The sequence below is a fragment of the Physella acuta genome, unplaced genomic scaffold (assembly GCF_028476545.2).
Source record: "Physella acuta isolate Inbredline_101_S28 unplaced genomic scaffold, ASM2847654v3 ptg000008l, whole genome shotgun sequence".
Lineage (NCBI taxonomy): Eukaryota > Metazoa > Mollusca > Gastropoda > Physidae > Physella > Physella acuta.
The window spans coordinates 810956-883044 of record NW_026731528.1 but is presented as its reverse complement, the minus strand read 5'-3'; the positions used below and the strand labels follow the sequence as shown (position 1 = coordinate 883044).

The following is a 72089-nucleotide window of genomic DNA, read 5'->3' as shown; positions in this document are numbered from 1 at the left end:
TGCACAAGCTCCATTGTTTTGATGGCAGCCAGCGTACGTAAACACTGGATCTTGGTCATCTGAATCCATGACATAGACACGAGATACAGTGCTAGCTGATCTTTTGACCACTGGCCCAGCATCCTATTGGTGAGATACAAATCTTTAGTTTTGATGGTACATTTAGCATATTCATATTTCTTTATTGCTTGCTACTGCTATGAACTAAACGTTTTTTTTCAGAAGAAAAGTTTGCTAGAGGAATAATTAAGAATATAATATGTCATAAAATTTAATACTATGACTACTGTAATATAGGCCTAATTGTAAAAATATATCTCCACTGAATTTTAAAAATTAAAACAATTATTTAAGAACATGTAAGCTTTATATGTTAATTGGAAAATTCCTTTATTAAAGACAGTCTGTCTAGGTGAGTTTGTGAAGGTTAGACTAATGTACCTCCACAATGATTGTGAGATCGTAAAACTTGTTGCCACCTAGAAGCTCGTAGTCTAGTTCTGAGGTCAAGGTCACGCTGCCTGTAAGTGGGTCAATGGAAAACTTGTCAGTGGTGTTGAGCTGTTGGAGATTTCACAGATTCACAAAATTAAAGATTTAATAGCAGCTCTAATTAAATGTTAAAACATTTTCACAAAATTAAAGATTTAATACCAGCTTAAAATTAAATGTTAAAACATTTTCACAAAATTAAAGATTTAATATAATCTCTAATTAAATGTTAAAAACATTTTCACAAAATTAAAGATTTAACATCAGCTCTAATTAAATGTTAAAACATTTTCACAAAATTAAAGATTTAACATAAGCTCTAATTAAATGTTAAAACATTTTCACAAAATTAAAGATTTAACATCAGCTAAAAATTAAATGTTAAAACATTTTCACAAAATTAAAGATTTAATATCAGCTAAAAATTAAATGTTAAAACATTTTCACAAAATTAAAGATTTAACATCAGCTAAAAATTAAATGTTAAAACATTTTCACAAAATTAAAGATTTAACATAAGCTCTAATTAAATGTTAAAACATTTTCACAAAATTAAAGATTTAACATAAGCTCTAATTAAATGTTAAAACATTTTCACAAAATTAAAGATTTAATATAAGCTCTAATTAATGATAAAACATTTTCACAAAATTAAAGATTCAACATAAGCTCTAATTAAATATTAAAACATTTTCACAAAATTAAAGATTTAACATAAGCTCTAATCAAATGTTAAAACATTTTCACAAAAGTAAAGATTTAACATAAGCTCTAATTAAATATTAAAACATTTTCACAAAATTAAAGATTTAACATAAGCTCTAATCAAATGTTAAAACATTTTCACAAAATTGAAGATTTAACATATTCACAAAATTTAAGATTTAACATATTCACAAAATTAGAGATTTTATTTTCATAAAGTTAAAGATTTAATTTTTCACAAAATTAAAACTAAATGTCTTGTCTTTATACCTAAAAAAATATATTTAAAAATGAGGCTCTGAATCAAAATTTGCTTGCCAGTATTCTTCAAGCAAGTAATTTTTCAAAAATTGGATTCTCAAAAAAAAATAAATAATAAAAAAACACTCCTTGAAGACTCACGAAGGTAAAGGTCAAGTTTCCAACAAGATTAGAGTCCTTGTCCTCAGCAGTTACAGAAAACAGGACTGATCCAATAGCTGTTGTCTGCAGATTAGTAAAAAAAACAAGTTTGGTGGAGTTAAGTAAATAATTTTATACTGCTACAATGTGTAATAACAAAATAATTGTAGAGTTATTTATCAACTAGTGCCTGTCTTAATTCAGGAATTTAATTTACACAATGAACATTTTTTTTAAGCACATTGTACTTCATGTTTACAATTTAAAATATTGGCCGTACAGAAAGTTATACAAGCTTTCATTACCGAGTATTAAATTTTTTTTCAATAATATAAAACCCAAAAGATAAACTCTGACCTCTGCTATTTTTATCTCTCTTGTTTTATTTCCATCAACAAAAACTGGGTCATTATCGTTAACATCATTTATGTAAATTCTGGCATCGTAAACCTGTTTGGTGCAAAATATTAAAAATGTATTAACACAAAACACCAATTATTGCAATTAAATTACATCAAGGAGACAGAGAAAATAGAAAAACTGGCATCAAATTTGTTTTGACAAAATTCTAGAACTAATTCTGTAACTATACAACAAGTTGAACAAGTCAGTCATATGACTTAGAAATGTGTTACTCCCACTACCAGTCAACAGAGTGATTTCACATGTGACTTACCATTGTGGTTAGACTTTGATTTCTGGGTGTGCAGGTTAGAGTGAAGGGGATGTAACTCATATCATCCTCTATGGAAGATGTCATACCCTGGTGATATTCAGTGTACACATCAAATTCATAACAATCAAACACAATCCCAGGATATATTTTTTTACATTTAATTTCTTTGTTCTTAATTCAAGTATTGGTAGGGAAGGGATTCCCTCGAACACAATTAAGTATTTTGTGTCAACTTGTTATGTGCCATATAGGCAGTTGACTCAGATTTCAGCCTGCTTTTCTTTGTCGATTTGCTTTCATAGCCTTTGTCCAAGAACAAACTACAAGGCAGCAGTTGTTTGATTTCGGAGTTGTCTTTCCTAGAAGAGGTGCTGTCCCCAGCTATGGAGTATCTTCTGTCCTGGGTTAGAACTCGGGACTTTTTGGTTCAGCAACCATGAGTTAAACCGATCTAACAATTCCAACCACTACATTTTATTTAAAGTTGAATTTTTTTGTTTCATAAAATGACAAAATGGTTAATTAATAAATTAACAAAAATTATTAACTGAACCACTAATTAACAAAAGTTGTTTCCCTTAGAAAATGTTGACATAAATATTGTCTTTTACTTACATCTCTGTCCAGACCCCTGGTTAAACGTATATAGTTGACCCTACCCTCAGTCACAAATGTGAAGTACTGGGACGGGTCAGCGAAGTTGTAGCCTATGCTCAAGTTAAAGTCCCCGGCGCCATAATTCCCTGAAACCCTGAGCTGGGAGTAATATTTCTTGGAGCCAGTCGCAGCAGAACTCTTGATATCTGTAGGTGAAAGTATACACAGCTGTTGGTACTTGGTACCCAGAATAGTTTTGTTGATTTGGGATTTGGAATTATACATCAAAAGGTAAGGATCCAAGAAAAAATAATAATCATCATATTCACTACAATATTATATTTTTAAATGATAAAAAATTCTAAATTTAGTTTTAATTATATTTTTTAATTAAAAACATGGTGATATTAAAGAAATAATTCAAATTAATATAAGGTTGCCATTTAGGTATATCCAGTTTACCATTAGCCAAGAACTCACTATTGAAAACTACAACTTAATATGTTGTCTGTTTTATGAATTTGTGTGGCCCACACATATCCCAGGTGGCCCACACATATCTCAGGTGGCCCACACATATCTCAGGTGGCCCACACATATCTCAGGTGGCCCACACATATTCCAGGTGGATCACAGACATATTACAAAGCTACATTATCCTGAACACTTCATTTAAAACTGGTCTCAAATACCTGCATCAGTAGCCTCATCTACCCAGAATTCCAAGACTGGCAGAGTACCCAGGTAAGGACCCTGGTCTAAAGGCTCACAAGCTGAAAGTAGATTGGAAACAACATTGAAAACATTTGTGTTCTAATTACTGTCAATTTTTAAATACAATATCAATAAGTATTTATCTGTTTGGATTTCAACCTAATTATAACACATTGACAATATAATTTATTATAAAGTATGCAAAGTTCCTTTTCAAACCTGACGGTCCATGAGGGAAGTGCAGTAGAGTTTCTGTGACCTCAGCATAAGAAGGTATAGTGTGGTCAGCACTGTGCCCAGTCACCTTTACTTTCCCTAACTTTAGTTAGGTACCCAACAGAGCTGGGTGGACCACAGTGTCCCATATATTATGGAGTACTATAGCTTTATTACTATTCATGATGCATTTCTAAAACTCATCTTAATCTTAAACTTGTCATAACCCATGTTCTAAAACTAAATACTGGCAACAATTCAGTTCTGGAGCAATGAGAGAGTAGTGTGTAGAAAAGTACACAAGAAAAAAAAAGGGAGATAAATGTGTTTACCTTTAGCTGAAGGTCCTGTTGTGGGTGTGGCTGGGGTATCACCCTAAGAAATTAAACATTGCATGATCACTTGTTAGTTTAAAGTAGAACAAGTTTATATTTGAGGGTGTTATCAACAATTTAGTGACAGTGAAATTCAATAAATGGTGGTGTGTCAACAGTATTTAACTGATGCTGGTGTTTTTGGAATTAAATAGTGCAAATAGCGAAACAAATATTGTGTTTAATTGTTTTATTATAAAACTATAAAATCTATCCCCCAAAGAAGAACTAAAAAAAAAACAACCCAACCAAAACAACCTACTGTGAAGTAAATCATGGCCATCACACTTCTTTTAGCTGGTGATATTTCAACAGCCTGAAAAGAAAATTAAAATCATTGACGGAAGTCTAATTAGTAATTACTTAGAAATTGCTGCATATAATAGTGGTCCCTAAACTAGGTGACGGGACTAAACCAACTACTTACAGAGTTGGGATGTTCAAATTTTGATAGAGATTAGGATTATACAAATACCAGTTTAATAAGTCTGTGACTTACCCTCAAAAAGATTTCAAAACCCTCTTGGACTTGCATGTCAGACAGGGGGACAATGGAGGCTGTGTAACTGTTGCTGCTGCTCTGTGTGGTTATGATGTTGAAGCTGTTTTCTTGACCAGGTGGTACTGCTGCAGTAAGTATAAGGTGAAGTATTGTAAGAAAAATTTAGCAGCACCAAATGATGAATTGGGAAAACGTTTGTTCAGGGAAGAGAGATGCAGAAGGTTTAGCCAATAATTAAAAAAAATCAAGCTTTAGTTGAAGATTTTTAATTAACCTTCCCCTCCACATCGTCAGTAAAAGTGAGACCCATCCCCAAGAATGTCACAACCCCTCGCATTCCACTAAAATTCTGTAAGGGGATATAACAAAGCTAGCTGAATTAGCCAAAAACAATAACTGAGTTTTTTCCCTTTGCATAAAAAAATACAACTATTAAACCGTTTGCAAGTTAGATTGATTGTGGTAATAAAAATAGCTCATCACTAGTATAATTCTTAAACATTTTTAACTTATCTGTGTAAATATCATTTTCATAAGAATTTACGAAAAAGGGATTTTTGATATATGTAAAATAATAATTAAAATTCAGTTTTAATAATACCCTTTTAAATGCAAAGGTATGGTGTCTCACTTTCATTACCCCTATCCCATGTCACACATCGTCAAAAAATTCAGAAGACAACCCCTAAATGGTGATTGGTTTATCAAGTAAAAGTCTCTATTAACAAGGCTTACTTGAGGCCACAGAGAACTGGACAGGATTGTTGATGCCCGTGTCTTGGTCGTACGCCATGATGGTCACAGAACTTGAGATTTGGTTGGGCACTGGGTAGATGGTCAGTGGCACATCCTGTAGGTCATACAAGAATGGGGTCAAGGTCATAAATCAAAGATCATTGGCACATTCATGTAGGTCATGCAAAAATTGGTTCAGGGTCATGAATCAACACATATTAGTTGCAGAAGTTATAGCCAAAAAATATTTCCTGGTAAATTGTGTGCCTTGGTGTTGTTTGAAATTCAAACAAAACCATTTTAATTGTTGATGATAATATATGCTGTTGTTTTAGCCTACTCCCTCACTACATATCATCACACATCATCACAAATAGCCAGACCTCCCACATTCTTCCTATAATAAAAGTATTTCTTAAATTATTTTAATCAGATTTTTTCTTAATAAAAATAATAAAAATACATTAGATTTCTTGAACTCCCCCCCCCCATCCTTATCCCTACATGGCACATTACATTTCTTGAACCCCCCTTATCCCCACAAAGCACATTATCACATTACATTTCTTGAACCCCCACTTATCCCCACATAGCACATTACCACAACAATTTTAACATTACCCCATGATATCCAGTTAACTCTTTGTTTTTCAAATCTTCAGTTTATTCAAAACAATAGGTGCTAAATTTTAAGCAAATTTAAGTTTCAAAATCTTGTAAATAGTCAAAACAATAGGTGCTGAAATTTAAGCAAATTTCAGTTACAAAATCTTGTAAATAGTCTAGTCACCTTTTTCATTTGTAGACCAGTTGTAAATTTAGGCCAGGCACAAATGCCACCATATTTGAAACATCCGGGGTAAGAGAAGGCTGGACCTTGGTCATCGGAGTCTGTTATGTAAATTTGAAGGGTCATTGTGTTTGATCTCGTTGCACCTGGACCAGCATCCTACAGGTGAATGGAAGTGAAGTAAAAAGTAGTAATTTCAGAATTAGTCAGTTGGTTTAAATTACTAAATTAAAAAAAAATTGTAAATTAAAATTAATGAGGAATGCAAGGTCAGGCATGAAGAGTGCATGATTGCTAATGCTGAGAATTCTGAATTAGCTAATTAGCTAGGGACAGCAACCTATTGAGGAGATTTTCATGGCTGGACAAAAGCTATGAAAGAAACTCCAGAAAAACAAAGCAAGCTGAAATCATATTCAACAGGCCATGTGGCATATAACATGTTGACAGGTAATAGATATGTGTTGAAGGTTATCTGCTATAAAAATTACAGTTAAGAACAAATAAGAAAATAAGTGGTTTTTATCAGCTTAGAAGATGTGTGTTATACAATTTTACAGATGGGTATAGAGCCTGAATGTTTAAAATGTGACATACTTGAACGGTAATGTTATAAAAGTTTACAAATGTGTAGGGCCTCAAAAAAAAAAATACTACCTGAACTTGAACAGTGATGTTATAAAAGTTTACAGATGTATAGAGCCTCAATTAAAAAAAAATATACCTACCTGAACTTGAACAGTGATGTTATAAAAGTTTACAGATGTATAGAGCCTCAATAAAAAAAAAATTACCTACCTGAACTTGAACAGTGATGTTATAAAAGTTTACAGATGTATAGGGCCTCAATATAAAACAAAATAACCTACCTGAACTTGAACTGTGATGTTATAAAAGTTTACAGATGTATAGAGCCTCAATATAAAAAAAATACCTACCTGAACTTGAACTGTGATGTTATAAAAGTTTACAGATGTATAGAGCCTCAATATAAAAAAAATACCTACCTGAACTTGAACTGTGATGTTATAAAAGTTTACAGATGTATAGAGCCTCAATTAAAAAAAAATACCTACCTGAACTTGAACTGTGATGTTATAAAAGTTTACAGATGTATAGAGCCTCAATTAAAAAAATACCTACCTGAACTTGAACAGTGATGTTTACAGATGTATAGAGCCTCTATTAAAAAAAAATACCTACCTGAACTTGAACTGTGATGTTATAAAAGTTGTACGTCCCCAGACTCTCGTAGTCCAGCTCCTCTGAGACTTTGATTGCACCTGTCAAACTGTCAATGGAGAACTGAGTTCCAGAGTTTACCTGTGGAACAACAGACGGTACCTTTATATATCTAGAATTGATGTTTGTATACAAATAATTCACGTTGACTTACTGGATGGTAGGGTGAGTGAGTGGGGCTAGCGGATACTGGTGGTCAAAAAGTTTAATTTCACACATGAGTAAGTCCTGAGAAGACTCAGTGTCAACTTACTGACTCAAGCCCAGCCCATGGGGAGTAGGTATTCAACATCTCAAGGGCAAATTATCTCAGGGCAAAATATCTCAGGGCAAAATATCTCAGGGCAAAATGTTTTAGGGCAACATATCTTAGGGCAAAATATATTAGGGTAAAATATCTTAGGATAAACAATCTCAAGCCATAATATCTTGGTATAAAATAAAAATTTTTTAATTTGAGGTTAAATTGCCTGGATGATAATTTTTTGGTATGTCTAATCTTAGTTATGAAAATATTCAAATGGAAAACAGCCTACTTGTCAAACCTCAAACGTTTATAGTCATAATTTAAAAAAATCATTAGGCCTATATTTCATATGAATAAATTAATAATTAACTCATGCATTTATCTTTAAATTACTAGTTCAGTGCCAATAATAATTTTATTTTCTCTCACCAGACTGTAGGTCAAGTTTCCCGCCACGTTGGCGTCTTTGTCAACAGCGGTCACGGTCATCACGGTACTGCCCACAGGAGTGGCCTAGTATTACAACAGTTGATTTGAATGTTTTACAATCAACAATAATAGATCAGTCATGCTTATATTTTCTTTACATTTAAATAGGAAGTTAATCAAAGAGAAGCAACTCATATTTTAAAACTACAAACTTACCTCCCTTATGGAAATTTGACTTGCTTGGTTGAGAAACACTGGGGTGTTGTCATTGACGTCATTGATGTATATTTTAGCATCGTAAACCTAATATAACCCAAAGTTGTATATCGTTAGATCAGATGGTGTTAAAAGACAAGGCTAACGGTAGAAGCGATGACTTAGCTGTACAAGTAGCAAGGGAGTCAGTTTAGCATATCGAGTTTCTCGAGTTACGGAAGTTTGTTCTAGAGTGGTAAGTGGCAGGATCTAAAGGGTTAGGTCATTAGGTGACGATTAATACTGAGGTGTTAGGGGGATTTCGGGGGGGGGGGGGGGGTGAGTTTAGAGTCAGGGTTTTTGGGATAAAGGAGGTTAGTGTTAGGGTTAAAATGATTGAGGAATGTTTAAGTCAAGATTTTGGGGGAGGGGTAGGTTAACCCTCATATCACCATCCCCAACAACATCAGTGATGATACACATAACGACAGCGGCAATAAAAAAAATACAACATCAGTGATGATACACATAACGACAGCTGCAATAAAAAAAATTCTTACGATGGGAGCCAGGCTAGAGTTGCTGGGTGTACAGGTCAGGACAAACGGTATCATGTCAAGGTCATCAACAGCTGACTCGGTCAGACCCTGGGGTCGAATATAACATTTACATTACAGCAAATCACATTTTATAACAGCCTATAACATTTGTAGTGTATCAATAATGAACATTTAATAAACATTTTAATTGAACTTTTTAATTGTTCTACTGCACTTGAAATGAGAACCAGTGGCGTAGCCAGGATCGTCTCAAGGGGGGGGGGGGGTTTCCAATTTTTACCCGGGGACAAACTTTCGATTTGCACCCCCCCCCCCCAAACTTTTGATTTGCACCCCTCCCCTCAAACTTTCGATTTGCACCCCCCTCATACTTTTTTTATATACCGAGGGGTCTATAGGGGGGGGGGGGTTATGACCCCCCCCTAACCCCCCCTGCCTAAGCCACTGATGAGAACAACACTGAAACTTCTTTGTTGAATGAAACTAAACGAAAACTAATCTTTCATGAGAATAATGAGCAAAACAAACATTAAATAGTCAAATTAATGACCGAAATTTTTTTTTTAACCCTAAACATGAATTGATCTGAGCCAGATACTCACGTCACGGTCGATGGCCTTGGTGAGCCGGAAGTAGTTGACCCCAGCTACAGTCGTGGGGACGAAATAATCCATGGGATCAAGGACAGGGTAGCTGACGCTGAGGTTGAAGTCACCGAGGCTGTAGTTGCCTGCTATTCTTAGCTCCGTAAGGTAGTTGTTGGACGCGTTCTGCAGAGCTGGGGGAGGGAGGGGAGAATATTTGACTAAATAGGGAAGGAGGACTACTTTAGAATAAATGGCGGGGAATACTAGGCTATTTAGGGAGGGGGAATTTTTACTAAATACGGAGGGAGGATCACTTGAGAATATATGGGGGGGGGGATACTTGACTACATAGGGAGTGGAAATAATTGACAATATAGGGAAGGGGAATACTCAGAGTTTCTTCCAGGTATATTTTTAAAGGGGGGGGGGGGGTGTGGGCTCGCCCCGAAAAAAGTCTACCGCCCCCCCCCCCCCGGAAATTTTAGCCCCCCCCCCCCCCAGGAGAAAAAAGTCTAGAAGAAACACTGAGAATCTGAGAATACTTGACCATATAGAGGAGGGTGGAGTACTTGAAAACATGCGGAACGTCGATATAGTGGGTCTACAGTGCGACTCTCCATTGCTTACCTAATTCTGAGATAAGATCAACCCCTCCCCCCCACTCTAAACATACCCCACATCACTGCTATATTATGTACCTGACTATAAAAATTACGTAATCCATTTAGCACCAACATTATTATCTACCCGCTATTCGAAACTTTTCATCCCATTTGAACCCCATACGAAGAGAAAACAACATCAAACATTACCTTCCTGTGTGGCCTCATCCACAGACATCTGCAGTGTGGGCAATGTACCGAGGTAGGGACCATCATCCAGTGGCTCGCACACTGTAAGGTAAACACAGTTATCGTGAGTGGAGGGCAAAGTAGTCTTGTAGTTTGTTAGGGGATCATGATGATAGAATAATGTTGAGAACAGGGGTCGTGTTGTAGCTGGGTAGGGGTTGTGTTATAGGAAGTATGGGGTTATATTGGGGATTGAAGAGAAAAAAGTCTAGAAGAAACACTGAGAATCTGAGAATACTTGACCATATAGAGGAGGGTGGAGTACTTGAAAACAGGAAGAAAGTCGTGGTGTAGGGGACAGGGCGACGTGTGCGAGTGTAGAGGGGTCATGTTATGGGGGGGGGGGGGCAGTGGGGATGTCATGTTATAGGGGTCAGTGGTGGTGTTATCCATGTTGTAAGTATACAATGTCATACCGGCCTAGGCATTAATATAAAAACAAAAGAAAAAATCCTGGAAATTTGTATCTATTTTTATCCACGGGGTTTCCCGTATCTCCCAAAATCACGTACTCTCCATGTCACGAAAACATCCGTAAACAACACGACAACAAAATTCAGGAAGAAGCCACCCCCCTCCCCTTTACATTTAGATCCCGGATACACCCCCTCACCCCTCATTGCACTAAATCCTTCCCTAGATATTGACTCAGTAATGCAACTAAGCCGGGGAAGTTTTCTATCGAGAAAACGAAAGTCCAGGATATGCTAGCTTTTGTTTGATTTGTTGCAGGTTACATGCACACAAAAATTGTGGCGACGGGTACATTTATGTAAGAGAATAAATCACACACAGAGAGGTCGAATTTTTAGCGCCCTCTGACGGAAGTGTTGAAGATTTGCTGTATCACTGTGGTTTTTTAATAAGCCTAGTGGTAGCTGTATGTGATACACTGTGCCCTTTCTTTGCCCAAATATTTAGTTATGTTTGCTAAACTGTGCCCTTTTTATGGCTAAAGTGTTAGCTGAATGTGCTTCAGTGGGCCGTTTCTACGGCCAAACTATGGCTAAGTTTTGTAAATTTACATTTCTTAAGAAATTAGGTCAAATTGATTGATGAGCGAGAGTCCACATTGACTGACTCACAAGCTATGGAGTCTACACTGACGCACGAGCTATAGAGTCCAGTGGCGTAGCCAGGAATCGGTCATGGGAGGGGTTCAAATAGTTTTCCATATGTATAAAATCATATATATATATATATATATATATATATATATATATATATATATATATATATATATATATATATATATATATATATATATATATATAGTGTAGGGGTATATATATATATATATATATATATATATATATACATATATAGGGTGTGAGTCCATGGGAGGGGTTATAACCCCACTAACCCCCCCCCCCCCCCCCTTGCCTACGCCACTGATAGAGTCTACACTGACTGACGCCCACACCCAAGCCATACTGTTCAAGTCCGGGTATTACGTCACGAAAACAAAATGGCTGCCTGCCTGAAAACTCAGGCGAACGCCCTTCTCAAACAGTCAAATCATACATGAATAACAATTTCTCGGTACCACAGTACAATTATTCAATTTATAATAACAAAATTGAAAAAAAAAAGTTTTGTAAGCAAAAATTAACACCAAACAGCGCAAATAAGATTATCAATGACATGGAGTGTGTCATAACCAAATCTGTACGAGTAATTTTGCTACTACTTTAGGCCAGCATTAGTAAAAATAAAATAAATTTATCATACTACATTTTAAAAAAATCATAAAAAAAAACGTTTTAATATCAAACTTTTATGTAATAATGCACTAAAAAGTAGAAAATAAATTATAGATTTATAAATAACTATAGAGAAAAGCGTGGGTCACTTAAGTACTTAATGGATACCTTTACTAATATTTGAGAAGAGACACACGCTTTTCTTTATAGTTATTTAAACGTTTTTTTATGAATTTTTTTCCAGTACTTTACATGTTTTATTTACAATAGAGTTACATGACTAAAAACCATTGTCAAGTTTATAGCTAAAGTTTCAGTAAAGTATTATGGGATGGCGTAGTCTAGTGGTAAAGAACTAGAGTGCTGACCCGACTAAAAACCATCGCGCACCTATTGAACGTGATGACGCGCTTTTGACGTAGACCCCCCCCCCCCCCCCCCACCCCTGGGATTGTCACGATGCATTGTCTTCATGTCTTGACCCAAGTACCAACTACGAACCGTATCTGTCAGTTAGAAGTGCCTGCAATTTCACACGGGCGTTTCGACCTAGACAGACAGACAGACTGACGACTGACGAGGAAGTGAGTTAAATAAAAGCTTGTAAAAATGTGTAAATTATGATCTATATTTCCATGTCTTTACGCGAGATGCACGTAATTTTTTAATTTAGTCATTCCGCGAAAAATTCAATAAAAAATGTTCTGTTTTTTTTAGTGTCTCCCCCCACACAATCATCGCTAACACACCACAACATCTATGTATTAACCATGATATTTCTCACCCATTTTCGCAGTGCTGTGTTGTAAAAGTGAGATCAGGGCCAACAACCCACAAATTATGCGCCCTTGTCTTGTTGTCATGGTGATCTGAAATTACACAAGCGGCGGTTAATTTTATAGGACAGAAAATGTGAAAAATTTGCAGCTTAAACTATCCTTTTCATGTAATATTAGAGGAAAAAAAGGAAAGGGGGGTGGGGCGGTGGTTTATCATCTTGTTAATATTTAGTGTAACATCAGTAATTTACCGTAACATTTTGATTTGCTTTACTCTTATTTTCTCGAAATAAACGCAGCTATTGATTTCATTTCTTCTTTCAATACTATGTTAGGCTTCATATACCCTCCTAATAATTTAATAAAGATGCAACGATCTATGTCCTCTATACAGTGTGATTTCCAGAATCAATTGCAAAAAAAAAATCTCGTAAGCGAGTACTTCCCTTTCGAACCTGATGGTTCATAGGGCAAGTGAAGTAGAGTTCACTTGTTTCCGTTACCACGGTAAGTTTGTAGTATAGCCTACAAAACTGTGTCTTTATTTGTGGTAGGGGGTGGGTGGAAGTAGAAATGGTATATACTTACGTATTTTAATGTATTTGGGGGTGGGGGCTGTGAACAAAACTCTAAACTAAAACTATGTTATACGAGCCGACGCGGCATATCATACGCCGCTATTTAGTTGTTTTATTTTCTACTTTTCAGTAATTCATAATTTGTGAATTTGACAGCACCAATGCTGCCACTGAAAATATTTGCTTTAAAACACTATCAGTAGGTCGTTAAGGACGATACTACCCCCACCCTCCTTTCCCCCAATTCTACACTACACCCCCCCCCGTGAAAGCAGCCTCCTCTTAGTTACCTCCCCTAAGTTTAAAATCGTTTTAAACTAAATTATCTGCCCCTAGGAACCGTCACTAAATCCGGCTCTACGATTGTAAACATTTAACGTGAACCACAGCTCACCAGACCATGTAGGGGTGGGGGTGGTAGGGAGCGCGCTTACAGCTTGTTTTCTAGCGTCTCCCAGAAGAGAATTATATATATAGATAATATGTGAACGATCTCGAAGTCATTGCCATTTTATAATTCAGCAACATGATTATGAAATTGCTAAAATTAATCATAAAAATGTGAAATACGATTCGTTTTTAAAGCTACTAATATGTTTAAACTAAAAATAAAGTGTCAAAGGAACTTACTTAGTAAGTGAATATGTTTAATTTTAATCTGTATTGGTTTCTTTGACTTCAATTATCCCCACTGTCTTGGAAATGTCCTTACGATTTTGATAAAATGTCTTTATGGTCCTGGCAAATGTCCTTACGATTTGAACATATATTTTACGATCCTGAAAATGTCCTTGCGGTCCTGATATAAGTCCTTACGTTACTGACGCTGCTTTATATCGTATCCGAATACCCGGAACTGTGAGGGTACTATGGGCCGATACCGCTTGTAATACCGGAACGAGGTAGGGCCTTTCATAGAATCAGATTTCATACCTATGAAGATCTAGGCCAAACAAGAAATTTGGCCAGTGTTTCAACTGTTTAACAGACAACGGACCTAAACAATTGAAAAACCCAGAAGTTTAAAGTATATTGCGTGTATCATGAAAATGTCTAGTATATGCAGCATTTTAATAAAGAGAAATCTGTTACAAAATAAACTGAATTTAACTGTAATTAAATGTTGTACCATGGCCTTTAATTTCTTAGAAATTGTATTTTGATGCGTCTTTTGTTCCTGAATGATTTTTATTTCATTATGGGTTTGGTAGGGCTACGTATACGACCATGTATTGTGCTAGTGTTTGTGTTGAGTGTAAGTGTGCAAGAGTGTGCAAGTGTGTTGACGCGTGTTGAAAGTTTGGTTACACATGTTATGTATATCTGTGTGATTATATCGAAAGCCAATAGAATGACTGATTTATAAATCATTCGACATATGAACTGGAATAGATGTGGTTAAAGTAATCAATGTTAAAAAGTATAAATAAGGGGGTTGGTGTGGCGAGGAGAGGTGGTCAGTTAACGGGATTTTGTGCTAATGGGATTTTTATTTTCTCAGAATTCAGTTAAAAAAAATTTATGTCCATATATAACATCACGTTTTTACCCTTACTCTACTTCTCCCCCTCCTCTACGGATGATACATTGAAGAAATAAATATTTTATAACCTTGCATTGTCCCCCCCCCCCCCCCAAGCGCACAATCACACATTCCCTGTGTGTGTGTGTGTGTGTGTGTGTGTGTGTGTGAGGTCAGTTTGTACACAGTTGAGTAGTTTAGATGGTCGTAAGTTCGCTCATTCGATCTTTGCTGTCCAAGTCCAGCAGTAGACTTGTGTACAGTGTGCAAGATAGATTAGCCGTACCACCACATGTACCAAGTACATTACCTGTACCGTAAAACAAACAGGGTAAGCTACTCCTCTGGTCATCATTTAGACACTTGAAAAAACAAAAGCAAAACCAGATTCACATTTTTATATAGTTCGGTTTATTTTATGCCCAGGCATTCGTACAGTATTTGACGCACTGTCAAAATTCTAGGATAAACACCCCATATGTCCAGCATATAAATAAACACTATTTCATTAGGCTTGGGACATACAACATTCACATACATGCTTGATAAGATAAAATTCGAATGTTTAAAAACTAATCTCAAGGATTTCAATAAAAATAAAATCTTGGTAGAAAAACATGTTTAAAAAAAAATGAATAAAAACTAAATGTGTATGGGAATATGTGAAAGTAAAACGTGAAAGACAGACGTCAAGATGGACAGTATGGACGCTCGTTTCACCCTTGTTAAAATAAAGAGATTGCTACTTTTAAACTTTAATGTGTACAAAAATGGTACATAAAATAAATCATTGCTAAAATACCAGACAATCATATCTACAACACCATCCTTTGATTTATCTGATACGTTAAAAATAGTACATCTTTTAAAACAACTCATGAAGAATGGCAATTGTGTTAAAAATACTTCATCACTTAACTGAGCTGCTAATTCATCACACATCTGAGTGTTACCACACATCCATATTTAGTTGTGATGTATGCGAACCCAGGATTTTCTATTTTTTCTTTTTCATTGATGACATCAAGAGGTGGCCCATCCTACAGAAAAAGTTTACGTTTGTTCATAAGGATGGCCTATCTTAGTGGTGGAGGATTTGGCCATCGAGTAAAGGATCAAATTTGGACCACTTTACCGGGGAGTGTGGGGGGGCCACTTTACCGGGGAATGTGGGGGCCACTTTACCGGGGGAGTATGGGGCCCACTTTACCGGGGGAGTATGGGGCCCACTTTACCGGGGGAGTATGGGGCCCACTTTACCGGGGAAGGTTGGCCCTTATGAAAGTATTAGCTCCTACAATCTAGAATCCCGTTTGGCCATTGCTTGCAGTAAGTTCTGTCTCTTCAATCCGGGGACGTTGACAAATGCTCTGAAAAAATATTTGTAAAATTTTAAGTTGAACTATAATTCACTGGTCTGGTCTAGCCTACTCGTTAGCATGCCACTAGGAAATATTGCTGGTAAAAATAATGAAGGTGCGCATTGATGAATTAGTTACAAGAGTTTAAGTTCTCTCTCAAATAAAAAACAACTCAGAATGAAGTTCGTCTTAGTTATCAAAAATAAATTCTTTTCTTTCCGAAATTTTATTCAAAGTCCTCTTTAGTCTATATTACATTTACTTACATTTAGCTAACAGAACATTTGGAATAATTAAAATACCAGTTAGCCAGAAATTGGCCTTGATCATGTGGAAGTCAAGTCTCTTCTTTGGATCACTCCTCAACAGCCCATGAAAGAGGGAAGCTTGACCAGGATCTAAAAACAAACGGTTAGAATTTTTGTTCTATTTTTCGTACTAATTCAGCTTCCATGTGCACAGTGCAGGTGAGTGGTCCAGTACTCACCTTCAAACTTTCTGACAATGTCCTTGATGTCGTCACATTTTCGTTTGACGGGCCGCTTGATGCACGCCCCCACAAATGTCACACCTTTAGGAAATTTCAAACTTATGACATTCTCACAAACAAAAACTATTTCGTGAGTTCCTGTCGCATAGCAGCATTTCTCAGTCATCTATTCTATCCTAATTCTGTTCCGTTTTGTATTATAATTATATTTCTTTATTCCACAAGTGCTATTTGAGTGCTATTCTATTAAATGGTATTTTAAAAAAAATAACGGCCAATGTAAAAAGGCCTCAATACCTACTGTTGTTACCATCATTAAATATTTATAAAATGTTTAATCTCATAGGACTCTAGCTAAATCTCTTGCCGAAAGAATAGATTCTGGATGGAATGGGTTATAAATTATTACAAAGAACAGACCACCAAAGAATTAATGTAAAATTGTTACCAAGCGCGTAGATGTCGGTCTTGAAGGGGTTAAAGCAGGGGCGGACAACTCGCATCTCCGGGGCCCAGTAGTCTCTCGTGCCTCGACTTATTTTCTCGACATCCTCATCAGACGAATACCTTTTGGCGAAACCAAAATCTGAAAATAAAGGGAATTTTGTTTTTCAAGTCTCCACCTTTTCAACCCCCCCCCTCATCTCTCAAGGTAACTGGTCCTATGCTCACCCCCCCCCCCGTCAGAGAACCACCTTTTGAGTTACACCAGAGTTTATTTCAGGCATCTCTTCTAACGCCCCCTCCCCCCAACAAAATAGAATTAACATAGAAATTATATACTAGTACCAGTGTTCACCCCCCCCCCCCCCGTAAAATTTAGTCCCTCACGTCTGAACATAACAAGACCCCCCCCCCCCCCCCCAGGAAAATGTAGTTCCCCCACCTCTGAAAATAACCTCTGAAAAAATTTAGTCCTTCCCCACCTCCGAAAATAACAAGTGCCCCCCCCCCCCTCGCCCAGCGAAAAAAAGTCTGAAAGAAACACTGAGCCACATACAAGTAATACATATATCTACCGGCTATTTTAGCGATGTTGTTATCTGTAATGAGGATGTTCTTCATCTTGATGTCAGAATGGGCGATGTACTTGTTATGTAAACATTCCAGTCCATTCACTACATCTAGCATGTAATGTCTGAAACAGATACATTAAATAAATTAAGTTAAAATAATTTATATATATATATATATATATATATATATATATATATATATATATATATATATATATATATATATATATATATATATATATATATATAAACATACATACATCCGATTATAAAATAATTTATTAAATTATATATCAATGAAGAGGAATTGTATCGTTTAAAAATCTAGATTTTGTTCGTTCCTTCTTAATTCTTACCCTTACAGTATTAAAACCAAGGGATACAAACCATGACTATGATTTAAAAAAATAGTCAAACGTTATTAATAAATTCAACAATTATCAAACAAAAATAATTGATTGTATCTTTTTTTAAATATAAAATGGTGTTGCTTTAAAAAAATGTTTATGTAAATTTTAAAATTTAATTTATTTTAAAATTATTATTTAGCCAATAAAAAAACCAGCATTAATTAAAAAAATGTATTAGTACAAATAAGTTCATTTTAAATCGAGATAATTACTCTGCAATTAAGCTTACTCTTAATTTTACTTTCTCTACGAGAAAGTATTGTAATCGTGCAAAAAAAAAATATCTCTAGGTTTTACACCTCCCTGAGTCGGAAAAACATAGCTTTGCAATCTTGTCCGTATGTCTGTGTGTGTGTATGTGTCTGTGAACACGATAACTTGAGAACCGTACAGCTAGGTTGATGAAATTTCATATATCAAATTTGTAGTTCTGCATCAACTTTTCAGCGATTTCCGATAACCTGAAGTGGAACTTATTCTACTTTCAATTTTTCAAAAGCCTATAACTTGAGTACTATTTCAGATAAATAAATAAATTTCACATGTAAGTAAAAGATCTAATTCTCTGACCTATCAAATTTAGAGTAATTTCCGTTAAACGGAAGTAGTAATTTACGCTATTTCCGATTTTTCAAAAACGCATGTAAATTTATAAAGTACTAATAATATTCCGAACTATTATACACAAATTATACACTTGGTGCGCAATTCTTTTTTCTACGAGATTCTATTCTATTTTAAAATGTTTAAGTAATTAAAAATGGATTTAAAATAATGTCTATACCCCAAGTTGTCATCTCCCGTAGTGTTATCTATCTATCTATATATATAATTCTCTTCTGGGAGACGCTAAAAAACAAGCTGTAAGTGTTTTAAAGCAAATATTTTCAGTGGCAGCACTGGTACTGTCGAATTCACAAATTATGAATTACTGAAAAGTAGAAAATAAAACAACTAAATAGCGGCGTATGATATGCCGCGGGTCGGCTCGTATAAGAATATTCGAGAAATTTTAGGGGAGATCACTCCTTGTTTATTTTTTTAGAAGGAAAAAATGTGAATATAGCAGTTCAAGGGTGTTGGCACCGATAAAAACATCTTTAATACTAGAGAGCAAACAACTTTTTCTTGATATATAATAAATAGTGCAATTGGCAATTGGTGTCACTCCCCTCCAGTTTTGCCTAACTTGTTCTACCCTACCCCACAGTAGCCTCACAGTGTGTTGTATGAAAGTTTTGAGTATATGTTAATCACTCAACTATTTGGAGGTAAAATCCCCTCGGCGCCCGCTCAGGTCAGAGGTGTAGCGAGGGGGGGGGGGGGTGTCGGGGGACATATGTCCCCGGGCGCCGACCTTAAGGGCGCCAAAATGGGTTGGAAAAACAAATTGAAAGGGGTGTGCAACTCGAAAGTCTGAGGTGGGGGGGGGGGGGGGGGGTGTGCAAATCGAAAGTTTGAGGGGGGGGGTAGCTAATCGAAAGTTTGTCCCCGGGCGCCGGGAAGGGTCGCTACGCCTCTGGCTCAGGTGCGTTGTGGGCGCTCTTGGGAGCCACATGATACATCTAGAATTCCACCTGTTGTATTAGGCTCAACAAACGATAGGTGTTTAAAGGTTGAAGGACATTACCTGTGCAAGATTCAACCATATACTGACGTTACCTGGTCATAATCAAAGCACTGTCCAACTGACGTAACATGCTGAAGAGGTCACCTCGACCGCAGTACTCCGTCATCAGCCAATAGGAATCGACGCATTCAACCGCTAGTAGGAACTGTAGCTAAAAATAGAAGCAGGATACGGGTCTTAGAGTTGTGTTGGTGCGTCAGTGGAAAGTGTAATATGTGTCATGCCGCTGTCAAGTGGTAGTCTGACACTGCCATGGGACATCAGGTTGACACTAGACTGCAATACCACGTGACACGTCATTATCCATTAAATATCGTGACTCAATATAACATCAAGTACGACAGATTGGTAGGGCTACTATAAAATGACTTGTTTCAAATGATCTGACATAAAAAATGACTATCATGTTAAAATTAAATAGTCCTTTTATCTAATGGTCGACTATATTTGGAGGTTTGTTCGATATGAAGAGTGTGGTGATTGGTGATGTTGATAGGTGGTTTTTGTAGTAAGCAAGTAATACATTAACTCTTGTCGAATTCTGCAGGTTATTTCATGATGCAACTTTTGACAGTAGTAGACAGTAGGATCTAAAGTGCGATACCTTACACACAAAAAAAAAATAAAAATAAAAAAAAATAAAAGAAAAACAAAGAAAAAGGCTTTAGAGTACAGAAAAATGGACTACCTTAAAATGAAACAAATTAATACTAACCTAAATAGACACGTCATCGATAGTAAATAAGACCGGATTCCCCCCCCCCCTACCCCATTGGGTGACCTACCCCATTGGGTGACCTACCCCATTGGGTGACCTACCCCATTGGTGACCTACCCCATTGGGTGACCTACCCCATTGGGTGACCTACCCCATTGGGTGACCTACCATATTGGGTGACCTACCATATTGGTTGACCTACCATATTGGGTGACCTACCATATTGGGTGGCCTACCATATTGGGTGGCCTACCATATTGGGTGACCTACCATATTGGGTGACCTACCATATTGGGTGACCTACCATATTGGGTGACCTACCATATTGGGTGACCTACCATATTGGGTGACCTACCATATTGGGTGACCTACCATATTGGGTGACCTACCATATTGGGTGACCTACCCCATTGGGTGACCTACCCCATTGGGTGACCTACCCCATTAGGTGACCTACCACAATGGGTGACCTACCACAATGGGTGACCTACCACAATGGGTGACCTACCGCATTGGGTGACCTACTACATTGGGTTACCTACGATAATTGGATGACCTACCATAATTAGGTGACCTACCATAATTAGGTGACCTACCATAATTAGGTGACCTACCATAATTAGGTGACCTACCATAATTAGGTGACCTACCATAATTAGGTGACCTACCATAATTAGGTGACCTATCATAATTAGGTGACCTATCATAATTAGGTGACCTATCATAATTAGGTGAACTACCATAATTAGGTGACCTACCATAATTAGATGACCTACCATAATTAGGTGACCTACCATAATTAGGTGACCTACCATAATTAGGTGACCTACCATATTGGAGGACCTAACATAATTGGATGACCTACCATAATTGGATGACCTACCATAATTGGATGACCTACCATAATTGGATGACCTACCATAATTGGATGACCTACCATAATTGGATGACCTACCATAATTGGATGACCTAACAATTAGATGACCTACTACATTGGGTGATCTAACATATTTGGGGGACCTAACAATTGGATGACCTACCACATTGGGCGCCCTCCCCTTCCTCAACATCTCCACCTCCCTCTCCACCATCTTGGCACGGATCTTCGCCTTGCTGAGAACCTTCATGGCGAACAGGCGATCGCTGTACTCCACCGGCTCCATCCTCGGCACTTCCTGGTCGCCAGACCTCCCCTGGACACTGGAACAGCAAACCAACGTCTTTCTTTTGGCATCAGACACCAGTAGTTCCAGCCCACAGTCCGGCAGTGTGGCATTGACCACCGCACACTTGAGCACGTACCCCGAGTACCCAGCACCTATGTTGGCGATGACGTCAATGTTGAACCTGCCGTTGAGAAGGTCTTGGGTCTTGCAGTGGACGTAGGTGAAGTTGGAGTGCCTGGGGATGTGGGATACCTCACTGGCTTTCAGACTGGGCACGACGGCATTAATGCTTGCCTCTGTCGTGTAAATTTGGGTGACGCGCTTTTTCATTCTGTTTTACAGGCAAGTTGAACGTTGCAACCAGCTATACGAAAATAAGCTTCAGATTTTCTAAACAAACAGTCGACTTCGTCATGAAAGCCAGTTGTCCTCGTTATACGCCAGATTAAACTTTATCCTCGTTTAACAGTGTTTTGTCATCGTTATACACAAGAGGTAACCTTTCTTCTCGCTTTACACGTTCATCCTATTCATACTCTTATACGAATCGTAGCTCCGAAATCTAAGTTCCGATCCGATGTTTCAATAAACTGTCGTCCAACAACACATGGTATCATTCTGAGGCTGTGTTCAAGTCACATGACACATGTAAACACTGAGACGACTAGAAATGTTTACAAATGTGTTTTTGTTTTCGTGGTGATCAAATTTTCACTTCAGACAAACCAGAAAAAATGATAGTGTGTGAACGAAAAAAAATGTAGCTGTGTTTGTGTTGGTATATTGATGTGTGTGTGTGTGTGTGTGTTTCTGTGTGTCTATTGGTGTGTTCGAGCGATTGGATTGAGAGGGGAGTGAATGCTAGTCAGTCTTGACTGTATTGGTGGAGTAAAACAGCTGTTAGGGGTGTCTGAAACCGTTTGTTTTCTGTTCTTGAAGTCAACTCACACGTCATATCATGTACACAGGGTTTCTTCCAGGCATCTCTTCGGGGGGGGGGGGGGGGGGCATCGCCCCCCGAAATTTTTTTACCGCCCCCCCCCCTCCCGAACGAAATGAAATTTATAAAATTTATATAGAAAATATATACTTTTAACAGTGTCCGCCCCCCGAAGAAAGTCTACCGCCCCCCAGAAAATTTCAAGTGCCCCCCCCCCCCGGAGAAAAAAGTCTGGAAGAAACACTGCATGTACACAGCACATGTTTACAAACACACGTAAAATTGTTTAATAGTTGTTAGCGTGTAGTTGTGAATACGTTTAAAAAAAAAAACAAAACAACTCGCCTTTTGGCATTTTCTGGTATTTTATTTGCTGGAAAAATTATGCCGAATACCCAATTTAATTATAATCAAAGGAAACAACAATGAATATAGTAAGTTGATTCAGGGGCGTAGCCACGTAGAGGAGCAACAATTAGTGCAGAAAAAAAGGCGCCCTTTGCACTCTGGTCATCATGGAATAATAAGTCAACCGATGTTCAAATAATTTCTACCAAAGTAATTATTTCTTTTAACTGTTTTTTTTCCTACGGTGTTTTTAATTAATCTCTGAATTTGAAACTAAATTATCAAATATAATTATTACATCATGCAAGAACAAAATATCCCTCAGTAATGACGGGTTAATAAAAAACGCACCAGCATTCAGTAAGTTAGCCCATGTTTACCAATGCCGTTTGTTTTTGTAAATCGTGCTTTTTAAGTAGTAGACTCTATACAGGGGAAGTGATCCAGAGTAAAATATCGAATTACAATAAAACATGTTACCGTTCTTTATGAGACTAATTCATCAGAAATCTAATTAATTTTAAAAACAAATTATTCATTTTATTAACCATTTGTTAAGGTTTGTATAAAATTTAGATACAGATTCAATACAATATAATTTTATCAAATATCTAAAAACCAGAAACCAAACATTGGAATTAAAAGTAAAATTTATTAATAGAAAGAAATCCTGTAGGCAAGTTTATTGACAAAATTCAATTACACATTTGCATTTTCAGTTTTTATTAAAATTAATTTTTTTAAGGAAAAAAAAGTATTAGCATTAATATATTAATTAGACGATTTCACTTAAATGAATGAAAGTAGGCTACAAGTAAGAAAGAAATATTACTATTGTAAATCTTTATCAGTCCTCACAAGCCGATGATGAAAACTGTAATACTAAAGCGAACACACAACGGACGCTGTAAATTACATGTCTGAGGCCGGGGGGGGGGGGGATTAATTAGACGAATTGTATTTAGATATATGTATAAGTAAACCATCTTAAATGAATATAAGTAGGCTACAAATAAGAAAGAAGTATTACTATTGTAAATCTGTATCAGTCCGCACAATCCGATAATGAAAACTAATAAAACTGTAATACTAAAGAAATACGCAAAGGCAAACTGACGCTGTAAATTACATGTCTGAGGCGAATTTTTTATATATTTTTCAGTGTTAAAATCTCTTTAGAAGTTCAGTGATGGAAAAAGCTGTTTAAAAAGAAATAATGTATGCTTTGAAGTGTCGCAAAATACTGTAAATATAATACCAACTATTTATTTTTTTTTAATTCCGAAAATTTTTCAGCTACATACCCTCCGTCCCCCATTGTTCTTAAATTTATAATTTAGGTTCGCTTTTTGTTGCGACTTCATACCTACTCAATTGTCAATTAATTATTTATATTTTCAGGATTTAAGGTTTTAAAAATAAAAATTGAAAATTAAAGGTTTACAATTTTGAATGAATTAATCATAGTCAATGAATAAAAGTAGGCCAACATGTCAGAAAAAATTATTACTATTGTAAATCTGTGTCAGTCCCAACAAGCCGATGATGAAAATTGCAAACTGTAATACTAAAGGGTACAAGTAGGCAAGACGAACTAACGCTGTAATTTATATTTCTGAGGCAAGAAGTATATATATATATATATATATATATATATATATATATATATATATATATATATATATATATATATATATATATATATATATATATATAATAGCTTACTGCTAAATTTTGTTTAAATTTTCTTCGAGGACAAAAAAAAATTAGTGATAAACGCTTGACTAAGAAAAGGCGATATAAAACAACAAAAACAAACATATTGTTTCTCCACAGTGAGCTAGAGCCTAAAGAAGTTACTGTTACCCTTGGTTGAGTGGCTGAAAATTTTCTTTTTGTAGCCTTTTTTCCCCCCCAAAGAGAAACAACTGAACACACACACAGGCTTTTAATTTAATTTGATTACCTCCCCTGACCCACCAAACTCGTTAGCCTCTTCTTTATACCACGATTTGTACGAATTGTTTTCTTCTGTACTGAGAGTTTTCATTGACATTTCCCTCACTTCTACGCTATCAAATTATATCCAAATTTTTACACGTGTGTAGCTCATTTAACAAGACAGCAATCAGAGCTTCTTCCAGGCATCTCTTGGAGGGGGGGGGGCGAAATTTTTTTACCCCCCTCCCCCGAACGAAATGAAATTTATATAATTTATATAGAAAATATATACTTTTAACAATGTCCACCCCCCCCCCCCCCCGAAGAAACCCTACTGCCCCTTCCCCCCCCCCCCCCCCCCGAAAATTTCAAGTGCCCCCCTTCCCGGAGAAAAAAGTCTGGAAGAAACACTGACAGCAATCAATACTGCTCATCCAATTTTGTCATTGAATCAGTTATTATACATTATACATTTAGCAAAGGTTAAAATAACACGACAACCCGAGTTTCACGGGCTTTTTTTGACAATCTCCTGGGCTATGGTAGGATTAAGGGGACGGCGTGGCCTAGCGCTAGACTGCTAACCCGATAGTTTCGAGTTCGAATCTGGGTTCAAGTTAGTGGAACGTCACTTAGTCCACTCTGATGGTACTCACGTTAATGAAAGTAAAAGCGGCTGGGCATAGTGATGACTACACTATACCTTTAAATGCCGAGGTCAAGAAACATAAACTCCACTTCATCTGCCCAAAGGATCGTTAGGTCTAAAGAGGAATCTTTACTTTTTTATCTTCTTGGTTGTCCGTGGTTTCACAAGGGAGATTATTCAAGCCGTTGTACAAAGGGAGATTATTCAAGGTGTAGTACAAAGGGTGATTATTCAAGCTGTGGTACAAACGGAGATTATTCAAGCTGTTGTACAAAGGGTGTTTATTCAAACTATTGTCCAAAGGGAGATTATTCAAGCTGTTGTACAAAGGGTGTTTATTCAAGCCGTTGTACAAAGTGTGATTATTCAAGCTGTTGTACAAAGGGTGATTATTCAAACTATTGTCCAAAGGGAGATTATTCAAGCTGTTGTACAAAGGGTGTTTATTCAAGCCGTTGTACAAAGTGTGATTATTCAAGCTGTTGTACAAGGGGAGATTATTCAAGCTGTTGTACAAAGTGTGATTATTCAAGCAGTTGTCCAAAGGGTGATTATTCAAACTATTGTCCAAAGGGAGATTATTCAACCTGTTGTACAAAGGGTGATTATTCAAACTGTTGTACACCCCGCGTAACCTGAAGATCAGAGAATACGATACATATCCTGTTATTGCTTTAGGCGACTTGTTTTGTGGATATTGCTTTGTTTCTTTCTTGTTACTATAGTGTTTTTTTAGAAGATAATCCATTCACTAAGAAGTGTATTACATTCTTAGTTGACTGAAAACCAGGTTTTTTATCTTGCTAACAAATCCATATCTTGTTGACAAGTCCCTGCTCAACAGATCATATCCTGCCTACAAATCCCTATCCAACAACTCCCATTCCACCAACTACTAAATCCCTATCCTAACATATCCTTGTCCTAACAAATCCCTATCCAACAAATCCCTATCCCTATCCAACAAATCCCATTCCACCAACTACTAAATCCCTATCCTAACAAAACCCTATCCAAACAAATCCCTATTCAGCAAATCCCTATCCTAACAAATCCCTATCCTAACAAATCCCTATCCAGCAAATCCTTATCCTAACAAATCCCTATCCTGCTAACAACGCTAATCCCCCGTGTCATCGCTTGCCCTATCAGATCTTGTCCCTGCTCTAAAGATATACAGTCGTACAGCCGGTTTTTGATGTCCCCTTGTACAGTTACACAACGCTGATGTAGGGCTATGTGCTTCATTGTATACAGGCCAATCATTTGTAAGTTATTTATTTTCAAATGTATAAAATAATACAAAATAGCTTTTACTTCGTTTAAACGAATATATATATATATATATATATATATATATATATATATATATATATATATATATATATATATATATATATATAGTAAACGAGAGTAAAAGTATGAGAGTATGTACATCACGTTAAAAAATCAATACATTCCTTAAACCTGTTTACTTTAGAAATGTAATTTCATCCGTTCTAAAATAAGCTGCCAGTAAAAAAAGTTCACCCCAACATACACACATCAACACACTAATACACACACACGGTTACATATCCTAAACAAATCATAAGCTGCTGATAACATTTTTATAGCACCATCCACAGACACTGAAGTTATCAAATGTAATGTAACGACACAGCAGAGCGTCCATATAAAAAAACACTTTCCTACACAGCCAAAAACCTGCCCGTCTGGTTTTACCGTGGCCACTTAAGAAAACATGATTTACCCCGCTTTATTTGTTGTTCTCTCCCCTTAGTTATTTATACATCCCTCACTGCTAACTTATCGATGCATGACGGTTAACGGGAGCAGGTAGGGTACAGTTCGCCTGAATTTAGTGCTGAATTGTTTCTGTATTTCCGGCTTTCTTAACTAACCTGAGATTATTTTAACATAAAATTTAAGGTTTCAAAAATAAAAACGTGGTATTCAGATTCGATTAGTATCAATTTATATAAAAATTTATTTCAACAAGCTTTTCAAAGAATAATACATTTTTACAGCTATTACAACAAGCGTAAAGAAATCGACCTCAGAATGTAAAGATTTTTAGAGCGAGCAATACTTTTATATTTACAAATGGACAAAAATAACAACAGTGTACATTAAAGTGTAAAACGTTTTGAAACGTAAACACAAGATACATATTATAGAAATCTGGAAAGCTTTAGCATAATAGTTTCCCAGTTGAACTCACGAACAGTTACTTGATTTAATAGAATATCGTCATATTAAATCTAGCTAAAAAAACACAAAAAAAACAAAACAAAACACAACGTTAATTCTAGCATTAAAGTCTTCCAATAGGGTCCATGATTTAAAAGTATTGTTAAAAAATAATAACAAATTAATAGTGAAAAATTTTTGTTGCAGATTTTATTATAGTTTATTATAAATAGTCAATTTATTTTAAAAGCATAGACATTGAAATTGAATGCATGCACATTTCAGTATTTGTTTTCTGTAAGCCTGTTTTAGGCAGGCTACACCGTCTAGGTGCTGAAAATATGTGCGCCACTATGTTCTGTTGCATTTGATATTGTGAATCATTAGCCATATCTGCACACCAGCCCAGTCTAGTCAAATATTTATTGATCACCTGTTTACCAAAGTGCATGCCTTCAACGTTTTCATTTCCCAATGAAAAGATCGAAGGTGTTGCTGATATAAACGGCATTCGCTGCTAAAATTTACATTTTTGGGTCGTTAGCATTGAAAGTCAAAGGACTACAGCTCAATAGCAGTCACAGATCATTGAATGATTATGGATCGATAAATCCAAAAATATATTTCTTTTCCTTTCTCAACACGACATAGAACTGTTTATTATAGAAAACAAAATACCAGTTCCTAAAATGCGTGTTTTGTACTGTAAGTTGAAGCTATTAGGACTTCGGTTTTAGCACTTTTTTAACGATTTGTTCATTGAATAACTATTAGTACTTCAGTTTTAGCACTTTTTTAACGATTTGTTCATTGGATTACAACCTGTTTATTATTAAGAACTGGTTGAAAAGTAAAGGGTTAAAATACTGGAGAAAATAGCTCAGTACTTGAGGAGTCGTTCAATGAAGAGTTGGTCGTTGGGGAACATGAGAGGCTGTTGGTGGTCGTTGGGGAACATGAGAGGCTGTTGGTGGTCGTTGGGGAACATGAGAGGCTGTTGGTGGTCGTTGGGGAACATGAGAGGCTGTTGGTGGTCGTTGGGGAACATGAGAGGCTGTTGGTGGTCGTTGGGGAACATAAGAGGCTGTTGGTGGTCGTTGGGGAACATGGGAGGCTGTTGGTGGTCGTTGGGGAACATGGGTGGCTGTAGGTGGTCGTTGGTGACCTACAGTGGCCGTCAGTGGCTGTCAGTGGCCACCGATGGCCGTCGAAGTGATCGTTCACTATGAATACCCCCCGCCCCCCTCGAAAAATGTGTACCAACCTTATCTGCTGTCTGTCGTCTGAAAAAAACAGCTGTGTCGTCTGGTTCGAGTATCAAAGCGTGAGTGACATGTTTCGATACGTCACTCAAGTCCTGGGAGAACTTGAGATTAGAAGGTTACAGGTGAGGTCAGGTAACTCTAGCTAGGTGCAAGCAGACGATCACCTGGAACATACGCCCACACTCTCACCCCCCCCCCCAGAAGTTCCATAACCCATGTGATTATCGTGGCAGTTGAGAGTTTAGTTTTACAGCGATTATCTCACATTACCTAAAACGTTGCTAGTCGCTTGTTCAGTTGAACTGAAAGAAATTGTGGAGACTTCTTTTCTGAGCTGGGTAGGTAAATATTTTCGTTGAGATCGATTCTTCAGTGGACCTATATGTCAGTCGACAAATTTGTCAAATTGTCAGTGGGCCAACTTGTCAGTGTGATAATTTGTCAGTGGACCAATTAGTCAGTGGGCCAACTTGTCAGTGGGCCAACTTCTCAGTGGGCCAACTTGTCAGTGGGCCAATTTGTCAGTGAGCCAACTTGTAGTAAGCCAGATTAATGTTTGAAATTTACTTCCCTGTTTAAATACACAAAAGAGCTCTACAAACTGTTATACTTATTTAGTCCACTCATTATGTATCAATTATATCATCAAATATCAATATCACTATAAATCGCTTATATTGAAGCAGTTAACTTCGGTAACAATCAACTCCTAAAGAACAAGAGATAAAACAGAAAATTATAACCCGTTTTAGTAATATTAAAAAAAAAATCACTCTACCTCTTACAAGACAAGTCTCTACATAAGACGCTAAAAACCCGATTTTGTTTTCAGTCTAAATTTCATGCGTAAAAAAAAACTTGAGCTACAGAGTGTATACAATTTTTCCATCTTTTGTCGGACCATGTCAACACTTGGCACAACCCCTCTACCACGATCAATACGGACCGTACGGTTTTCAATACGCACCGCGAATCTATGGCGACGGTTCCAAATGAATAGGCATGGTCTGGGTACGGTGAAATGAATTCTATTCGAGATTTGAACGGGCCGGTGCTTATATAACAGTCTGTGTGTCGTAACAAGGTAGGCTGTTTGTTGGGATATGTGGTTTAGGACGGGCAGGTAGGTTGTGTGTTTGGTTTAGGACGGGCAGGTAGGTTGTGTGTTTGGTTTAGGACGGGCAAGTAGGTTGTGTGATGACATGCAGGTAGGTTGTGTGTTTGGTTTAGGGTGGGCAGGTAGGTTGTGTGTTTGGTTTAGGACGGGCAGGTAGGTTGTGTGTTTAGTTTAGGACGGGCAGGTAGGTTGTGTGTTTGGTTTAGGACAGGCAGGTAGGTTGTGTGTTTGGTTTAGGACGGGTAGGTAGGTTGTGTGATGACAGGCAGGTAGGTTGTGTGTGTGGTTTAGGCCAGGCAGGTAGGTTGTGTGTTTAGTTTAGGACGGGCAGGTAGGTTGTGTTTGTGGTTTAGGCCAGGCAGGTAGGTTGTGAGTTTAGTTTAGGACGGGCAGGTAGGTTGTGTGATGACAGGCAGGTAGGTTGTGTGTGTGGTTTAGGTTAGGCAGGTAGGTTGTGTGTTTGGTTTAGGACGGGCAGGTAGGTTGTGTGATGACAGGCAGGTAGGTTGTGTGTTTAGTTTAGGACGGGCAGGTAGGTTGTGTGTTTAGTTTAGGACGGGCAGGTAGATTGTGTGTTTAGTTTAAGACAGCAGGTAGGTTGTGTGTTTAGTTTAGGACGGGTAGGTAGGTTGTGTGTTTAAAGACAGGCAGGTAGGTTGTGTGTTTAAAGACAGGCAGGTAGGTTGTGTGATGACAGGCAGGTAGGTTGTGTGTTTGGTTTAGGACAGGCAGGTAGGTTGTGTGAAGACAGGCAGGTAGGTTGTGTGATGACAGGCAGGTAGGTTGTGTGAAGACAGGCAGGTAGGTTGTGTGTTGGTTTAGGACAGGCAGGTAGGTTGTGTGAAGACAGGCAGGTAGGTTGTGTGATGACAGGCAGGTAGGTTGTGTGAAGACAGGCAGGTAGGTTGTGTGATGACAGGCAGGTAGGTTGTGTGATGACAGGCAGGTAGGTTGTGTGTGTGGTTTAGGCCAGGCAGGTAGGTTGTGTGTTTAGTTTAGGACGGGCAGGTAGGTTGTGTGTTTGGTTTTGGACGGGTAGGTAGGTTGTGTGATGACAGGCAGGTAGGTTGTGTGAAGACAGGCAGGTAGGTTGTGTGTGGTTTAGGCCAGGCAGGTAGGTTGTGTGTTTAGTTTAGGACGGGCAGGTAGGTTGTGTGTTTAGTTTAGGACGGGCAGGTAGGTTGTGTGTTTAGTTTAGGACGGGCAGGTAGATTGTGTGTTTAGTTTAAGACAGCAGGTAGGTTGTGTGTTTAGTTTAGAACGGGTAGGTAGGTTGTGTGTTTAAAGACAGGCAGGTAGGTTGTGTGTTTAAAGACAGGCAGGTAGGTTGTGTGATGACAGGCAGGTAGGTTGTGTGTTTGGTTTAGGACAGGCAGGTAGGTTGTGTGAAGACAGGCAGGTAGGTTGTGTGATGACAGGCAGGTAGGTTGTGTGAAGACAGGCAGGTAGGTTGTGTGTTTGATTTAGGACAGGCAGGTAGGTTGTGTGAAGACAGGCAGGTAGGTTGTGTGATGACAGGCAGGTAGGTTGTGTGATGACAGGCAGGTAGGTTGTGTGATGACAGGCAGGTAGGTTGTGTGAAGACAGGCAGGTAGGTTGTGTGATGACAGGCAGGTAGGTTGTGTGATGACAGGCAGGTAGGTTGTGTGTGTGGTTTAGGCCAGGCAGGTAGGTTGTGTGTTTAGTTTAGGACGGGCAGGTAGGTTGTGTGTTTGGTTTAGGACGGGTAGGTAGGTTGTGTGATGACAAGCAGGTAGGTTGTGTGAAGACAGGCAGGTAGGTTGTGTGTGTGGTTTAGGCCAGGCAGGTAGGTTGTGTGTTTAGTTTAGGACGGGCAGGTAGGTTGTGTGTTTAGTTTAGGGCGGGCAGGTAGATTGTGTGTTTAGTTTAGGGCGGGCAGGTAGGTTGTGTGTTTAGTTTAGGGCGGGCAGGTAGGTTGTGTGAAGACAGGCAGGTAGGTTGTGTGTTTAGTTTAGGACAGCAGGTAGGTTGTGTGTTTAGTTTAGGGCGGGCAGGTAGATTGTGTGTTTAGTTTAGGGCGGGCAGGTAGGTTGTGTGTTTAGTTTAGGACAGCAGGTAGGTTGTGTGTTTAGTTTAGGACGGGCAGGTAGGTTGTGTGTTTAGTTTAGGACAGGCAGGTAGGTTGTGTGTTTAGTTTAGGACAGGCAGGTAGGTTGTGTGTTTAGTTTAGGCCGGACAGGTAGGTTGTGTGTTTGGCTTGGGACGGGCTGGTAGGTTGTGTGAAGACAGGCAGGTAGGTTGTGTGTTTAGTTTAGGGCGGGCAAGTAGGTTGTGTGAAGACAGGCAGGTAGGTTGTGTGAAGACAGGCAGGTAGGTTGTGTGATGATAGGCAGGTAGGTTGTGTGTGTGGTTTAGGCCAGGCAGGTAGGTTGTGTGTTTAGTTTAGGGCGGGCAAGTAGGTTGTGTGAAGACAGGCAGGTAGGTTGTGTGAAGACAGGCAGGTAGGTTGTGTGATGACAGGCAGGTAGGTTGTGTGAAGACAGGCAGGTAGGTTGTGTGATGACAGGCAGGTAGGTTGTGTGATGACAGGCAGGTAGGTTGTGTGTTTGGTTTAGGATAGGCAGGTAGGTTGTGTGATGACAGGCAGGTAGGTTGTGTGTTTGGTTTAGGACAGGCAGGTAGGTTGTGTGATGACAGGCAGGTAGGTTGTGTGTTTGGTTTAGGACGGGCAGGTAGGTTGTGTGAAGACAGGCAGGTAGGTTGTGTGATGACAGGCAGGTAGGTTGTGTGAAGACAGGCAGGTAGGTTGTGTGTTTGGCTTAGGACAGGCAGGTAGGTTGTGTGATGACAGGCAGGTAGGTTGTGTGTTTGGTTTAGGACAAGTAGGTAGATCGTGTGATGACAGGCAGGTAGGTTGTGTGTTTGGTTTAGGACGGGCAGTTAGGTTGTGTGATACGTAAAAATATACTTATAAATTGAATAAATTATATATATATATATATATATATATATATATATATATATATATATATATATATATATATATATATATATATATATATATATATATATATATATATATATATATATATACATACATATATATATGTATGTGTCTGTGTGTACATAATTATATTGTAAATTAGCACAATCATCCATTGTGGGCGCTTATCTTTATGATATATGTGTCTATATACGGAAGTAAATTTGAACGTTTTAGCACCCCACTTCAGACTACATCTATCTATGTAACCATCACCCGTGGTATCCCATCCTGGTTTTTTTCAATTTTATTGTAGCATAACAAGGTTGCAATGTAACGGGTAACTTGTAAGGTTTAACCATGCTACCCTTGTAGCCTAACATGGCTGTTAAGTAGCCGGTTTGATGTAAGTTGGAGTAATGCTAACGTGTAGCAAATCAAGGCTGTTATGTAGCTGGTTAGCTGTAAGATTTAGCAATCCTACCCCTGTAGCTTAACCAATCCGACTGTATTGTGTAACTATAAATTGTTGCAATTCTGCTACACGACACGCCTGTGGTAGATTTTCTGGGCCGTACATCCTTGTTAATTATAGGGTAGCAAATGTGTTCAGGGATTCTCAAACTAAGACGTCTACTTCCCGTTAATTAAATTTATTTTTTTTTGAGTCAGAATTCGGGCCTTCTAGACGGCCATGACCCCCCCCCCCCCCCCATTGCTTGGTCTGGCAGCATGGTAGTTCCGCCCCTGGTATTAAAATCTGCATCTAACTGTAAAATTTATAACCCAATAATAACCCTACCTGCGGTAGCCTTTATATCAAGTAATAAAACCTGCCAGTTAATGCCCTACAAGTTATGACTCTTTTTGAAGTATTAAAACCTTCTTAAAGCTCCACTGATAATTAAAACCTGCTTGTAGCTCCACTGATAATTAAAACCTGCTTGTAGCTCCTTTGATAATTAAAACCTGCCAACAACTGCCCTAATATCAAGCCAGCGACCAACCGAATCCCTTTGATTCAAGACATATTTTCGCTTGACTTGAGCCCAGTGAATGCCTGAGTTAACTTGAAACACGTCAAAATTTGGGCGTTCACAGATCGTTTTCTTGTATTGAAATGTTGACGGTATCAAAGCTATTAGGGCCGGCAGTGAAGTCTGGGCAGTGTTGAATGGTGTTATGCAGTGTTGAATGGTGTTATGCAGTGTTGAATGGTGTCAGGTTTCTGAGTTCGTTAAATGGTGTGTTCGTGTTGGCTTAATGGCTGTCATTACATAGTGTTGCGTATGTGTTAATTAGGTGGTTTATTTTAGGGTAAGTTACATGATGTGTTAATCAAGTGTGTTAATTAAGTGATGTGTAAGGTGCTGTGTATTTTAATGCGTTACACGTCACGATTAATATGTACGTGTTAAATAATGTGTATTTTACTTTAAAAACAAACATTCTTAGTATACTGTTAGGACACTCCGAACCTTTCCTCACGTAGTCTGTCTCACGTAGCCTGTCTCTCGTAGACTGTCTTACGTAACATAGGCAGTCTCACGTAGTCTGTCTCAAGTAGTTAGTCCCACGTAGTCTCACGTAGTCAGCCTCCGTTTCTAATTATCTGGACACACATCTCAGATATCAGACAGACCAGACTAGTCCTAAGTCTGCTGCAGACAACTTATTCCTTACACCAAGGAGTCAAACCGCTACATTTATGCAAACTTGCACATAATTTTCTTCCTTGTCGCAGTATGTCGTCATGGGTGGGAATTTGAAAATATAATTTTCTTCACATCTACCGAGCCGATTTGTTTTAAACTTGACACCTAGTTTAAGATCTGACGACAATTCATTGTCAAGAGATCTTTGAAATAATTAAATGTTAAAATAGTAATGATTGCTTTAGAATTACTAATCATAATTCCGATTTACACACATTCGTTGCGTTCATTAGGCGTGCATTATTTTACTCATGCGTGTTCATGTGATCCCACTCTCTCAACCTTTGCAAGTATAGACCAATGTAAATCTAAGCACTATATGTTTGGTATCAACTTGGGTTGGAAAAGTTACTGAAGGTATCCAGAGTTGGTATCATACAAGGGGCTTTACTCCAGCTTGATTTCGGATTGTTCACTCCCTGATAGATTGCTGTCCCCAACTAATTCGGGACTTTCGGGCTAGCTATCATGAGTTCTCCCACTCCCGGGGCGATATATATATATATATATATATATATATATATATATATATATATATATATATATATATATATATATATATATATATATATATATATAAACATTTAGTTTGTAAGTATAGCCTGTGTGAGTCGAGTTAAACTACCTAGCTGATCCAATTTCAAACAATATAAATTCTATCTTAATTGCAGAGTTTGACAGAAGCAGACACATGAAATCAGCCTGGTAATTAAATCAACCAGTTAAAGATGACCGAGGGATGACCGCGGGGACTGGAAATGGACACGTCAGCTATTGGACTTATCGCTTCCTCCTGCGTCATCTTGTTTCTTATCTTTGTGCTGGGCGTCATCGTGTCATATAACTGCTTCAGGTCAGTGCTCTTAGTGGTCAGGGTTCCAAGTGGTCAGTGTTCTGGTGGTGTCAGGGTTCCAAGTGGTCAGTGTTCTGGTGGTGTCAGGGTTCCAAGTGGTCAGTGTTCTGGTGGTGTCAGGGTTCCAAGTGGTCAGTGTTATGATGGTGTCAGGGTTCCAAGTGGTCAGTGTTCTGGTGGTGTCAGGGTTCCAAGTGGTCAGTGTTATGATGGTGTCAGGGTTCCAAGTGGTCAGTGTTCTGGTGGTGTCAGGGTTCCAAGTGGTCAGTGTTATGATGGTGTCAGGGTTCCGAGTGGTCAGTGTTATGATGGTGCTATGGGACGGAGGGGTCCGTGTTGTTGTGGTCCTAAAGGTCAGTGCTATCACTGGCCTAGTGGTCAGTATTGTGATTGTCAATGTGGTTAGTGCCGCGTTGGTCCTACCTTTGGTTCTTGTAGTTTTATTGGTTAGCAATGTCCTTAAAGTTTTTATTGGGGTCAGTGAATTTGCCAGTTATTTATCGGTAGTTTCCATTTATTATTTGCTAATCTTTTTCTTGAAAAAAAAAAACCCATTTCGGACAACCGAAATGTTTATGGTTTCGAATAGTTGATTCCAAATTCATTAGCCGGCTAATACTTAGACCTCCTTAACCTTGAGACTTCCACATTTCGTAGACTCTCAATCCTTAGTCTTTATATCTCTAGTCTCGTAATCAGTGTTTCTTTCAGACTTTTTTCTCCTGGGGGGGGGGGGGGGAGAGTGGTGTGGATATGGGAAAGGTGGTGGGGACGGACTAGATTTTCCAGGGGGGGAGGGGAGTGCGGAGACTGGTAAAAGTAAATATTTTCTATATAAATTATATTTTGTTTGGGGGGGGCGTAGACTTGATCAAGGGGGAGGGGGACGACACTTCCCCACCCCGAAGAGATGCCTGAAAGAAGCACGACTCCCAATCCTTAAACACCGAAAACTTAAACCCATCTATCACCACATGATGAAAAAATTATTTAAAAAAAATTCCAGACGCCTCGAGTCCCGGAAGACGTCATTGCCAAGGTCACGTGTTCAAGAAGTCTCCGAGTGGGCGAGAAATGTCCAGAGTTCGACCAGCACGTTTGACCAGCACCTGGACCCTCCCTTCCGTGCCATGAACGGCTACAGGTGTGTATGACAGTTTGTACAAATAACAATGGCCCATCTTAACCCATTTCCCAAAAGCCCATTCCCTCACCACTGAGGCTTAATTTAAATCAACAAAAGCTGTTTCAAAATACCAACTAAAGTCTCCGTTTAATCACAATTTAAAGATCACTTTCATACAATGTTTGTACATAGAAAATTTTGCTTGCGCTAAAAATTCAATATTTTATTATTTTTAACTCGAAAGCTGTTAGTTTTTAACATTATCTAAGAAACCTTACCATCATAAACCTTCATATTTTTAAGTGTAGTTCACGATTTAAAATACACTTTTTCAAAAGCCTACAAGTAGTTTACAAACCTACGAACAGTGGCGTAGCGAGGTCGGTTGTTGTCACCCGGTGCGGCACTTAATGGTGTCACCCCCCCCCCCCCCAGAGGCGTAGCGACCCTTCCCGGGGACAAACTATCAATTTTCGATTTGCACCCCCCCCTCAATCTTTCGATTTGCACCCCCCTCAAGCTTTCGATTTGCACCCCCCTCAAACTTTCGATTTGCACCCCCCCTCAATTTTTTCTTCTATATATTTTGCTATTTTTTGCCTTGGTGTCACCCCCCTAAATGGTGTCATCCGGTGCGGTCCGCACCACCCCCCCCCCCCCTCGCTACGCCTCTGCCTACGAATGTTTGTGAATTAAAAGTGTACCAAACTGTTCTTTTACGGAACAATCAATCTAAACCCCCCTCCCCCCCACTCCATACATATGATCATAAACGTGCATAAAACGATGCTCGCGTGCTATCCCCAGGCCAAAGATCCTCGGCCGAGCGGAGAACGAGTACGTCTTCCACGAGACGTCAGACACCTATGACGTCAGAAAGGGAAAACACCACAGAGGACGTCACCACAAAACTGATGACGAAGTTCACAAAACCGTCCGCAACGGCAAGGCGATCTCGGTCATCAACGTGAAAGGGGAGACCAATCGCGTGGTCAGCGGGACCATCATGCCCCGCGAGATGAACGGGGACAGAGACTCCAACCGGAGCAGTGGTCAGTTCGTGCATGGCCAGATAGTCCACGAAGACACCGGACGGGTGGGTGACGTCACAGGGGTCGCTCCCACGGTCCACGTCATCAAACAGAAGGTCAAGGTAGGGGAGGACGGACGTCTCGTGATCTCCAGCACGGAGCAGGGCGAGTCTGCGCATGCGCAGCGGGTGTACGGGCATATCGAGACGCCGGAAGTTGTCAGAGGCCACCACGTCGGACATGGCTACGACGGGGATTACGAAACTGTGGACGTGGTGCAAGGCAAGACCGACGGTCCTCAACTCGTGTATGGTCACCACAGCCGACAGCAGTCCGGCCCCACACACCAGGGCCCCACACACCAGGGCCCCACACACCACGCTGGCCCCTCACACCAGGGCCCCTCACACCACGACCCCACACACCACACGGAGCCCACACACCACAAGGAGCCCTCACACCACATCAACTCCTCGTACCATACCCTGGAAGGGGCTGTACCCGAGATTGTGGTCAGCCCCTCCACCTCCCACCCTCCCCAGCATGAACACTGGAACTCTGACGATAGTGATGACGGCTCTGATGCCGGCAGACACAGGCTCGGTTCGTTCTCTGGGGACAAGGAGAACTATAAAGGTAAATATAGGGTCATCTGCTAGGTCAGTTCCTGGGTCAATTGGTGGGTCATTTGGTGGTTCAGTTGAAAGGTCACATGTTGGGTTAATTCTAGGGTCATGTTTTGGGTCAGTTATGGGTCATTTGATGGGTTGATTAAATGTACGTTTAGTGTGTCGTCTAGGGCAGCCAGAGGATCGCCTTCGGGAAGGCGCTGCGCATTGTCACTTAGCCAACTACAAGATAAAATATTGGGACTGAATGAGGTTTTATCAGTGTAACTTACAGAGCTTAGCTACAGGAGCAAATATGGTACATTCACATCAGCCACAAGGACGATTGGGCTGATCTAGAGTCAACTATAGGGCCAAAAGCAGGGTTAACTAGTCATCTACATTTATATCTGCCTAGTCATCAATAAGACCATTTATACTCATTGTAATATCCAGTGGCGGAACTAGAAAAAAGGGCCACCCCGCAAAAAGGGCCACCCCCTCCTATATATATATATATATATATATATATATATATATATATAAATATATAAATATATATATATATATATATATATACATACAAACACATAACACAAACATTGGATACTCATTTCTGGTTTGATCGGGTTTGAAATAAAAAATGTCTTTTCTTTTCCAATTTAAACAAATTACAACATGTCATGTGAGTGTGTTAATTAGTCTGTTTTGAAATTTTTTTTTTTAGATTTAGAACTAATTCATTAGATATGTTCGCTATAATACAGCCGATTCTATGAACTTTGCAAAGTGATAGTTTAAATCCGGTCAAAAAATATAAAACGTGAAAGCTTTGTTTGTGAAATGGTTTCTCGTGTTATGTTTATTTTTATGTTTTTTCGTATTTATATTATTTGTTTTAAATATATTTCCTTTTTATGCTATGTCAGTCTTTAGTTTGTATTTCTTTTTAAATAATACTTAAGATAAGTAACTGCTTTTTTATTTGTTTAGTACAAATATATTAAAAGGTGCACCCCTATTTAACTATTTAAAAAAGGGAAATAAGTCATGGAAGTGTTTTGGACGTTTGCCTATCTTTCACACTACAGCTCAGGCATATATATCTTTTTTACGCAACAGCTTGTGTTAGCTACTGTATAACACAGGGGTCGGCAACCTTTTGAAGCGGAAGAGCCAAAAGTTACAATTTTCAAAATTTCCCTAGTTTTTAAGAGCCACTAACATTTTTTTTTAATTTGAAATGTTTTATTTTTTATTAAGATTATTAGTATTTGTTCAAGGAGCTGGGGAGCCGCATCTTGATATCAAAAGAGCCGCATGCGGCTCGCGAGCCGCAGGTTGCCGACCCCTGGTATAACATCACAACAGTAGTAGATCTGTTTGTTATTTGTCAAGTCAAAAATGCAAGATTTTTTTTTTAACTATACAAAAATTATTATGGTCGGCTATGGGCCCCTAAATGGCGTGGGCCCCCCGCATTGCGGGGTCTGGTGGCACTGTAGTTCCGCCCCTGGTAATATCATTTATACTTAAGGTTGTATAGTATACGTAGTTGTATAGTTATTTGTTGAAGCATTTCCTATTTGATAGTTCAAACGGTATTGTCATCTTTTGGACAAGGCTCCACGAAGATTATCCTACATTAAATCACTTGTACTAAAGACACCGGTACTATAGGGACAAAACGTTTATTTTATTTATGTTTGCTGGCTCATGTTTTTAATGCAGTCGCTATTAAATTTTAAAATTTAATGAATTCAAAACCTGATTTTTAAAAATATTATTTTTTTACCCAGGTAATGTCTTCGAATAATAAAGTGTAAAGTAATGTTGACTCATTTTTTAAAAAGAGAAAGTATTGTCAATCTCTGAATTAAATAGAATGAACTGAAAAAAAATACAAAATACTATTCCTTTACATTCCGTTTTCCCACATATTGGATTACTCTGTCCATCAAAAGACTAACACGTTATTTTTATGCTCCAACAGTTATAAAGAAACATTCAACACCTAAAATACCCGACTGGTGAGTTCAGCTGTTTCTTACTAGAGTAGCAGGTAGAAATATACACATGTTTATATATATGACATATCTCTGCTATGGCAGACATGACATTAGATGACCTGGGAGCCATGAACTTGTAATCATGACCTAGGCCATGACCTGGGGATCATGACCTACAGGTCATGACCTACGGGCCATGACCTGGGGCTGGACTTGCTCGACGGGAAAAATCTCCGTGAATAATATGTGGTTTGGCCCCCAGGAACGTTGCTAAAATATTCCTATTAGTGTTTTGATTTAACAAAAAAAAAACATTTTTGGGATTTCTCCATTACTCCATACCAAAGCGTAACATTCAATTTGATGGAGACAAAAAAATGCACAATACAAATTTCAATCTTGGATGGGGGTACTTTTTAAAATTTCCCCGGGGCGTCTCGGACACAGGCAGTCTACCCCTGCTTGGGAGACAAGACCTGGTAGATATGACCTAGACCCAGGAGTTATAATCTGGGAGTCATGACCTTAACTTAACCCTTAACTTTAGGGGCTGGGGATCTTATTTACAATCAAAATAATTTAAGTTCAATAATTTCTTGTCGAAGTTAATTAATTTCTTGTCGCGTCCCAAGTGTTTATTTTAAGAGTTTATAATTACATTCTTGTGTTTCTACCTTCACAGGGTGATTAAATCTGTAACAGCTCAGGTAAGCTAAACATTACATTAGTAACTCCAATAAACTATTGTACCAGATAAGCCAAACTTTACATTAGTAACTGTACCTGGTAAGCCAAGCTTCACAATAATAGCTCCAGTAAACTCCTGTACCAGATAAGCTAAACTTCACAATTGTAACTCCAGTAAATTACTGTACCAATTTAGCCAAACTTCACAATAAATAACCCCAATAAATTACTGTACCATCGCTTTTTAAAACACCGTTAATACGAGCGCATTAACAGCCTCCCTCTCAAAGTTTTAAGCACCCGCGTTCATTATTATTTGTTTTTTTTTATAAATTGTGATAGAAATTTTAAATTTGTTCAACAACGTTTTACAGCTGTGTAAAAAAATGAAAAAAAATCATTGTTCTGTTTAAAAACGGATTCATTGTTCTGATTTATCATTTAAAAAGCAAATTTATTGTTCTGATTAATTAATTAAAAAATAAATTCCTTGTTCTGATTAAATAAAAAATTCATTTTTCTGATAAAAAAAATTTCATCGTTCTGATTAAAAACACATTCACTTTTCTGATTAAATAATGAATTCATTGTTCTGACTAAATAACCAAAACATTATTTAAAAAAAATATCCCATCCCACATAAAGGGAAGGATATAGGAATATTCTTCTGTTCGTTTCTTATCAAATCTCGACTCCAATTTTTCCACAGGCAGAAGAGCGTGACGTGGACAGTGACATTAGAGAGACGGCCTTGAACCTGGAACACAGACTCAGCACCACAGAACACAGGGAGTCCGTCTCAGAGATCCAGAGGCGTCTCACGTCTTCGCCCTAGACAGTAGCTACCTTAGAAGATTCAAATGCCAACCCACCACCATCACCAAACAATCGCTGACTTGGAAGACTCGAACTCCAACCCACCACCATCACTAGACAGTTGCTGACTTGGAAGATTCGAACACAAACCCATTATCACTATATAGTGTTGTTTTTCGTGCTAACATTCAATCGAAGTTCTTCCTGCTAATTTAAGCAATAACAAGAATAAAAGTCTATTTCCTCTGAATGAAAAAAAAAGAAAAAAAAAAAGAAATAAAAAGAAAAAAGAAAAAACAACAACCTACAGCATAATGTAAGGGAGAAAACTCAAATAAATCCAAATATCTTCGAGTGCAGTAACAATAACTCTGTTAATCAGTCAGTTGAAGAATTGACAAAATAGAGCATCCTGCTTGTTAATCCACCAAAGTGTAAGCTCATGTTGTTGATGTTTTAAATTTTCTGATTTATAAAATAAATATATTATTTATATACCCTGATAACTTTGTACAAATTGTACATAAAATATTATAGCTAGCATTATATTATCTTCTTTGGATAACTAAATTTACATTTCATAACATTATAATGTATATGTATATGTATATGTATGTATATATATATATATATATATATATATATATATATATATATATATATATATATATATATACATATATACTTTTTTATATGTATATATATTAATTTAGATACACATTTATTTATTAAATCATTCTATGATGTGAATTCTTCCCTATAAACATCACTATTTACATTAAAGATTATAACATTGTTTAACTATTCCATTTGCTTAAATGCATGTAATATTTTTCTTTACATAAAGGATGCTTGGTTGATATGCCAGAAGATTTGAGTTAATGTTATGTCAGATAATCTTTTTATAAATAAAAAATTGAATAAATGAAAAATAAAGTTTTTAAGAATACGCACTTATTCTGAAAAACTTTGCTCAAAAACAATCAAGTATTTAATTGTTTTGTAAAATCTATGATTCATTTACATGTCTTGTCTATAAGGATATAATTTTATATTTAAATTCTAAGCAGCTATTAGAAAAACAGAACTTTGCAGTCCAAATACACAGCAGACTAAGGAAAACCCTGACAAATGTGAAAATAAAATACAAACTTTGTTTAGTTAATCCAACTCAGCAACAAAAAGTTCAGGTTTTTAAATTGCTTTTTATTATTCTCCATAATGTCCTTTCTACTGACAACAAAACACAGAATCTATTCTAGTTACAACCTCAGGGTTCAAAGCAACAACAAACAACATAATAACAGAGGCAACCCAACCCAACTACCTCGCAGCATCTGAAAAACATTGACATTATTCCAGTCTAGGTTTTTGACATCGTTATATCTAAGAAAGGTTGATGAACGTAGTTCTGTATATATATATTCAAAGTTTACAACATAGCTATCATAAAAATATTGTTTGTGGATAAAAACTGTATTTGGTTCTAAATCAAGGGTAAGCTTATTCCTTAATGAGGTATTACATATAGAGATTAAATGGTTTTTAATAAATAAATAAATTTATATATAACTCACATCTTGTAAATCTTATTTTAAATTTATTTATATATACACATCTATAATTTCTATGACCGACACTAAACAAATGATTATATATATATATATATATATATATATATATATATATATATATATATATATATATACATACATACATGTATATACATATACATATATATTTATATGTATATATATATACATGTATATATATATATATATATATATATATATATATATATATATATATATATATATATATATATATATATATATATATATATATATATATATATATATATTAGAAAATCATTATAAATGTGACAATCTATATATATAATTCTCTTCTGGGATCAGTTAGAAAACAAGCTGCAAGCGCGCCTTTGCAGTCCCCTCTCTTCCTCTCGATCACTATCACCCCCACCCCACATGATCTGGTGAGCTGTGTTCACTCTGTTTACATTTTACAATCATAGAGACGGGTTTGGTGACGGCTATTAGGGGCAGATAATTCAGTTTGAAACGATTTTAAACTTAGAGGAGGTAACTAAGAGGAGGCTGCTTTTACGTGGGGGGGGGGGGGGGGGGGAGGGGGTTTAGTGTTTTTAAGCAAATATTTTCAGTGGCAGCATTGGTACTGTCGAATTCACAAATTATAAATTACTGAAAAGTAGAAAAAAAACAACTAAATAGCGGCGTATGATACGCAGCGGGTCGGCTCGTAACATATATTTGTAGATTATTGTCCTACATCATCCATCTATATTTTGTAAGCAAACCTGGGCATGCTGCAAGACAAACTACAGGACACACTGTAGGACAATCCTCAGGACTTCTCTCTCAACAATAAGCAGTTTGTTAGGTCACGTCATTGTTTTTAAAACTGTACTCCCAGTACACATGTTATAATATAGTACACACAAATAAATAATACGCACACAGTAATTGTAAGCTCTGGAATGTCATCTAAAGTAACATCAATCTAACGGGCTAAGTCACTACAAGCCAACAATATATTCTGTTTATCTCCCCTCGTTCACGCAGGCAAAAATTAAAAGGCCGATTCTAGTCGGAATAAGATACGCATGCGATACGCATGCGCAATGGAGAGAAACTACGACTTAGCGGCGATGTTTTCGATGGTACTGCGCATGCGTGTGTTTACAACCGCAGAACCCTAATACCAACCCTAATCCTATCCTTAACCCTATCCCTAATCCTATCCCTAATCCTATCCCTAACCCTAGCCCTAATCCTATCCCTAACCCTAGCCCTAATCCTATCCCTAACCCTATCCCTAATCCTACCCCTAACCCTCAATCTAGCCCTAACCCTAGCCATAGGTCACTGCGCATGCGCAGAACTATCTTTTGCCGAAAAATCTTATTCCGAGTAGACACTTCGAAATTAAAAATACATGAAATATTTTTACAAATAAAATTGTGCTAGAAACAACATTGAATTGAATGCTAGTATAAGGAATGTATTCGTTGTGCTAGTATTTAGCTCGGTTTTACCTTGTTTTAATGAATGGAATCGGCACGAATTTTTTTTTGGGATAATCAAAATCTGTAGTCAGTAGTTGAAAATAAATTTAAGCACGTATTCCTTCCTTCCGCATTCTCTATGCATTTTTTTACCAAATTATTATTAAAATTTTTATTTTTATTGATTATATTTACAATCATACAACCTTGCCCAAACTGATTTGTAAATACCAAGGTAATTTTTTCATGACCTAAGTATGTAGACTTCAACTGCTTACTGTAATCTTGGTTTAAAGCAGAATTCATACATATTTAATAAATTATGAAAAATAATATTTTAATAAAATGAAATATACATAATAATACTTGGTTCTATCTAGGACTTACACATGCAGAAAAAGATTTTAACTACTATCTAACAAGAATATGTTGGTATATGCACGGACATAATAATCTTCACATCGATAGAGCATCACCCATTTTGGTTGCGTTTGAAACATGTTTACACATATACAGATTTCACATACAAATATGTCTTTATACGATTGTACAACATAAGAATATATCCTTTATGCGAATTGTACAACAAAGGAATATGTCCTTTATTTAAATTATACAATATAAGAATATATCCTTTATGCGAATTGTACAACATAAGAATTTGTCCTTTATGCGAATTGCACACTTTTGAGATACAATTTTGAAAGCGCATTGTTGATGGGCGTCAAGCCGGAAAATAAAGGACAAAATACGTTTTATTTTCTCGTGTTTTTCGGGGTTTAGTTTCTGTCTTACACATCACGTGACAAGTTCTCTGACCAATGACACATTTCTCTGACAAATGACACATTTCTCTGACCAATGACATGTTTCTCTGACAATACATTTCTCCCACATTTCTCCCATATGTCAGATACAATGTCTGTCAGAACGTCGTATATCTTTTTGTCAGATATCATCTTAGATAGATGACATCAAATTCTCAAAAAATGACAATCAACTCTTATAATTGGTGTATAGGTCTAAGTCTAGCATTCGACAAATATCTCACTCAAAACACATCACAGTCCACGTTCAGATCACATAAATAATTCATAATATAACTACATTTCAACATTTAAGTTGGAAATAAATATAACAATAAATATAACAATAAATATAACAACATAATCAGCCCAGGGTCTATGGGCTGACTTGGCTTCTATGGAAAGTATACACAGTATTTTTATTCTCACTCGTATCACTAAAACAATTCTAGAACATTCTATCTACATACTGGCTAATGGTGCCTTCTCCACGGGTAGCAGCAGCGTAGTCGTCACGTATGTACATAGCACATAAACTGTCACAGAACTTCCGGTTTCGCAGAACCGTCGCCTAGCAACGCAAAACATAAGGAAATACTATAATACATTGGCGAGAGTCTGAATGTGGGATACAATTCAGGTCAAATATTTCCAGAGAGACAACAGGAAACAGTGTAGACAAGGCCGGGTTTTTGTAGAGTAGTTCCCAAGATGTTCGCGAAAATATGTTTAAGAGTAATTCTTTGTTGGGGATATTGGGAAATCTTCATCAATGAAGAATGAAAAATCCTATTTTTGAATTTTTGAATGTTAACTGAATTTTGAGAAATTCTGTGTTTGTTTTAAATTACACCACAATCAATAAAAGAGTTTATTTTTCGAAAATATTTTTGACAAGACAAACCAAACATCATTTAGATATATTTGATTCTTTGGTATACAATTTAGTTGCTGCTGTTTCTTGTCTAGATTTTTTTAAAAAAGATTATCTGTCGTTGATGGATTGATTGTCCTTGAATCAAAAATTTGAAAAAAAATCTGGCTTTTGTTCCCTGCAAGTCTAGCACTACTGTATTAAATCGCTCCTCTTCTCCGGAAGTACTTTCTCGATGGCGGAATCTCCAGGCGTGATGAGGTCTTCGGTGGAAAACTTCAAGGCCGGGTTGACCTTGCCGTTCTCCTTCCCGTACAGCCCGAACTTGATGTGCTCATCTACACTCTCGCGTGATGCCAGCACCATCTGCTCGTCCGGGATGTTGACGATGCACATGAAGATATCCATTCGCCGAGGGAGGATCCCGCTCTCGAACAGGTATATGCTGAAGTAGGATATACTGACCAAGGTCAGGAGAGTGACCAGCATGGCTAGAGTTTTGTACGGGAAGCCTTGAACTTGGTTGACCTCGTCGAACAGGGGGAACTTGATGAGCGCGGGCAGGCCTATAGAGTGCTCACCTCCAGCTATACGGATGAACATGCCGAAGATGTACCCCCCCAGGGAGCCGTAGGTGTTGGACTTCTTGATGTAGATGACGGAGACGAGCTGGGGGAAGAGGATGACGTAGACGAGGTCGGCACAGAGGTACCAGAGGATGTAGATGGACTCGACACACAGCGCCATGGCTAGAGCCAGGGCGGACACTCCGAAAATAGCACCCCTCATGACCCAGATTATCTCCCGTTCTGACGCCTGAAATAAAAGTGTTAAAAATTTACTGTAAACATGACAATTACAAACTTTAAATTTTTAAAAATAAACAAAACTATTCATACATTGTCATAATAACGTATAAGTTACTACAGAAATTACTGTAAACATCATCTTAATAGAACCTACAATTTTTACTCACCAATTTGGTTTAAAAACTCTGAGCCTAAACATTGGGATCGTGAGCAACACAGTTTTAAACGATTTGTATCCCTTCCCATTTTGTTATCCTGCTCTCAATGGTACCTAACTCACATAAAGGTGGCTGGGCATAGTACTGACTGCACTATCCCTTCATACGCCGAGGTCACAGGTGAACTCTACTTCACTTGCCCCATGGACCATCAGGTTCGAAAAGATAACTTTTTTGTTACACATCACAAAAACTCTAAAACCCTCCACAAAATGGCGTGTCAAAGTTCTTTTATTAATAATCCTTCACTATCATCATCTTTTCCCAATAGTGCCCGACACAAGGGGCAGATAAATTAGAGTTCATCTGTTTCAATGACCTCATATACGAGGGGAGAATGTCAGCACTTGGCTTAGCCTTTTTTGTTTCCCTAACGGGAGTCAGGTACCCATCAGAGCTGTGCGGACTCCTTACGTAAATTTATTGTTTTTCATTGTAAAAAAATCGTCCTTTGTCAACTGCCACTCTCCCTACCCACGTAGCATATCTACAGAAAGTCTCCGCACCATGGCGTCATGTGACAAGAAGTTGTCTATACTTACAGCATGTGACAAGAAGTTGTCTATACTTACAGCGTGTCTAAAGACAAGAGGTTGTCTATACTTACAGCATGTGACAAGAAGTTGTCTATACTTACAGCGTGTGACAAGAAGTTGTCTATACTTACAGCATGTGACAAGAAGTTGTCTATACTTACAGCATGTGACAAGAAGTTGTCTATACTTACAGCGTGTGACTAGAAGTTGTCTATACTTACAGCGTGTGACAAGAAGTTGTCTATACTTACAGCATGTGACAAGAAGTTGTCTATACTTACAGCATGTGACAAGAAGTTGTCTATACTTACAGCGTGTGACAAGAAGTTGTCTATACTTACAGCGTGTGACAAGAAGTTGTCTATACTTACAGCATGTGACAAGAAGTTGTCTATACTTACAGCATGTGACAAGAAGTTGTCTATACTTACAGCGTGTCTAAAGACAAGAAGTTGTCTATACTTACAGCATGTGACAAGAAGTTGTCTATACTTACAGCGTGTGACAAGAAGTTGTCTATACTTACAGCATGTGACAAGAAGTTGTCTATACTTACAGCATGTGACAAGAAGTTGTCTATACTTACAGCGTGTGACAAGAAGTTGTCTATACTTACAGCGTGTGACAAGAAGTTGTCTATACTTACAGCATGTGACAAGAAGTTGTCTATACTTACAGCGTGTGACAAGAAGTTGTCTATACTTACAGCATGTGACAAGAAGTTGTCTATACTTACAGCATGTGACAAGAAGTTGTCTATACTTACAGCGTGTCTAAAGACAAGAAGTTGTCTATACTTACAGCATGTGACAAGAAGTTGTCTATACTTACAGCGTGTGACAAGAAGTTGTCTATACTTACAGCATGTGACAAGAAGTTGTCTATACTTACAGCGTGTGACAAGAAGTTGTCTATACTTACAGCGTGTGACAAGAAGTTGTCTATACTTACAGCATGTGACAAGAAGTTGTCTATACTTACAGCATGTGACAAGAAGTTGTCTATACTTACAGCGTGTGACAAGAAGTTGTCTATACTTACAGCGTGTGACAAGAAGTTGTCTATACTTACAGCATGTGACAAGAAGTTGTCTATACTTACAGCATGTGACAAGAAGTTGTCTATACTTACAGCGTGTGACAAGAAGTTGTCTATACTTACAGCGTGTGACAAGAAGTTGTCTATACTTACAGCATGTGACAAGAAGTTGTCTATACTTACAGCATGTGACAAGAAGTTGTCTATACTTACAGCGTGTGACAAGAAGTTGTCTATACTTACAGCGTGTGACAAGAAGTTGTCTATACTTACAGCGTGTGACAAGAAGTTGTCTATACTTACAGCGTGTGACAAGAAGTTGTCTATACTTACAGCGTGTGACAAGAAGTTGTCTATACTTACAGCATGTGACAAGAAGTTGTCTATACTTACAGCGTGTGACAAGAAGTTGTCTATACTTACAGCGTGTGACAAGAAGTTGTCTATACTTACAGCGTGTGACAAGAAGTTGTCTATACTTACAGCGTAAGACAAGAAGTTGTCTATACTTACAGCGTGTGACAAGAAGTTGTCTATACTTACAGCGTGTGACAAGAAGTTGTCTATACTTACAGCGTGTGACAAGAAGTTGTCTATACTTACAGCGTGTGACAAGAAGTTGTCTATACTTACAGCGTGTGACAAGAAGTTGTCTATACTTACAGCGTGTGACAAGAAGTTGTCTATACTTACAGCGTGTGACAAGAAGTTGTCTATACTTACAGCGTGTGACAAGAAGTTGTCTATACTTACAGCGTGTGACAAGAAGTTGTCTATACTTACAGCGTGTGACAAGAAGTTGTGTATACTTACAGCGTGTGACAAGAAGTTGTCTATACTTACAGCGTGTGACAAGAAGTTGTCTATACTTACCGCGTGTGACAAGAAGTTGTCTATACTTACAGCATGTGACAAGAAGTCGTCTATACTTACAGCGTGTGACAAGAAGTTGTCTATACTTACAGCGTGTGACAAGAAGTTGTCTATACTTACAGCATGTGACAAGAAGTTGTCTATACTTACAGCGTGTGACAAGAAGTTGTCCATAATTATAGCGTGTGACAAGAAGTTGTCTATACTTACAGCGTGTGACAAGAAGTTGTCTATACTTACAGCATGTGACAAGAAGTTGTCTATACTTACAGCGTGTGACAAGAAGTTGTGTATACTTACAGCGTGTGACAAGAAGTTGTCTATACTTACAGCGTGTCTAAAGACAAGAGGTTGTCTATACTTACAGCATGTGACAAGAAGTTGTCTATACTTACAGCATGTGACAAGAAGTTGTCTATACTTACAGCGTGTGACAAGAAGTTGTCTATACTTACAGCGTGTCTAAAGACAAGAAGTTGCCTATACTTACAGCATGTGACAAGAAGTGTCTATACTTACAGCATGTGACAAGAAGTTGCCTATACTTACAGCGTGTGACAAGAAGTTGTCTATACTTACAGCATGTGACAAGAAGTTGTCTATACTTACAGCGTGTCTAAAGACAAGAGGTTGTCTATACTTACAGCGTGTGACAAGAAGTTGTCTATACTTACAGCATGTGACAAGAAGTTGTCTATACTTACAGCATGTGACAAGAAGTTGTCTATACTTACAGCGTGTGACAAGAAGTTGTCTATACTTACAGCATGTGACAAGAAGTTGTCTATACTTACAGCGTGTGACAAGAAGTTGTCTATACTTACAGCGTGTGACAAGAAGTTGTCTATACTTACAGCATGTGACAAGAAGTTGTCTATACTTACAGCGTGTCTAAAGACAAGAGGTTGTCTATACTTACAGCGTGTGACAAGAAGTTGTCTATACTTACAGCATGTGACAAGATGTTGCCTATACTTACCGCATGTCTGAACACCGAGCGGTAGATGTTCCTGGCAAACATGGAGGCCGCAGACAGGATGGACGAGTCAGCAGACGACATGACGGCCGCCGAGAGGGCGCCGAGCCCCAGGAAGGTGATGGCAGGGGGGCACAGGTACTGGAGCGTCATGGGCAGAATGAGGGGCAGATCTTTAGCTGGGATGGGCACCTCACCCGGCCAGTCGGTTTTGTTCCAGTCTGGGGAAGTGGGTGGTAGGTTCAATACATTTGATTGGTCGGATCAAAGATGTCACGTGATGTCACGTGATGAGATTAACAAACATGATGGGGGGGGGGTCTTTGCTCAACCTTTTACATCATTGACAAGTAGCATAGGGGAACGGGTCATACGCACAGGTACACACACACGCACACACACAGAAATACTCAAACACACTCACATAGACACACCCAAACACACACACACAGACACACGCAATCACACACATGTACACACACGCACGCATGCTCACACACACACACACCTTGACACCAGATATACGTCACTGTAAGTTAGTCACACTTTTCTTAATGTTAGCTTCTACTTTATTAAACCACCCATGTTGCTAACAGCAGTCACCACTTGTTGTTGGTTTTAAAATGCAAACGATTGGCCGTTTTAGAACTAAAACTAAATCGTGCAGTCAGTTGCCCAATGTAAAATAAATTATGAAATTATTTGCCTAAAGTTAATAAACTGTGCAATTATTTGCCCAGTTTACAATTAATTGGGCATTTTATTATCCCAGTTTAAATTAACTGTGCAATGATTAGCCCGTGTAAATAAATTGTGCAATAACTTTCCCAGCTAATACAAGAAAGTGTGCCCCACTAAAATAAATTGTGCAACTACTTGCATAGATTAAACAAATTGCCCAACCTACCAGTAGAGGCGGCAACAGCTCCCAACAAAGCTGCAGGCGTTGCCATGACGATGCAGCCAAAGGCGGCGATGTAGGACAGGATTTGGGCCTTCAAGGCCGTCTTTGCAGACAACACGCGCTGAAAGTACACCTGAGGAGGGGGTGAGGGGTATTACGTCATGAGGTCCATGGGCAGTTTTAGACTTATTGTAATTTTTCGACTTAATACCTTGTAAGCCTTTGTACTCATAAGCGTTTGACTCCTAACGTACTGGCACTAGTAAGTTTGACGTCCCTGAGTCCACACAGCTCTAATGGGTACCTGACTTACGCCAGAGATAGTAAATGCGGCTAGGCAGACTTGTGTCCTAACTATCCCTTCACATGCGAGGTCACTAAAACAGGTGAACTCTACCTCACCTGTCTGCCCCATGGACCATAAGGTTCAAAAGGGTACTTTATCACCCTTACAATACTCACAACGTTAAAAAGCTACATTTCGTTTGTGAATGTATCATACTAAATAACGGTAAATTAGATAATTGTTTTCAACACTTTATCGAAATCTATACTATTTATTTGATTCTTTTTTTAATTAATAAAAACTGAAGCCTAAACCTCCTAGAATAAAATCCATTACTACACTTGTAAAAATGTGATTTTGATATCGTATAAAAAAGTTGAAACTATGAAAGACAAGGGGAGACAAACCTGCCAGGGGATACCACCAAACGTCAGCAACAGGAAACTGTCGATGTAGGACGGGATGACGGAGGTGGGGATGGGGTGGATCCAGTTCTGGGTGGCGTTCACGGCGATGCTGGTGGTGGCTGGATGCGTCATGGCGAAGGGTACACTGATCCACTGGATAAGGGCATTAGGAGGGAGACATTTGTTAGAGAATGGCAGTATCCTAGTTCAGTAGGTACAAACATTCGTCATACGATAAAACCTAGACACTTTAATCAATAAATTATGCAGTCTAGACAAGTACTTTAGTTTCCACACACGTATCTACGTGGTGATGTGGTTGTACAGAGGTCTACTAAAACCCTGGAGGAAGAGAGTCGGTAAAGCTAATTGTTGATAACGAAAAGTCCCGAGTTCGTTCCCCGGGCAGATGAGGCTCGACAGCTAGGGACAGCAACTCTTCTAGGTGAGAAATCTAAAAAATAAAACAACTGCAACCTCGCAGTTTGTTCTTGGTTATGGAAGCAAATCCAAAAAGAAAAACAGACTGAAATCAGAATCATAAAAGTTTTTTTGGAGAAAATCCCGTCCAACATTACAATTAATTAAGAACCATGAAGAAGAAGAAGAAAAAGATACTCAATGAAGTTATCAGAAAAATATTAAATTTCTTCTTTCTATATTATAGAAACAAACAAGGTAATTAAAAAGTCTTGTGACAATATAAGCGCATTTTCCTTATGTTATCTAAAAATAGCTCTGTCGTAGCGTAAATCAAGAGCAGGGTTAGTAAAACCATTGGTTAGTTATTAAAACGTTTTTTATTAATTTTTTTTTCAGTATTTTACATGTTTTATTTACAATAGAGTAACATGACTAAAAACCATTGCGCGCCTAGCTACTGAACGTGATGACGCAGCCAGTGAACGTGATGGCGCAGCTATTGAACGTGATGACGCGTGTGGTGTGGTTGGAAAAAATGCCTACTAATTCGGTCCAAATTTTAATTAATTAAAAAAAAATGTTTGTGACCGAACGAAAGAATATTTTTGAAAACTTTCTTCGGCAATATTGTTCTAAATTATGGCAGGAATCGATTGGTACATGTTTCAAGTCGCTAAGTGGTCTGGTTGCCGAGATATGGGCCAAAACTGCTTTTTTCGAGTTTTTTTGGCTTTTCCGGGAAATTCATGAAAGAAACCCGGAATTTTTATGGCCTATGTTCATTCTCGTAACTTGCTTAACATAATTGCTTTTGGAACTAGTCATCGATATTGCTTCGTTGAGGAGGAGATACGACTTAAAGCCCGGACACACATTCATCCATACATTCATCCATACATTCATTCATTCATTCATCCATCCATTCCCAGAAATGACGAGTTAATAAACACAATTCTCCAGAATGGAAATTGCGCTAAAACGTACGTCATATTTCTGTACATATGATAGAAGTTACGCTTATTTCACTAACCCAGAGCGTGTTGTTGGTAAATTAAGTGCATCGTTTGAAACTTACCAGGCCAAAGAAGATACAGAAGAGTTGAACCACGTCGGTGTAGGCCACCGAGTAGAGGCCACCGATGAGGGTGTAGAACAGGGCCACACAGGCAGAGATGATGATGGCCGGTCTAGGCTCAAGTTCCATGATGACAGAGAGGGTGGAACCTGGTGGAACAAGAGGGGAACATTTGTAACTTGTTGTGGAACAAGAGGGGAACATTTGTAACGTGTTGGGGAACAGGTGGGAAACATTTGTAACTTGTTGTGGAACAAGAGGGGAACATTTGTAACTTGTTGTGGAACAAGAGGGGAACATTTGTTACGTGATGTTTAACAAGACAGGAAGATTTCTAACGTGTTGTGGAACAAGTAGGGAACATTTGTAACGTGTTGTGGAAGAAGTGGGGAACATTTGTATCTTGTTGTGGAACAAGTGGGGAACATTTGTAACGTGATGTGGAACAAGTGGGGAACATTTGCTACTCCTTGGTCTTTATTTGAAAGGCCCGTCGTCACTTATTTTAAGACACAAACTTTACTAGCGTCAGGTGTTTAACGTATTCTAACCACCACAACTCAGAGTCGGGTGTTTCACTTATTCTAAGCCCCACCACTCACCTAGAGCAGCCAGCACGGCACCTGTCCAAAAGACCTCGCCCAACAGGGCTGGAATAAACAGCAGGCCTCCCATCCTCTCCCCAAACTTGATCTGGAACGGGTCAAGCATGGTGACGTAACCCTCTGTCCTCATTCGGTTGGCGAAGAACAGACCACCTGTTCACAAACACAGGTAAGTTATTGGGGTGCACGGACATTTTATTCTAATACAAGGACAGGTGAGTTATTGGCATGTACAGACATTTTATCCTAGTTATTAAGGGCAACAGTTAGGTCGTACTCTTACTGCAGTAAACCAATTTTTTATGATTGCTTGAAGTTTAAATGTTTTTTTTGTACTTTAAGATAATAAATTATTGTAACTTAATGCTGATTTGTAACTGATGTGTTTAACGAAGTAAAGAATCTACTGACCAAAGACCAAGCTCAGAGCGTATCCTACAGGCGCCTGACAGAAGAGCAACCCGCTGCTCATGATCACTTCCGCTGTTCCGTTAATGTAGGCCCCGCCCACCCATGTTGCTGAAAAAAGATGAAAGATTCATTTATCAATTTACGACAGTAACCATAGCAACATATCTAAACTAATGAACATAACTTTAAAAAAAAAAATTCACAAGAAATTGATTTTTGTACATAAAGTAAGTTTCAAAGGTTATTATTTATTTTTAACCCGTTAGTTTTTGCGAACGTTTTGTTTTCGATCATTGTCTTAGACGCAAACATTTTTTTACACGCTTTTTCTTAGGTCACAAAGTGGGGTTGTCTGGTTGTCGGATTGTTGGGTTGTCGGGTTGTCGGATTGTTGGGTTGTCGGGTTGTCTTGTTATCGGGTTGTGTTGTTATGTGGTTGTCAGGTTATCTGGTTGCCGGGTGATCTGGTTGTGTGAGTTTAGTATGGGATGGTTGTCAAAATATGTGTTAACACAAAGCACGCGAGTAGATTCCTAGGACTAGTTTAAGTAGCCAATACAAGGGGGGGGGGGCAGTAATCCAGCCAAGTGGTGGCAACATTTCATCAAGAAATATCACGTGACCGTGTCAAAAGATAACTCACGGACCAGCCCCAGGCACCCAGTAGTGCTAGTCTGACCCTCGGGCATGAGTCTGTCTTAAGGATCGATAAAGGTAGCTATTGGTAGCTGGTGGTAGCTGGTGGTAGCTGGTGGTTGTAGCTGGTTGTAGCTGGTGGTAGCTGGTGGTAGCTGGTGGTAGCTGATGGTAGCTGGTGGTTGTAGCTGGTGGTAGCTGGTGGTAGCTGGTGGTAGCTGGTGGTAGCTGATGGTAGCTGGTGGTAGCTGGTGGTAGCTGGTGGTAGCTGGTGGTAGCTGATGGAAGCTGGTGGTAGCTGATGGTAGCTGGTGGTAGCTGGTGGTAGCTGGTGGTAGCTGGTGGTAGCTGGTGGTATCTGAGGGTAGCTATTGGTAGCCACTGGTATCTGAGGGTAGCTATTGGTAGCCAGTGGTATCTGAGGGTAGCTGGTAATAGCCAGTGGTATCTGAGGGTAGCTATTGGTAGCCAGTGGTATCTTAGGGTAGCTATTGGTAGCCACTGGTATCTGAGGGTAGCTATTGGTAGCCAGTGGTATCTGAGGGTAGCTATTGGTAGCCAGTGGTACCTTAGGGTAACTATTGGTAGCCAGTGGTATCTGAGGGTAGCTATTGGTAGCCACTGGTATCTGAGGGTAGCTATTGGTAGCCAGTGGTATCTGAGGGTAACTATTGGTAGCCAGTGGTATCTTAGGGTAGCTATTGGTAGCCAGTGGTATCTTAGGGTAGCTGGTAATAGACAGTGGTATCTGAGGGTAGCTATTGGTAGCCAGTGGTATCTGAGGGTAGCTATTGGTAGCCAGTGGTATCTGAGGGTAGCTATTGGTAGCCAGTGGTATCTGAGGGTAGCTATTGGTAGCCAGTGGTATCTTAGGGTAGCTGGTAATAGCCAGTGGTATCTGAGGGTAGCTATTGGTAGCCACTGGTATCTGAGGGTAGCTATTGGTAGCCAGTGGTATCTTAGGGTAGCTGGTAATAGCCAGTGGTATCTGAGGGTAGCTATTGGTAGCCAGTGGTATCTGAGGGTAGCTATTGGTAGCCAGTGGTATATGAGGATAGGCAGTTGTAGCTATTGGTAGCAAGTAGTAGCTAATGCTAGCAATTGTGACGTCCGATTACCCCCTTTTTAGTAAAATATAAGAAGTTATTCCTTTAGCACACCCCCCCCCTTCTTTCTCTAATGCTGTTAGATTCGCATATTTCTAACATAATTTACTTTTGTATACAAAATTATCCCCTTAATTTTACAAAGTATTCAATTATGGTGTAGTTACTGTCCTCTATTTTAAAGAATAATCGATTCCAGCCTTATGATTATGCCCACCCTTTGATACAACGTGATCAAACGGTATCGAACCTTGTCATCATTTGCTGCCTGATTACGTGTCGTATTTCTCGCCTAAACTCTTCACAAGAGGCTTGCCATTCACTCAACGCTGTTGTTATTTGTGCGGTTACTCCCCCTCAACCCTGTTGTTATTTATTGGGTTATTCCCCCTTAACACTGCTAGTAGCTGGGTTTCCCCACAACATTGCAAGTTGTTAGTTTATTCCCCTCCCCCCCCCCCCCTTTTTTTCCCCTTAAGCTGCGTTGTTTGTCGGGTTATTGCCTATCAACGCTAAAGAAGTTGGGTTATTTCCCTTTAACAATGATTGCGGTAGGTTATTTCCAAATATCACTGCCAGTCATTGTGTAATCTTGTCCAAATACTGTAAATTAATGTAGCATTTCGTCCGACTGATCAGTTTGTCAAACTAGATCCATCCAGCAATACAAACAACACACCATTATCTGACTGACAATACAACACAAAGACTGTTTCAGCAGGACAACCCACAGACCACCAGACCACAGACCATTAGACTGCCCATAGACCACCGACCATTAGCCTGCCCACCGACCATTAGACTGCCCACAGACCACCCACCATTAGACTGCCCACAGACCAGCGTCCATTAGACTGCCCACAGACCACCGACCACCTGCCCCTAACGAGCAGGGCTGGGAGCAGTCTGTAGTAAATTGGTCCAATAACGCCGGCCCTGCCTCAACGTTCTACAGACCACGGTAGTGGGGGACTGCTCTGTACGGTTCTTGCGGTTTTTTCCTGACATGTTCGGCAAATAGTGTATTGATTTGACGGGTACATAGCCACTGGCCAGCACATTTATCTGCTTCAGACCTCGGTATCCAACTCGTAACAACTGATGAGATTGGCTTTTTTTAAGCAGGCACAGTAGTTTATCTTTAAATATATTCAATAGTTTATCTTTAAATAGATTTTATCCCTAGAGAATCGAGACGTCATCTAACAGTTGATTAAGATTTTAAAAATATTGGGTCAGATTTTTAAATTCGTATTTCTAATCACGTACGCATTTTTAAAAAAAAAAAATGTTCTTTTGGCTGGAATAATAATACTATTCTTAGTCAAATTTAAACTTTATTGGATGCCTGCAATAGAACTTTTTAATATTATTAGTTGACCTGCCTATACAATTTTAGACGGTTGTGTCCAGTAGTGGTGGCTCATAGGCTGGCAATTTTCTATCTATATCACAGCGTGATAGGAACTTTAGCGACATACGGATATACTATCAGATATACGGATACAATGGCATACATATATAGGCCTACTGTCAGATATAAGGACATAACAACGTACAGACTTATAGATATACTACCAGACATAAAGACACCACAACGAGAAAAAATACCATATACTGCATACCAAAATATGGCAGACCATATAACACACACTTCCGGAATACCAGATATTTCACAGCAACATACACTTACACCATCCACCATCAATTGACGTACGGTACCGTGGACAAACGTGGCCAACAGTTCATCGTCGTCAGATAGACCAGTAGAATTTACCCCAGCAAATTATTCATAACGATTCAAACTACTCTGCTGTTTAGATTTTTACTTCCTAAGATTTTCTGAAGATTTTTTTGTATGTTGTGTTGTTTGAGGGGTTTATGAGATGGCTCTAGCAGTATATAAGAAAAATATGTATTGATATAACAAATAGAACTAGTGTCTGATGTTACAAGTATAGTTAGTAATCTTCTGATACTAATAACATCACGAGCTTCACAAACATCACACAAATCACAAATATGATATTCATCCAAAACGTCACAAAAATAACAAACATCACACATATCACAAATATGATATACATTCAAAACATCACAAAAATAACAAACATCACACATATCACAAATATGATATACATCCAAAACATCACAACAATAACAAACATCAAATATATATCCAAATCATCACAAAAATAACAAACATAAAATTTTGATATACACCCAAAATATCACAAAAATAAAAACATCAAATATGATATACACCCAAAATATCACAAAAATAAAAACATCACACAAATATGATATACATTCAAAACGTCACAAACATCACAGCAATGTCCTGATCTCACAAGAACCACAAACCTCCAAACATCACAAACGATGTTCTAACACTCCCTATAACAAGTAGACAGGATTATTGATTTTACCCGTTACAAATCAGAACTCCAGCACGACATATTTCAATATTTTTTATATCGAAAATGTTCATAAATAGAATGTGTAAAACTTTGTACTTTAAAAGGAGCAGCATCCGAATATAATTAAGTAGACCCTACCGGCTGTGATATAAAGTATTATAAAGCGAAAATTTGTTTTTCTTTCTATCTTCTGTCGGATTGTCATGTTAATTTACAAATCCTTTATGATATATATATATATATATATATATATATATATATATATATATATATATATATATATATATATATATACATATTATTGTGATGGTTTATTCCTCTGTAAAGAAACGTCATTATTTATACCACCATATACCCTTTTCTTATAAATAGCAGAATATATGACTATATTTTCATCCTCAACGCCAAAACTGTTTATTAATATACCAACGTTTTTTTTTTTTAAAAAAGCTAAACTATTATTAAAAAAATAAATAAATGTATCAACTTTTAATTCAGGAATTATGACAACATTCTTAAAAATCTGACCCTCCTTGCTAACCCGACGTTTTATCGGCACGAAAGAGAAGCCGGTGAATCCCTAAACTCGTCCCCTGTGTCGTCACGTCGTTCGAAGCGGGTAGGATAAATTTCCCTGGGGCACTGGGGGAACTAATGACCGGGGCCGATACAGACGTTTAGCCATTGATGAACTGGCGGAGCGGTGAAGGGACAAAAATAGCTTCAAAAGCGCAACCCAGTTCGTTACAAGTTGTTAGAAGAGTTTCTTTGGTAAAATTTTAAAAACTGTAGAAACTGTGTGGATTGTAGTTTATATATAAAACTATTGAATTTTGGTTAATGATTACCTATGAAGGTTATAGGTTTATGGAATATGGTTGTTAATGCGTTTTAAGCTAAAGTTACTGAAAATTGATTCATAATTCTGGACATTTTTTTTAAACTGCGAAAAAACCTGTATACACATATTTGTATATCGAATACTGTTGGTTTCTATTAAGGCTCCTGTTGTACTTAAGTCATTTTCGTCACTAGCCCGATGACTCTTGTTATGCTCATCTTCTTTTCCGCCCGTGCCCAAGACAATTGGGGTAGATGAAGTAGAGTTCATCTGTTTCAGAGACCTCGGCATATGAAACGATAGTGTGCTCAGCACTATACCCAGCCGCCTTTTATCCCCCTATGGTGAGTTGGGTATCTGTCAGAGCTGGGTGGACACAGGGACGTACTACTGACTTGAGCCCGGATTTGAACTCAAGACTTTCGGTTAAGTAGTCTAGCGCTCTACCTCTAAGCCACGCCATCACCTTAACCCTATCATAGCCCTTCTTTAACCCACTACACATCGTAACCCGCCTCAGACCAGCACCAAACTAGCCCTACCCCTGGGCATGATAGCTCCCTCTGTCCAATTCAAAACCTCACGACGACCTTGCCAGATTGTACATTTGAATTCCAACCTGCCATGCACAACTAGCTCAATATTTTCTCCAATTACTGTGTGAGCCAAAAAAAAAATCTTGAGCACACAACACATAACCGCGTCCCCTAATTTCACCTTTCATTTAGGAAATGGCCGTAATTATAGGCCGGGCGCCTGTAAAATAATACAAATAACAGACGTGTGTATTGATTAAGTTGGCCAGGTTTTTCAGCATTTCCCCGCCATCTTCTGTAGCCTGGAACAATCGGACGCGCATGCGCTTTGGTCTTGTAATGATAGCCAGATTTTTTCTCCCCCCACTTGCCGATTGTAGCGTTGGATAAGCAAGCTTAATGTAAGGCAATGTCTTTAAATAGATTTATTAGTTCAGAAAATCTGGACAGGGTGTACGTGACACTCACGTGACGTGACATCGAACGTGACATTAAGTCACGTGAGATTAACGTGATTAAAAAATCAGGAACATGAGTTTAGGAAGTGATCTGAATAACGCGGCTCATGGGCCGTATGTAGATATCTTTGATGGGCCGTATGTAGATATCTTTGATGGAATTAACGCGGCTCTCTTGATTAGGTTTAACGTAGGTCAACTACATGGAGATGGTTAACTAACTTAGTTTATCGTTGTGTATACGGCGTGGTCTGATGATACAGCTTATGTCCGCTAACCTGAAAGTCTCAAGTCTATAGGACCTCCCAACTCTGATGGTTACCTGACTCATGTTAGTGAAACAAAGGCGGCTGACCACACTCTTCATAGTGTCGAGGACACAGAAAAAAGTGAATTCTAGTTCACTTGCCGCCAGGTTTGAAAGGAAACTTTACTTTTTTAAAATGTCTCTTTACTGTGGATGAGGCACGACTCCCCCCCCCCCCCCCGCGATATCTTTTAGTTTTGACATGACCAGGAAACGCTACAAATACCACCATAGTGTTCACAGATTTTAGGAAACACAAACACCGCCAGAACTTGAATACCACCCAACAGTCCCCGGAAGAGAACTCTACATTTCCACTCCGAACTAAATGCCAGATAATTTCCACCAAATCTAAAACCCACCCAGTAGTCCAGCGACCTAATTACCACCCAGCCGTCCCCTCTCCTTAAGATAATGGCCCGAGTGAGTGGGGAAGATGTTTAAATGTCTCAGTGTCGTGTAAGGCAATCGTAAACAAAACCTGTTTTATCTAAGGCGGGGCCCGGGAGGGGGGGGGGGGACGAGCTAGTGAGGGGGAGGGCATTGGTAAGGGGGCGAATGAGTAAAAGACGTTGATTTAAAAACAAATACCAAATCTCTTTATCCTAGACTAGACGTGGGGTGGAGAATGTGTGTTTGGGAGTTGTGTATGGCTGTGTTGTGTTTGGGAGTTGTGTATGGCTGTGTTGTGTTTGGGAGTTGTGTGTGGCTGTGTTGTGTTTGGGAGTTGTGTGTGTGTCTGTGTTGTGTTTGGGAGTTGTGTGTGTCTGTGTTGTGTTTGGGGATTGTGTGTGTCTGTGTTGTGTTTGGGGATTGTGTGTATCTGTGTTGTGTTTGGAAGTTGTGTGTGACTGTGTTGTGTTTGGGAGTTGTGTGTGGCTGTGTTGTGTTTGGGATTGTGTGTGACTGTGTTGTGTTTAGAAGTTGTGTGTGTCTGTGTTGTGTTTGGAAGTTGTGTGTGTCTGTGTTGTGTTTGGGAGTTGTGTGTGGCTGTGTTGTGTTTGGGAGTTGTGTGTGGCTGTGTTGTGTTTGGGATTATGTGTGTCTGTGTTGTGTTTGGGAGTTGTGTGTGTCTGTGTTGTGTTTGGGGATTGTGTGTGTCTGTGTTGTGTTTGGGGATTGTGTGTATCTGTGTTGTGTTTGGGAGTTGTGTGTGACTGTGTTGTGTTTGGGAGTTGTGTGTGGCTGTGTTGTGTTTGGGATTGTGTGTGACTGTGTTGTGTTTGGAAGTTGTGTGTGTCTGTGTTGTGTTTGGAAGTTGTGTGTGTCTGTGTTGTGTTTGGGAGTTGTGTGTGGCTGTGTTGTGTTTGGGAGTTGTGTGTGGCTGTGTTGTGTTTGGGATTGTGTGTGTCTGTGTTGTGTTTGGGAGTTGTGTGTGGCTGTATGTGTAAACGTGAGTGGGAGGACGGTGTGTGTGGGGGGAAAGGGGGGTGTATTTCTAGAAAAAACATTCCGTAATATCTAAGACTGTAGTTTTGCAATGAACAGCATGGTCAAGCGGTAGAGAACGCAAACTCTTACCACAAAGTCTTGGGGTCGGTTATAAGTACTCGGCATGGAAGAGTAAAACAAATTTCTACCTTACTGGAAGTGCTATGGTGGGCTTCTATAGCTAGCAAAAGAAATATTTTGTCTGAGATCATTTGTCCTGAGATCATTTGTCATGGAACCCGAATTTCAACTTTTACAGTAGTCTACATTCACGTTTACATTCATCTATCTAGCATAACAAGATACGTGCCGAACAAAAATCAATACAGAATGTGTATAAACCAATCATTAAATGATCGATAGAACGAAAACACTCAAGATGAACATATTTAAAACAGGGGAGGGAACCGCCATCAATATCCGCTTGAAATATGATCACTTTCTCAAGGGGGATAACTTGCTTCTAGTTATCGTTACTGTTTTGCATCAATTGGGGAATGATGCTACATGTACTGAAGACCTGAGGTTTTTTTTTTAACATTGCTAATTAGAGTTAGATTTACGCTTAAGATTTTCGGTTCATTAATTGTATTACACAAATGAATATTATTGTGTCCTATTTAAAAAAGAAAAAATCAAATTTATTCATATTTTTTATTTTGTAAAATATTACAGCCTTAGGATTTGAACACTCAGACATTCTCTATTGATAATGAAACATGATTGATTATCTGAGATTTGATACTAAAATGTATACTGAGTCAAGGTATCAGTCAGAATGAAGCAGTGTTATTATAAATCGTCGTCATCATTGTGCGCAATGAGGCAATATAATTCTGAGAAGTAAAACAGTGCTTATACCAGTCTGAGGCAATACAATAAAAACACTTTTTAAAAATAAGACTGGATGTGATACAAAAATTTCACACAGCACATAAAAATTGCATATTGAAAAGACGCATCAGCGGACAGTCAACCCACTTGGCTAATCCTAACGCTAACGGCGTCTAGGTTAAAAAATAACGCATCAGTGGACGGTTATCCCACTTGGCTAATCCTAACGCTTTCGGCGTCTAGGTTAAAAAATAACGCATCAGTGGACGGTTATCCCACTTGGCTAATCCTAACGCTAACGGCGTCTAGGTTAAAAAATAACGCATCAGTGGACAGTTATCCCACTTGGCTAATCCTAACGCTAACGGCGTCTAGGTTAAAAAATAACGCATCAGTGGACAGTTATCCCACTTGGCTAATCCTAACGCTAACGGCGTCTAGGTTAAAAAATAACGCATCAGTGGACAGTTATCCCACTTGGCTAATCCTAACGCTAACGGCGTCTAGGTTAAAAAATAACGCATCAGTGGACAGTTATCCCACTTGGCTAATCCTAACGCTAACGGCGTCTAGGTTAAAAAATAACGCATCAGTGGACAGTTATCCCACTTGGCTAATCCTAACGCTAACGGCGTCTAGGTTAAAAAATAACGCATCAGTGGACGGTTATCCCACTTGGCTAATCCTAACGCTAACGGCGTCTAGGTTCCATTGTGCAGGACGCCGCCATGACGGCGGAAGTGGGAACTTAACGCTCGTAGCGGACATGTTGTAAACAATCCAAATTATCGGTGGCGACGCTTAGTGCAATTATACGCCACCAGCAATCTGATCGAAGGGATAAGAATAGATGGGGGGGGGGGGGGGGGGGCTGGACTTTTTGTCAAGGTTAAATAAGGGGATTACTGGGCAATTATTTTTTTTTCTAATTTGATTTTTTTGTCTCTAAAAAAATAAGGGAGAGGGAACTTAAATACAGTAGGGTTAAACTGGTCTGGACGTGATACTTCATTCTTGATGGTACGTTGATTGTACAGAGTTGAAGGTAGGTTGGTATATGGATGCTGCTGATGGTATTTGGATGTTGGTGATATGTTGTTATTTGGATGTTGGTGATATGATGTAATTACGATGCTAAAATTGTGTGTGAATTTTGATGTTGTTTGATATGTTGGTAGTTGTGTGTTAGTTGTGTGTTAGTATTTGGATGTTGGTTATATGTTGTTGATTGAGAGAAATCTAGCAAGATCAGACGTAGAAATCTGGCAACTGGACCAAAAATCTGGCAAGATTAGACCAAGAAATCTGGCAAGGCTAGACCGAGAAATCTGGTAAAATTGTACTGAGAAATCTGCCAAGAATGTACTGAGAAATCTCTCAAGATTGTACCGAGAAATCTGTCAAGATTGTACCGAAAAATCTGGCAAGATTGTACCGAGAAATCTGGCAAGACTAGTATTCGAAATCTGTCAAGATTGTACTGAGAAATCTGGCAAGATTGTACCGAGAAATCTGGCAAGGCTAGGCCGAGAAATCTGGCAAGATTGTACAGAGAAATCTGGCAAGATTGTACCGAGAAATCTGGCAAGATTGTACCGAGAAATCTGTCAAGATTGTACCGAGAAATCTGGCAAGATTGTACCTAGAAATCTGTCAAGATTGTACCGAGAAATCTGGCAAGATTGTACCGAGAAATCTGGCAAGACTAGTCTTAGAAATCTGGCAAGATTGTACCGAGAAATCTGGCAAGATTTACCGAGAAATCGGTCATGCTTGTAATGAGAAATCTGGCAAGATTGTACCGAGAAATCTGTCAAGATTGTACCGAGAAATCTGTCAAGATTGTACCGAGAAATCTGTCAAGATTGTACCGAGAAATCTGGCAAGATTGTATCGAGAAATCTGGCAAGATTGGACCCATCTAGTGTACACAAACACACTGAACGTCCACCACTTGCCCCCCCCCCCCCCGCCTCAAGTGTGTGTCCACTATCCAGGTCACCAAGTAGACTTTCTTATCGAAATACGCTGGTTTGATACAATCATAATTAGTTGTTCAAGTTCAGGTGATTGCAGTATACATTAGAATAAAGTCGCATATTTTGTAGAACTGCTATTTGTAATACAAGTTATCGTGAAAAAATGTTTTTATTACTAATTTCGCAATTCATTTATTTGAAACAGTTATTCATTGCAAAACTGTTCATTAAGTAACGTAATCAATACAAATACAATAAAATGATTTTGGTTTTAAAATTGAAAAAAAAATATAATTAACAACGATAATTAACGAAACAAAATTAAATGCGACTAGAACATAATTTTTAAAATTCTTGAAAATTCCAATTACTCGTTAACTTAACCAAATCTCCCCCGCCCTGCCCCCTTCTCAATCCCCACCCCTCAAAACCACCAACAACCCTAATTGCAGCTCCCACCCCCTCCCTTCCCCCAATCAGTGAAATCTGCAGACGACCCAGGGGAAAATTCATGTTCCATGTTGAGTGATTAAACCCGTCTACAAATCCTTCCAGAAAATTCCTCGACATTTTTCCCTAGTCCCTGGATTGAGACAGAAAATCTTTAAGGCGGAAACAAGACGACAGAAACAAAATATCGTGGTGGGCGCCTGTGGAGAAAAAAACAGGGGAGATAACTTGTCTACAGAGTTATTGATCTTTCCTCCGGCGAAATTCGGACCAAGGTAAAAGTTAAACAATTTGACAGAAGAGTCGGGGAAACCTTACGAGATTTGGCCAAGAAAAGACAAAAGGAGCAATATTACGAGATTTGGCCAACCGATGAGAGAACTTGGAAAAAAAAATTCGAGATGTGGCTAATAAAGGAGAGTAGGTTAGAGATTACGAGATTTAGTTAATTCAGGGGAGTAGTTTAGAGCACGAAATTTATTAAATACAAGAGAGTAGTTAGAGATTACGAGATTTGGCCAGTATAAGAAAGTAGGCAAGAGATTACGAGATTTAACAAATATAAGAAATTAATTTTGTGATTACGAGATTTAGCCTATACAGGGAATAGTTTAGAGTACGAGATTTAGTAAATACAAGAGAGTAAGTTTGAGATTACGAGATTTAACAAATATAAAAAAGTAAGTTTGAGATTACGAGATTTAACAAAATAAAGAACAGATTATACATTGGGAGATTAGTCCAATAAAAGAGAGTAGGCTAGACACTAGGAGATTTAACAAATAACAAGCTCAGATTAGAGATTACGAGAGTTGGCCAAAATGAAATGAGTAGGGTAGAGATTTTGTTTGAATGGTTGGTATGGATGTGTGGGGTGGATGGTTGGGTACTGAATGGGGAGTGCATTGTTGGAATAGGGACTTGGTGATGGTTGGGGGGGGGGTGGTAGAAACGACCAGAAGGAATGTAGTGCGGCCCTTTACGATGGATGAGTTCATTTATGATAGATTGGATAATTGTGAAATAGATGGGATAATTGTGAAATAGATTTGACAATTGTGAAGTAGATGGGATGAAGTGAAGGGATATGAGAAGTTTGTGGGTCTGGGGTGGGGGTGCTAGCGTGAGTGAATATTAGTTTGATATATTCTGGAAGAACTAAGTTAGTCTCCATTGCACCCAAATAATAATGAACCTAATTCTTGCTGTATGCCTGGGCGTGTACAGTCCTTTTGTAGTTAATAGCTGATGTCTGGTGCTGTATGTCGCATGCCGGATGCCGGATCTGTCGAGTGTATAACAAGCGGTGCACATCCAAGGTAATCGATACTTTAATGGTTAGAAACGTGACGATCTCGATGCGGAAGTCTCAAGCGCTGTGCTAATTAGGCTGATTATAAGACTAGGCTGTTCCCTACTGATTACAGGACTAGGTTCTTCCCTGTAAGAGGTGGTTAGTGCATTGATTGGTAGCAAGTGCTACGTCTGCTACACAGAATGAACCCTATGAGTGTAATGCTAGCACTAGCTACATGTGCTTAACAGCAGAAAAATAGTATAGATTATGTTATAGAGATGAATGTTCATCTTACTAAAGTTACATGAACTTCTCTCGTGTTTGTTGTGTTGATGATTTTTCAATTAACCTACACATCTTCACTTTTCAAATAAGAGGGTGTGGTTAATACTCTAAGAAAAGTAAATTTTTAAAATCTGTGATAGGTAACTCCACAATATCTAACATAGGTAACTCCACAATATCTAAGATAGGTAACTCCACAATATCTAAGATATGTAACTCCACAATATCTAACATAGGTAACTCCACAATATCTAAGATAGGTATCTCCACGATATCTAAGATAGGAAACTCCACCAAACTTAGGTAACTCCACAGAATCTAAAAAAAAGTAGTTCTACATCAAATTAAGAAGCTAAACCAACATGACAAGAATATTTCTTGTAAACTTAAAAAATTGAACTACTAAAAGTACATAACCTAACAATGTGAATGCCCTATAGCAAAGAAAACTAAATTTAAAGAGCTAAAGTAAATGTCTTTGCATGAACTTCATAAGGTAAATTCACATGAGCTACGAAAGGTAACATCAAATGTATCTATAAATCTACCGGCAACACGTTGCTAAAGATACATTAATTGTTATAGTTATAGTCAGGGATAGCATCAGGATTAAGGTTAATGATAAGAAAATATATCTTGTTTAGGGCGATGATCATGTTTACCTTGGCGAAACTGGACTCCCCCCTCCCCCATCCCCAGGCAGATACCTTGTTTATCTGGCCGGAACTAGTTTTCCCCACCAACAATCACAGGCGCTTTTCTTGCTTTCCTGGGAACTGAGCGAAGCTAGACTCCCCCTTTCCATTCCAAGGCAGATATTTTATTTACTTGGGCAGAGCCGAATCCCCCCCCCCCCCCGCCCCTCAATCCCCAGGCAGATACCTTGTTTATCTGGCCTGAACTAGCCCCCCCCCCCCCACATCCATCCCAGGCGATTATCTTGTGTTCTGGGACCTGGGCGGAACTAGACCCCCCCACCCCATTTCTAGACAGATTTACTATTTACCTGGGCAGAGCCGAATTCCCCTCCCCACCCTCCAGGCAGATACATCTCCCGGAACTAGCCCCCCCCCCCCCCCCACACCATCCCAGGCGATTATCTTTTTTACCTGGGACCTGGGCGGAACTAGACTCTCCTCCCCCCCCCCCCCCAATTTCTAGGCAGATATCTTATTTACCTGGGCAGAGACGAAATCCCCCCATCCCCTGGCAGATACATTGTTCACCAAGGCTGGAGCTAGTCTAGCCCCTTCCCCATCTTGTTTACCAAGGTTGTAGCCGGACCATGCACACAAACACTGCCGACACTCACCCGTCATGGTAAATATCCCAATGATGAGGCCGATGTTGCGTCCAGCCAGCATAACCTCCTCAGTCTCCGTGCTGTCCCCCGTCTTCTTGGACTTCCGGGATGCCCAGATGCCCACGGCCACGATAAGGACATAGAAGAGGATGATGGCGATAAGTCCAGGGATGTGGATGGCCATGGCGTCAGTGTTGTGTCAAAACTGGTCTGAGGAGGGAAACAAAAGGGCTCATTGGTCACATGTTAACATATACAGATTATGCATAAACATATATATATATATATATATATATATATATATATATATATATATATATATATATATATATATATACGTGGTCGCGCAGTTTTAATCCTTCCTGCTCTTGTTCCAGAATGTGTTCCCATACTTAAATACGCCAAATATCTTCGGGTCCAGCAAAAAAATAAATGGGGATTAGTGAAGACTTCTCAATATGGTAATGACCATCTTATTCCTATCAGATAACAGAAAAACTCTACTTCATCTGTTATACCGAATGTCAAAACTGAAACTTAGTGAATTTTCGTTTTTATTCTCCTCTCAGTATAGACCAGCCATTAACCCTACCACTTAACGACAACCCAACCACATCACACCAACCCTACCATATTACACCAACCCAACTACATCACACCAACCCAACCACATTACACCAACCCAACCACATCACACCAACCCAACCACATCACACCAAACCAACAACATCACATCAACCCAACTACATCACACCAACCCAACAACATCACATCAACCCAACCACTTCACACTAACCCAAACACATCACACTAACCCAACAACATCACACAAACCTAACCACATCACACCAACCCGACCACATCACACCAACCCAACCACTTCACACTAACCCAACCACATCACACCAACCCAACCACATCACATCACACCAACCCTACCATATTACACCAACCCAACTACATCACACCAACCCAACCTCATTACACCAACCCAACCACATCACACCAACCCAACAACATCACACCAACCCAACCTCATCACATCAACCCAACCACATTATGTCAATCCAGCCACATCACACCAACCCAACCACATCGCACCAACCCAACCACATCACACCAACCCAACAACATCACACCAACCCAACCTCATCACATCAACCCAACCACATTATGTCAATCCAGCCACATCACACCAACCCAACCACATCGCACCAACCCAACCACATCACACCAACCCAACCACATCACACTAACCCAACCACACACATCACACCAACCCAACCACATCACACCAACCCAACCACATCACACCAACCCAACCACATCACACCAACCCAACCACATCACACCAACCCAACCACATCACACCAACCCAACCACATCACACCAACCCAACCACATCACACCAACCCAACCACATTATGTCAATCAAACCACATCACACCCACCAACCCAACCACATTACACCAACCCAACCCAACCACATTAAACCAACCCAATAACTTTATATCAACACAATCAATTCCCAAAAATACAAACCTCATCAAAATTTTAATAAATAATTAACCGAAAACAAATCTTACAAAACTCGCACCAAGGCGACTTACCGCACCGCTTGACCCCTCACCTCCCCTGCACTAATTACACGCTCATTAAATAATCTCCAAACAACAGTCTTTCAACCCTCAGTTCGCGTCAGTTCCAGAGTGCGGCTCGGTTCATGTTTGATGTTTGCACGAGTTGTCTTTCTTCCCCCGTGTTTGTCATGTTGCCAGGAGGTGCTACAAGAGATGACGGACAATATGGCCACTCGGTCGTTATCAACCGGAAGTGGGGACCCGGGAATTTATGACGTGCTGGAGCTTGAAGCTCGGGAGCTTCGGTGTGGTGGTTTTCATCAAGGATTACATGGAGCAAAAAGGTTGTGTTTGCTACACGTTACAAAAGGGTGGTTTTTAACTAAACGTTATAAAAAGGTGGTATTCATCACACGTAAAAAAAACTTTGGTATTCACAAACACGTCACAAAAGGATGGTATTGACTATGCTTTGCAAAATGGTCGTATTTTCTACACATTACAACAGGTGGTATTTACTACACGAATAAAAAATTACGTGTCAATTTGTTATGCGCCATTTAGGTAGTTGACTCCTTTTTCAGCCTGATTTTCTTTTTGGATTTGCTTCCATAGCCTTTGTTCAACCAAGAACAAACTACAAGGCAGCAGTTGTTTGATGTTGGAGTTGTCTCTCCTAGAAGAGTTGCTGTACCCTGCTGTTGAGCCCGAGGGTTCGTACGCCAACACCTAGGCGCTTCTCTGCTAGTATTAGTTTACCATTCATTAGCCGACTTGTACAGGAGAATGATCCAACAATTATTGTAAAATATTGACTGTAAGACTAACTCAAACCATTTAAAATTTAATTTTAGGACGGAACGTGGGATAGCATTGTCAGGCGATATACCGCAATACCTGCTAACTTGAAAAGAGCTCATTGTTCACTCAGCTCTAGTGGGTACCTGACCCACGTTAGAAAAAGTAAAGGTAACTGGGCATAGAGACGACCGAATTTTCCTCTCTATTGCATCTACCATTTTAACCGTGGATCATCCCCACAATAGTATCTTAACTTTTTCATTAAGCTTGTATAGAAAACTGACGCACGAATATGTTTGAGACATGTGACCCTAGACTAGAACTAACACCAACTTGTGAACACCTCACCGCCCCTACACATCATTGATGACGTTTTTAGAACCTAATTAATGTCCGGCCTACACACGGTTCTAGAACATTCATAAAAATCACGTGGCATATTGATTAAGAATTGCCGGCTAGTCTAATCTTGCCAGGATTAATCGAACATTTTTTTAATGCCTTTAATGAAACGCCTTTCTTTTTTAACAAAAAAGGATTTTGTAGATGTAGTTTTGTTTTCAGAAATATTAAGATTTAAAATAAAAAATTCGTTTAATTTACTTTATC

General features: G+C 38.8%; 4 protein-coding genes across 5 annotated transcripts in view; 1 reads left to right on the top strand and 3 right to left on the bottom strand.

Annotated features, from left to right (window-relative positions):
* Nucleotides 1–14217, bottom strand: part of LOC131955148 (cadherin-23) — a 17125-nt gene extending 2908 nt beyond the window's left edge. The window contains exons 1-20 of the mRNA XM_059319179.1: nucleotides 14005–14217; nucleotides 12802–12886; nucleotides 10276–10356; nucleotides 9479–9654; nucleotides 8877–8963; nucleotides 8338–8424; nucleotides 8122–8205; nucleotides 7407–7526; nucleotides 6204–6362; nucleotides 5414–5528; nucleotides 4676–4803; nucleotides 4439–4492; nucleotides 4135–4177; nucleotides 3565–3645; nucleotides 2891–3078; nucleotides 2276–2362; nucleotides 1957–2049; nucleotides 1600–1683; nucleotides 442–561; nucleotides 1–123 (exon numbers count right to left, since the gene is read on the bottom strand). The exon at nucleotides 1–123 is cut by the window's left edge and continues 36 nt beyond it. Of these exons, the coding sequence (XP_059175162.1) occupies nucleotides 1–123; nucleotides 442–561; nucleotides 1600–1683; nucleotides 1957–2049; nucleotides 2276–2362; nucleotides 2891–3078; nucleotides 3565–3645; nucleotides 4135–4177; nucleotides 4439–4492; nucleotides 4676–4803; nucleotides 5414–5528; nucleotides 6204–6362; nucleotides 7407–7526; nucleotides 8122–8205; nucleotides 8338–8424; nucleotides 8877–8963; nucleotides 9479–9654; nucleotides 10276–10356; nucleotides 12802–12880 (1989 nt within the window). The 5' untranslated portion in view covers nucleotides 12881–12886; nucleotides 14005–14217. The remainder of the gene's footprint in view (nucleotides 124–441; nucleotides 562–1599; nucleotides 1684–1956; nucleotides 2050–2275; nucleotides 2363–2890; nucleotides 3079–3564; nucleotides 3646–4134; nucleotides 4178–4438; nucleotides 4493–4675; nucleotides 4804–5413; nucleotides 5529–6203; nucleotides 6363–7406; nucleotides 7527–8121; nucleotides 8206–8337; nucleotides 8425–8876; nucleotides 8964–9478; nucleotides 9655–10275; nucleotides 10357–12801; nucleotides 12887–14004) is intronic.
* A 1974-nt stretch (nucleotides 14218–16191) lies between these two features.
* Nucleotides 16192–19949, bottom strand: LOC131928143 (uncharacterized). The gene is made up of 6 exons (XM_059284117.1): nucleotides 19836–19949; nucleotides 17767–17885; nucleotides 17196–17333; nucleotides 16745–16828; nucleotides 16560–16655; nucleotides 16192–16266 (listed from the first exon to the last, which is right to left on the bottom strand). The coding sequence occupies exons 1-6, from the start codon at nucleotides 19907–19909 to the stop codon at nucleotides 16241–16243; spliced, it is 537 nt and encodes a 178-aa protein (XP_059140100.1). The 5' UTR covers nucleotides 19910–19949; the 3' UTR covers nucleotides 16192–16240.
* Nucleotides 19950–26761: 6812 nt separating this feature from the next.
* On the top strand, nucleotides 26762–42514 carry LOC131928013 (uncharacterized). Of its 2 annotated transcripts, none has more exons than XM_059284011.1 (7): nucleotides 26762–26833; nucleotides 35471–35652; nucleotides 36659–36796; nucleotides 37586–38445; nucleotides 40411–40447; nucleotides 41109–41133; nucleotides 41823–42514. In XM_059284011.1, the coding sequence occupies exons 2-7, from the start codon at nucleotides 35558–35560 to the stop codon at nucleotides 41946–41948; spliced, it is 1281 nt and encodes a 426-aa protein (XP_059139994.1). In that variant the 5' UTR covers nucleotides 26762–26833; nucleotides 35471–35557; the 3' UTR covers nucleotides 41949–42514. The 2 variants fall into 2 exon arrangements, with proteins under 2 accessions (XP_059139994.1, XP_059139919.1); XM_059283936.1 differs by lacking the exon at nucleotides 26762–26833 and adding an exon at nucleotides 29988–30107.
* A 4271-nt stretch (nucleotides 42515–46785) lies between these two features.
* LOC131952047 (high-affinity choline transporter 1-like) lies at nucleotides 46786–69303 on the bottom strand. Its single transcript, XM_059314555.1, has 8 exons — nucleotides 69109–69303; nucleotides 55217–55324; nucleotides 54803–54958; nucleotides 54201–54349; nucleotides 52703–52855; nucleotides 52013–52142; nucleotides 51109–51326; nucleotides 46786–47471 (listed from the first exon to the last, which is right to left on the bottom strand). Exons 1-8 carry the CDS (start codon nucleotides 69281–69283, stop codon nucleotides 46848–46850), a joined length of 1713 nt encoding a protein of 570 aa, XP_059170538.1. The 5' UTR covers nucleotides 69284–69303; the 3' UTR covers nucleotides 46786–46847.
* Nucleotides 69304–72089: the final 2786 nt, after the last annotated feature.

Coding starts and splice junctions, on each gene's coding strand:
- LOC131928143 (XM_059284117.1), bottom strand. CDS start 19,909: ATGACGGAGTACTGCGGTCGAGGTGACCTCTTCAGCATGTTACGTCAG. Junction 17,334..17,766: donor CAACATCGCTAAAATAGCCG/GTAGATATATGT, acceptor CTTTATTTTCAG/ATTTTGGTTTCGCCAAAAGG. Junction 16,829..17,195: donor GACCGACATCTACGCGCTTG/GTAACAATTTTA, acceptor AATTTCCTAAAG/GTGTGACATTTGTGGGGGCG.
- LOC131928013 (XM_059284011.1), top strand. CDS start 35,558: ATGGACACGTCAGCTATTGGACTTATCGCTTCCTCCTGCGTCATCTTG. Junction 36,797..37,585: donor CGTGCCATGAACGGCTACAG/GTGTGTATGACA, acceptor TGCTATCCCCAG/GCCAAAGATCCTCGGCCGAG. Junction 41,134..41,822: donor TTAAATCTGTAACAGCTCAG/GTAAGCTAAACA, acceptor ATTTTTCCACAG/GCAGAAGAGCGTGACGTGGA.
- LOC131952047 (XM_059314555.1), bottom strand. CDS start 69,283: ATGGCCATCCACATCCCTGGACTTATCGCCATCATCCTCTTCTATGTC. Junction 55,325..69,108: donor TGGGATATTTACCATGACGG/GTGAGTGTCGGC, acceptor ATCTTTTTTCAG/CAACATGGGTGGGCGGGGCC. Junction 54,350..54,802: donor TGCCGTGCTGGCTGCTCTAG/GTGAGTGGTGGG, acceptor TTGTTCCACCAG/GTTCCACCCTCTCTGTCATC.